Raw genomic sequence first — 60,948 nt, 5'->3', positions numbered from 1 at the left:
ATTGGTCTATCTATACAACAAATACAAGGTTGAAAAATGTATTGCGTATCAGAATTTAGAAATACAAAAATTTGAAAATACCTGCTATGTATGGAAAACACTTTTTAACAACATAAAAAAAATCATAATTTTGCTATTCTGAGCAATATTTTTTTTCTAATTTTGAAGCCACATGCACTTTTATTTATTTACTCTGTATTGTTATCATTTTCTCTTCTACAATTATATTAAAAATGCAAGCACTTACCAACAAAAGTATGAGTGTGAGTATGAAAGTGTGTGAAAGTGGTTAGAAAAATGACAAATGTTCTTTTGTCTTATGTCAATATTTGTGAAATAAAAAATTAATAAATTATGAGATAAGAAAAGAAAAGAAAAAAACCCCAGAAGAGTAAATCGCTTTTTCATCCTCCACTATCTGCTTCGCTCCTGATACAATGAACGGAAGACAAACTTCATTTAAAACTGAATTCAGCATCTTATACACAAGAATTCATTTACTATTTACAATTTTGTAATTAAAAATTATCTTGTATACAATATTAAAAAGATTCAATATAATCACTGCAATGAGTTTTAAATAGAGGAACGTAAACCCATAATCCACCCCCCTCTCTCTGGTCTCCCATGGTTTTTGTTTGGATATGAATATTATCCAACGAGTTGTGTATTTTCTATCCCCGAGCCTTTAGGGTATGTATTGCGACGCTTAACGAGAGAGAGAGAGAGAGAGAGAGAGAGAGAGAGAGAGGGAGAATATGCAAATATTTCACCATCTGTTTATAATTTTCGCAAATGACCAAAACTTCATAACCATTAAAAGAAAATTGAAATTAAATGTTTCTTGAACTCTACAGTTGGAGAGTATTTTCGAATGATAAAATCAATTGCAATATTTACACTTACCATAATAAACGCTTGCTATCAAATTTACTTTGAGGCGGTACCCATTTAAACCTTATTAGTTAGAGATTAAAAAGTTACAGATGTCAAGCCCTCTCATGATAATGACAGAATTTAATACATCTAACCTATGATCTAAATAATGATATATGGGCGATATCATTTGACTTTGCTATATGAAGCGCAATATTGCGATCGTTTTCGGATGACCTAAAATGAAGGAATCTTTTCTTTGGATAGTGTTCCTTGCTTCTCAAAATGTACAGGTATTCTTTTTGTACAGGTATTCTTTTTGCACATTTACACTTGCTGTAAATTGATTGTATTAATTCAAAATGAACTAACTTCTGCACTTATTAGTATAACTTTGATTGAAATAAAGCGGTTTTTTTATCAACTGATAAAGATTTTTCTTGATTTCATGCTTTTGCTGAACATCAACAAATATTGCTGCTCATGTAATATTGATGACACTAAATTTTTAAACTACATTTCCCTCCAAACTCGCCTGAATCAAAGTGGGCTTTGAAATATGAAAATAAGCTATTAAAAACCTTAGATTGTAACCACTTTCTGAATTTAAGACAATTCTTAATTTAGTATCTAAAACGCTATTTTAGATAATTACAGATCGTCTTCATCGTCATTTGATGTTTTTGTACACGTCTAATATTTCATAAAATGACCAGAATCTTCACGGCTATGCTTCATCATGTTTTTCATGAAACATGGTATGGGTATACTTGGTGAAAAGAGTGTATGATGATTACAAGGTCGTTAACATGAAGGAAAGCGTTAAAACAATTCTATTCGCTTAAGATTTTGAAGCGATTTAGGTAGTACTTTTTATATTACGAGATACAAGCCAGATGATCCAGAAAACTATAGATATTTCTCAAAAAGTTAAATTTTGTAAACACATAAAGAAGATGAAGAAGGCGGGAAAAGTGTCTATGAATGGGTGGACGAGAACACGGCTAGGCACCAAGCTTTTTTGAAAAAGTTTGGCACCTAGTATATATGATAAAGAAAGGTTATGGACTCCGAAATCTATTTTGACATCTCATCACTTCAAAAGCTATCTATTTTTACAATTCAAAATAAAATCCATAATATAATGTTTGTCCGAAACACGAGAACTCCTCTTCTTGTCATCGCCATACTCCTCTTCTTGTTCCATACCAAATGTCATCGCCATACTCGGCACGGTTTTTGAGATGTACCCACAAGATTGTTGACAGACTGTAAACAGCTTTATTTGAATTTCGAATTTTCTATTCCTTATATTGGAGTTATGAGACTGATCATAGTTTATCTTCACCTTTAATTGCACTGACGGCTTTAGAATGGATTATGGTTAGATATGCATGCAGTAAGTGATCTCCGCGTTTCCGGAAGTTAGGTGGTCAAAAATAGATGTCGGATTTCATAACCTTTTTTATTCTAAGGGCCAATTTTTTAAAGCTATTTTGGTGCTTGTGCATAGGAAAGACAAAAATAAACAAAAATAAACCCACGTTAAATGAAACACACGAACAATTAGATTATTTGAAATATTGGAATGTGAAAATGAGAACACAGTTTGGCCATTTTTAGTTACATTTGGTAAAATTTCAACGTGTGTGGGTCGACTCTTCGCACATTCAGTCTTCAAAAAGATGGATCAATGATTAACTATAGATGAGAGGTGTACAAATCTTATACAAAATGATAGCGTTTTGTAAAAAAATTTTTTAATTCCAACCGAGTCCCTTAAATTTCATCGAAGATGGTATGTTGTGCATAATTGAAATCCCAATGAGTATTGTAAGCAAGGTAGTCGAGTACGTGGTCTAAACCGCTGGACAGAAAGGTGCATACAGTTTGGTAATGGAATCTCTATCGTATATGTATTTCGATGAATAAGCATCTCCTCGCCTTGTTCACCTGGAAAACTCGTAAACAAACATGACTACAATGTCATCGTGATCGAGGAGTCTTCTGTAAAAGATAATTATGTTTCTCTGACTCCGATCTGTATGTCTGTCAGTCTGTCTGGCATATATACTAGTAGACCACAGATTGAAAATGTCATCATTTCATCTCTTCTGTGTGAACCATGGACACTATACGTCCAAAACAGAGCACACAGTAGTGACAGACAGGGCCATTTCTACAAAACTTGTGTGAAACGTTCTATCTACAAGTGAGGTTCGAAATCTCTTGAGTGAAGCTACACGCACAGTGAATATTAATTCACACAGAGACTGACTGAAAAGTTGTAATGAGCTTTGAGGCCTCTACCAAACTTGTAAACAAAGAATTCGGACCTTTAATCAAGAATTCAGGATCCAATCATATCAATAAAAAAATACGGACCTTTAGTCAAGAGGTTAGGATACAAAACTTGTAAATAAAAAATCTGGACCTTTAGTCCAGAGTCCAGGATGGGCTACATTGAGAAACATTAAATCTTTAAGAATACCCTTTATATCTAACAGAAAATTACCACACAGTAAAAGTCCCTACATACACTATTTAGATTGCCCGTCTTACATATACCTGAAATGTCATTCCATCCTGTCGTCACTCTAGATTTAGAGTCAATCGGAACTCCTCGAATGTCTCGCGCACTCGACATAGATCTCGGATGTAATACGATGGCATCCATGAGCGAATTTGATGCATTGCTGTGACGTCACAATTGACAATTCGAGACATTCGAGGAGTTCCGATTGGATTTAGAGTAAATTATAAGGGGATCGATTCGGAGCACTTGATGTTACAATGCTACAACATGAATCAACTCTTTTATTGTAGAGGATATACATCTTACAGCACATACATAGTGTACAGTATTTAATGTAGTCAAAATGGACGATCGCTTCAAGAAAACAAAAATTCAAATTTTATTCAGTATAGATATGCATAATAAATTTCTTCATATTCATAAAGGGAGAATTATGATATAAGTAAAGTGTTTTTATACATATATTACACGCTAAGGCTTTGAATAAAACCTCTCCTAGATTACAGAGTTCTTTGACATTATTGACACGCACTTGATAACTATGTTAAGTTGTGCATAGAAGGGTTACACCAATAATACATTTTCAGTAATAATTTCATGAAACTGTTTAATTCTTTACAAAAATATAGAAAATGTCTGTGAAAAATACATGAAATCTATCGCATAATGGACTTGATAAAGAAATCAATGAAAACAGAGTTATTGATCTTGGATTCAATATTTTGAAGTGTAGCATTGATTATTCATTTATAACTTAGACTTTTGAAATATTTTATTTTTAACAAGATTTTTAACTAACGGAAAATACTCCAACAAAATTTCATGTTCCTATCATGCATAAATCTGAATGAATCATTGATTTTGTAAAATCTTATGACGTCACATGAGGGTTGAATTACTTTAAATCACCATTAACGGCCGCGCAAATGGGAAGATAATCAGTCCTTAATCAGAAGCCAGACTTGTATATGACCAAATGATAATTAATGGAATAACTATAGTGTTTTCTGGCTGTAAGCTACATACGGATCGTTTTCCCGCGTGTTGATAATTTTTATTTGACTAAGGTTCACGGTATCCGAAACACGATTAGCCACAAAACATTTTCAGCAATCAAAAGCTCAGGTTTTACACTAAAGAGCATTAGAGCCTAAGCATGGCATTCCTGAATTGTATTATTATCATTCTAGCTCACAACTGCGCTCGGCGTTTTATCGTTGCGGTTGGTTTCCTACTCTAACCCGGAAGGAAAGACGACAGACGGAAGCTGTTGTGAACACATATTTGCCATATTTGGTTGTGCATCTGGTGACTGCGATCCTAGCTTCACAATCTGCATCCACGACAGCACACAGGCGGGGTAATTTATTGAATAATCATTTATTCCGTAAGACATGTGTACAATGTTATAAGAAGTTAATATTCTGATTAGATCCCACGTCTTTTTTTAAGGTCTTGTTCCAATCTTCAGTATCGAGTCGGTCCCTATGACAACACCGGGTCAGTTTCGTTTGGGCCTAAGGTTGGGGCGTTGGACAATCCGATACAAGTGCAGTTTCAAATCTGGAAGGTTTGTGCCAAACAGTGAAAGCGTAGAATTTTAAACTGATTTAATTCGACATTTGAAAACAGCGTTTTCGCGGTGTCACAGAACATGTCATCCGCATAACACAACTTTACACAAAGCGGTGTCGCGTTGTCACAGAGTACTTCATTGATAACACAACTTTACACAAAGCGGTGTCGCGTTGTCACAGAACATGTCATCGATAACACAACTTTACACAAAGCGGTGTCGCGTTGTCACAGAGCATGCGTCGCACTAACGTAACTCTACACAACGCACTGTCGTTTTGTGACAAAACACGCAATCGCGCTATTAGAACTTTCCTCAGACGTTTTTTTTAAAATTGAATGTAGATGTTCTTTTTTTCCTCATCCTTTGTAGTTTAGTGCTTTTTATTTTATTTATTTAGTTGTCATTTCTACGTGAATATTCTGTCGTCCTGAAGAAGGACAGGTTGTCCCAAAAATTGACTATTTCATATTGTTCATGTTATTGGTTAATTTTAGTGCTTTATACACTTTATTTCTCATTCAATCTGACATTTTGTGTGTTGAGTGTTGTCGGTTTAAAGTGCTCTCTCTCTCTCTCTCTCTCTCTCTCTCTCTCTCTCTCTCTATATATGATATTTTACAGTCAGTTTTCTATCAATCTGATACTTGGTATTTTACAGAGTTAGTTTTCTATTTATCTGATACTTGATATTTTACAGAGTCAGTTTTCGGTCAGCATTGATGTCTATGATGATGATTCTGACGGAGGTCATGATCAGGTAGGAACGATAATTCTTACACCGAGTGACGTCCCTGGTTATAACGGCAGTAACACCGCTTACACAGAGACTCTCCAAGGAGGATACGCGAGGCAAGTGATGGCTGCTTCGATTTTCTTCACTTTATGACCCATAAAATATTGATTTTCTTTTTCTTTCTATACTCACAGTAATTGTTTTAAAACTAAATTAAGAACATGTCTTAAATATTACATGCATTTGTAAAGATACTGAATTTTTTTTAATCTTTAGAGGTTAATTCCGGAGATTAAATGTTTAGCAACTACTAACATCAGAACACGAACATGATTAATTCCTTTTCTATGAATGATGGGGAAGTGTTGGTGTATTTGTAAGGGTGCAGTTCGGAATTTGCATTGAATGCATCAGAAATGCTTTTATGCACAATGTCTGCAATCCTTGATGACCTTATACAACATGCCACAATAGAAAGCCATGTTCATGTTTAAATATTATTTAAATCGTCCATCTTTTTCACTTGATCAGAATAACCTTTTTATGCTAATTTTAAACCAGGCTTCAGGTACAATACGATATCCATTGCTTAGTGAACTACTACGGGAAGGATTGCGCAAAGTTATGTGAGCCTGACAGGACGCACTATGTCTGTGATGGTCAGGGAAACAAAGTATGCCTATCAGGTACTCAGAATTAATGGAATACTTACATTCGAATATGTGTATTGCAAAAAAAAAAATGTATTTACATTCTAATGTTTTACCTTCGATATTTTTATAATCTCATGAATCGCCCCGGCGTTAACATGATCTTTACCGATTGATGAGATTTTATTTACATGTTCAATGTTATACTTGCAATATCTTTACCATTTGAAATGATAGCCATTTCCACATAAATGTGATCGATGTGCGTATGAATCTTGATAGATGTAGTACGACTAAATTACTAAATATATGCGAGGAATTTATTATCGCGTAATTTCGCGAGAAGCATCACTCGCGAAATGAAATTATTGGCTTTTATTTTCATATTGCTAAAATACATATAAAAACTCTACTTGATCAACAGAAAACTCGCGAATTCATGATCAACAGAAAACTCGCGAATTCATGTTCTCGCGATTTGACGTGTATGACTCCTTTCGCGATATTTTAAAAGTACTCGCGTAAAATAAGGAATCTACAGTATTTCAATATTCTGATAGAAATGAACTGCAGCGTTTCACGCCAGTATACTTTTCGTGAAGCGCGCTTCATGAAGTATGCTGCATGGCGTAAAGCGTCACAGCTCATGTGTTCATCTATTTTCAAAATATGAAAATTTCTTAAGTATAGACGTGCGCGGGAATGTTATGGTAACACTCAGCCCATTTATTCGTTGAATTATATACGGAGCCTTTTCATATGTAATTTCAATAAATAAGCATTTGAACTATGATAATTGTATTTTAAAGAAAGGTGAAGATAACGAACAGTGATCAATCTCATAACTCCTATAAGGAATACAAAATAGAGTGTTGGGCAAACAAGGATCCCTGGGTATACCAGAGATGGGATGAGGTGCCTGGGAGGAGTAAGCATCCCCTGTCGACGGGTCGCACCCGAAGTGAGTCCTATATCGTGATCAGGTAAACGGAGTAATCGATCGTCAAAATCAGTGTGCCAAGAACGGCCTAACAATCGGTATGAAACACGTCAGACAGCATTTGACCTAATGATAGGTTGTATTGGCAAACAAGATCATTATAGCGACTGTAGAATTTGCGAAAAGCTGACTTTATATGAGACTGTTGAAACCCCTGTAACATCAACTTTTTTGTCAGTCGCCTGCCTCGATTTGAGCATATGGCTCTACCCTTTACATTACAGCATCATCGCGAAATTGAATTTTGAATACAAAATCAAAATGCCCCATATTATACGGGGGTGAAATGTATATTCCCGAATGAATTTACAAGGAGGAAAATATGTTCAGTGCATTAAAACTACTGCTAGAATTTTCTGCTTGGAATAATCATTAGAACCGACATATTTTTTTTTTACACAAATCCTTGTCTACTCTTTGTACTTTACACCGACATTATCGAGATGTTATTCTAACAGCACTTGTTGTAAACACCATTTCAAAGCATGCAGATTTTACATTGTTACGGAAGCCGACTTAGCTAACCTGCAACTCGTCTCCTTTACATGACACTCGTGATACCACCACATCTCAGGATCCACGCAGAAAAAGTATTGAGTAAGGTTAAGCCGGATGTTATAAGAAAAATCGTATAGAAAACTCAAACATTACTAGAGTATTATCTAGACCAGATTGTGTTCCCTGTTGAATTTGAACTTTAAGGTCTTGATCGACTACATATATGTATAAGGATGATTCCTAACTCAGATTTTAAAGGTCGAAGCTACAAATAATTATTTCATATCCATCATATATCTCTTCAACTTTAGCAATGAGACTTATATATTTGCATGTTTCAAGATTATAAAACGTGTTTTCAAACTCATTTTTATAAATCTAGAATATCAAGTTTCTGTTAGAAACACATGCCTATGGTACACATATTGCAGTCCTTTTTCAAATGATAGTAATTCGTTTTGATGAATTACACATGTTTAATACACAAATATCATCCAATTCACAAATCATCTAACTAGACACGCTTCCGTAAATATGTACACTGTTCTCCATCTTGCTCTCCTAATATTGACAATCATTATTCGTTACACAGAATCAATCGCTCTAACTAAACAGGTAGTGTAACGCGGATGATTTCATGAGTACAATCTATACTTATAGAAAACTGAGTTATGTATACGTATGTATTCTCAAAGTAGTGATAGCTGATCCTCCATGATGACGTCATATCAATACGCTGTACCTTTATTTGGCTTGTATTGGAACCATTCTTAACTTAGTAACCCACGTTAAATGGATAAAAGCACCGTTACCTAGCAACGTTATTTTTATTATTTCATTTGTTTACTTTATTGATGACACTTTGTTTATTGAATGACACCATTACAAAATCGGAATAAAATCTCTCTTCTTGCCAGGTTGGACCGGAAACAATTGTTTAACCAGCATCGATGACTGCCAGGATTCGTTCTGTTTAAACTCTGCAACTTGTGAGGACCTCCATAATGCCTACCGCTGCCATTGTTCTGAATATTATACAGGTAAAGCTCAAGTCTGTGTACAGACGTCGGTATTTTGTAAATGTCGTCGGTTACGTTATTGAAATAGAAAATATTCCAAACTTAATCAAGTGCTATCCCCTTGTACATGTGTGAAATCGATAGAGAAGGCACTAACAATCAGAACATATTCATGTGTCACATATTCACATGCTTATTCTAAAAACGACATGTGTCATGGTGCGGTACAGACAGAAAACCCTTGGCAGAAATCCAACATGCAACAACTTGTATGGGCGGAGCTTACCTGTACCATAACCTCCATGGAACCATACTACAACTTCCAAACTATGAACATAGAAAAGCAACAATTTTGTAACATTTATTCAATGATGAAAACATAAGAAATGCAACATATAAATAAATTAAGCAAAGTTGATGTCCTCACACATCAATATAAATGTATTTAATGATTTTCAACAGCAAACAGCACGTATTGTATGTAACTGAAGTCTGTAAAATACTTATTGCGCCCAATCCCTCATCCGCGCTTTTTTCATTAACCATTACCATGCATATTTGAGGTAACTTTATGTCATCCAAATCATTTTGAAACACTAAAGATCTCCATGTCAACAGTAGCGCTTCTAACTTTTGACAACAGCAGACTTATGACGTCACATCGCGTGCAATTTTACAATGATATTATGAATATTTATGACACAAGATATTTACATATAGAGCTGCGTGACTCTCTGTACAATAAATTCCATACACACGTAAGAAAGTACTGTAAATATAGCTTTTTGTGCTTCCTGTTAGTTTCTTCCTATTTACTGCAGCTTGTAGTATTAAATACCATACTGCTTTCCCACATTGCATTATTTATCTCCAAAAGAATTCTCACTAGGAAGAAAAAAGGAAGTTTCAAGGACGGTCAGACATCTTGATCAGAAACCTATATGAACTTCATACATAACAGAACAAGTTTTTTATTTGGGTAAATGTCATGGCTTTAATGAATCAATTAAACATACAACAGATGCGCCGAGCTTTCCATAAGCTGTATATCAAAAGTGAATAGAAAACCACACCACCGAAGGACCTGGAAATGACAGTATCCAACAGTGAATGGCTCTCTAGAAAGCAAAATTCCGCCAGACCCGCACGATATGCAGCTTCAACATAATGTCTCTTCCCGCACAATGATGTACCATCAACATGTCCCTTTATGAAGCCATGACGCTGAATCTGAAATTTAAAGCAAAATCCGCAGCAGAAAAAGTCCTCTTAACCATGCAGGAAATTTACCTATACAAAATTTGGGGAGGGTGGGTGGGGATTTCCATGCGACCAACCCGCTGGGAAGTTTCCAAACTTCCACCAGAGTTCGTTTGCTCACAAACCAAACTCTTCCACTTAGGCATTATGGGATAGCGATTTCTTAGGCCGCGTATACTGTGACGTCACTGTAGAATGACGAAAAAACATAACGTCAAACGTAAACAACTTTCAAAACAAGAACGTAAACATCAATTTCATTACTGTACACAATAATTTGAACAAAGTCTCTCTACTTTTTAATGATCTTTTGATCATTTTATGTTTAAAATAAATTCCATACTTTTATATTAATGCTCTTAAAATCAATATTTTCAAATTTTTAACTGCGAACTACTTCTTTAGTGTTATTTGCCTGCGTGATAATCGCGGACTCACAATATACAAATCTGTATATTGTGCTGCGTCACATAGGAGAGGTCTATTCGTAGGTGACGTAATGAGGCCTCGACGGGGAGTTTGGGAAGTTTCAAGCAAAAAGGGGGGAGCATGCGCAAAGGAATGCTTACGTCATTTTGAAAGATTAAATGTAGAATTAAAACCCAGTCCTACAAGCGATAACCTTTCCGAAATACAAGCAATATTGACATGATGAATTAGTTCGAATCTTAGTCGATAACTTTGTTTATCTTGAATGGATAAACTTTATTATAAATGTTAGGCCTACTTACCACTATATACATTGCATGGTCGCTAACCACGGGTTGTTGTTTCCGTTCCATACAATAACCTGTGGTTTGCGACGTTGTATACATAATCACTATTTCTTTAGTGTGTCTTTAATTTTTTGCCTTATTCAAGTATTATAAGTATAGAACAATCTGAATCAACTGCGTTATTTAGGAAAAAAGTTGCCGAAATGCAGGTTCGAACCTGGGGTCACGCGCTTCCTATGGGAACGAACGCGCTAAACATTAGACCACAGGGAGTTAACTATAAAGCTTACCACTAACTGATATAACCATATTATAAAGGAAACTCTACCAAATGTTTGATTAACACAGTAATTATGAGTTGTAATTTATTTCTGATAATTATGCTACCAATAAATAACAAACAATTCGATATCCCTTTTAGATATCCGCATCACTCAACAATGGAAGCGTATTCAGAGTGATCACCCTTTGCTCCAATGAAACGTATCTATAATTTTGGGGAAATATTGACATTCAGAATAATGATTAAAATAATGTTACGTTTTTTATGTACCATGCCAAAATAGACGTCGGTGTTTTAACAAAAAGTACAACCCTTTCGGATCACCACTACATGAATTTGTCAAAACCCTGACAACTATTTTAGCAATATACTCAACATTTAACATTATATGAAATTGATATGATATAGCTCCATCACTTTTACATTATTATCATATATCTAAAGATAATGGTATATGAATGAATTATTTTGATATACAAAACATTCACTGTAGAACATTATGTTACAAAACTTTATCATGATTATACATGTCCCAAATATCCACTTCTGTTTTTCTACCACTATGCAGAAAAAATATAGCCAAAACCGGAGAGCATTTTGTAAAATTTTCTGATTTCTCGCTTAATATTACACATATTTTTTTTCAATGAAATGGCGGAGAGCTTTAAACCTTCTCTATCAAATACTGTCCCCTAGTAAAATTCAGGGAGTGGGGCATGGGGATTATGCAAATTCCACATCAACATTAAATCTTCCCTAGAAGTATTTGTTATAACTAGTCCATTACTTTGCTATCTATGTGGACTGTGGCGAAACACACTTCTATACAGGTAAAATGCGGCTCTAAGCAAAGAAGAAGAGCAATCATTTTGTTTATTTATATCACATCCCTTCGAGAATTTTTCACTCATCAACTGAAGGGGAAGTCCCACAGATGCATATCTATGCATGACACTCAGCACCGCAGCAATGGTGGTTCTTTATTGTGCCAGTACCTGCTGCAAAACCTAACCTTCATTTTCAAGCACTCATCCAAAAGACAAAACATCCATAGCCGGTCGAGGTAGCTCTGTAGTAGAGCTCTGTAGTAGAGCGTTCGCTTCATAACAGGGAGGTCGTGAGTTCCATCTCCGTTTGTGCCATGACCGCGTCAAACCTAATTGACCTTGAAAACGGAGGTCTCGTGTAGCGACAGTCGTTGGAACGTTAAAGAAACCTCACTACTACGATAATCAGCGCTAAGCATAAGACTTCATCGACAGCTGGTGACGTTTCAATATGAGTGAAAATTTCTCGACGGGACGTAAAACACCCAACCAAAAAAACCCCACAACTCTCACATCTAATGCCGAGCGTTTGGTGATGGAGCAGTCACTACGCGTATTTTTACGACTTAGGTTTGACTCGGCGAAAGCGGGGTTCGATCCTATGACCTTCCAGTCACGAAGCAAACGCTTTCACCACTGACATTGCCATCGATCTGCATTTACACTGCAAACCTCTCCGTTACTATCTTTAAAGCAAATCACCTGGTCAATAATCATGTTGCAGTTTAATCCTACCCAAACAATGAATTTTATGCTCCCCTGCAACACATAGGGGTATCTCTGGATGTCCGCATGAGACAGTTGCCATCAATTATCTCCTCTTAAACGTTTGGGTTGATCTCAATGAATATTTTCATAACAAAGATCAGTATATGTCCTATAAGAGAGATGCATAATTCAGGAGATCCCTCCCAATATCAGTTGCATTCAATAAGATAGATTTGGGTTGCATTTCAATGTCTGTTTTTGCATTTTGTTTTCGCTTATGTAAATACATCACCGGCCTGGAGGTTTTAAAACATTTTTGAGCACGTTTTCATACTTGAACGCAAACTCTGTGCTCTAAATCGTACTCATAAGGTTATAAAATTTCGATGAAATTTATTCTCATACTCAAATGAAGTACATGCTCAAGATTTTTTGATTATCCTGGGAGGTTGTTCAAGAGTTGTACTCAAAACAAACATGGCTGAGTTTGAGTATAAGTACGGTAAAAGTTTTATAACCTTCAGGCCAGTTTAAGTGAAGTGCCACACATTTTAACCTATGGATGTCACTCAAGGCCATTATGATAGCAGGGTGGGTTCTTTGGCTTAGGGTGAAAGAGGATCTCCGGGTTTCTAAGGTCACATTGGAAGGTCTGTGACTTTCACTTCCGGGTTTTTAAGGTCACATCGGAAGGTCTTTGACTTTCACTTCCGGGTTTTAAGGTCACATCGGAAGGTCTTTGACTTTCACTTTAATGCCGGGTGCTTATTAAAAAAAAAGTCATATGTTGAACGTCTTTAGGTTTGACAAAGCGGATCCGGTTGGAAACTGAGCGCTTAACTACTAGGCTACAGCGACTGATTGCCTGCATTTCAGTCATTGCTTTGTCATCAAATCTCTTTTTACAGATGAGTCTAGGTAAATTATACCACGATAAAGATTTGCAAGACTTAGATAAAAATCAATCAGATTTATTTGGGTAACTTATAGTTAGTTAAGATGTTAATGTATATTACAATCGGGTCCGACATTACCAATATCAAAGCACTCTCCATACATCCGATATGTTGTAATATGTATCTGTATATCGTTGAGATATAATGGAATGATTGAATTTTTTTTTTATCGCACATGCATACGTCTTTTAGTAATTTTATTGAATTATTAAAAATTTGATCGCCCATACATCTTTTCGGAATTTTATGCTAAAGCTTTGAAACTTAGGAGGTACTGTTGTACTAGTTAAAGCTTATTCAAAATTGCTACACCAGAAGTGATGCATCATTTCCATAAATGTAGCTTCAGACGATTTATAAATATATTCTGGTACTTAATGGCGTTTCATCACAGAATGCAGGGTTTCACTCCCACATAAACACGGTCTGGGAAAAATCTGCAAAGTCCCAATTGGCAAAGCAGTATTTAGCATTCTTTTAGTTTTCTAAATATTCATTTGCGCTCAGTGTTTTAAATCATCTTTTTCAAAGGTTACTCGTCTCAGAGGTGAGAATAACACCTTTGAAAAACATGTTAGGCCCAAAAAAAATTCCTATGGGATTTTAAGAAAATTATATAGGAATTTCCACAATCCTGTAGAAAATTTTATTTTCCCCGAGGAACTGAAATTCAAGGTAATATGATGTCACATGATAAACAAGAGGCCCAAGGGCCTAGAATCGCTCTTCTGATAAATTGTACAACCCCACCATTTCTATTCTTAGCCTCTTAGTATTCTAAATCTTTAGTTAAATCCTAAGAATTCAAAAAAAGTAGGTCAATGTGACCTACTTTTTGGTTTACACATTTTGAGAACCCAAGAAATATCAACTGACAAAGTTTGATAATTTTAAGCCAATTAGTATCTGAATATTGAAATATAGCTGTCAAATTCCAATCGTAGGTCATGGTGACCTACTTTTTGGTCAGCGAACTCCGAACATGCAAGACCCAACAACTGACAAAGTTTGATGACTGTAGGTCAAATAGTATCTGAAATATATAAATATAGCCGTCCAATTCCAAAAGTAGGTCAAGGTGACTTACTTTTTCGTCAACACCCTTCAAACATGCAAGACCCAACAACTGACAAAGTTTGATGACTGTAGGTCAAATAGTATCTGAATTATATAAATATAGCCGTCCAATTCCAAAAGTAGGTCAAGGTGACCTACTTTTTGGTCAACACCCTTTGAACATGCAAGACGCATCAACTGACAAAGTTTGATGACTGTAGGTCAAATAGTATCTGAAATATATAAATATAGGTGTCCAATTCCTAAAGCAGGTCAAGTTGACCTACTTTTTGGTCGAAACCTTTCGAACATGCAAGACCCATCAACTGACAAAGTTTGATGACTGTAGGTCAAATAGTATCTGAAATATATAAATATAGCCGTCAAATTCCAAAAGTAGGTCAAGGTGACCTACTTTTTGGTCGACACACTCCGTAGACTCAAGATGCATCAACTGTCAAAGTTTGATGATTGTAGGTCAATTAGTGACTGAAATATATAAATATAACTGTCAAATGCCAAAAGTAGGTCACAGTGACCTACTTTTTGGTCGATACACTCCGAAGACTCAAGATGCATCAACTGACAAAGTTTGATGATTGTAGGTCAAATAGTGTCTGAAATATAGTAATTTAGCTGTCAAATACCAAAAGTAGGTCACGGTGACCTACTTTTTGGTCGACACAAACCGAAGACTGAAGACGCATCAACTGACAAAGTTTGATGATCCTAGGTTTTACAATGCCCAAAATATGCATCTAAAATTGAAAATGTGAAATTTGAATATCTGCAAAATTCAAAAAGTAGGTCACTGTGACCTACTTTTTTTATAAATATGTTTCAAGGCCTCAAGATGCATCAACTTACAAGATTTGATGATTCTAAACCTCTCGGTATTTGAAATAACAACTCAAAATATATCTATAAATGATAAGCCATAAAATTCAGAAAGTAGGTCACGGTGACCTATTTTTCAGTTGACGCATTTCAAGGTCCCATGATCCACCAACTGACAAGTTTTGATGATCATAGGCTTCAAAGTGTCCAAGATATGCATCAAAATTAATTTTAAAATAAATACCTGCAAAATTCAAAAAGTAGGTCACCGTGACCTACTTTTGAGACAACTTGACACAAGGTCCTAAGATGCATCAACTGTCAAAATTTGATGATCCTAGTCCTTATAATGACTAAAATATCTAAGATTTAAGGAATTTAAATTTTTTTTTAATTTAGGTCAACTTTGAAGTGACCTTGAGACCACGTCGTTTGCCCCAGGGTAATGCCTTGAACAATTTTTAATCTACAACATATCCTCATCCTTATGTGTAAGTTTGGTGATAATCTGCCCAGTGGTTCTTGAGAAGAAGATTTTTTAGCAACCACTACTTTTGTTTGTATTTTCCTGATTATCTCCTCTTGTTAAAGGATCACATCCCTCTATTTAGTATGTATGAAAGCCCTTGGGCCAATGATACCCTGTAACAAATTTGAAAAAAAATTGGCCAAGGGGTTCTTGAGTTATAGCCCTTTTTCTAAAAAGTTTACGCACACCGCACAAATGGCCATAGCATTAGCTCTTTGAGCCTTTGGCTCAGAAGAGCTAAAAAGATTGTGTCAAGTATGCAATTGAGTAATTAATCTGTGATGCTTTTTTTCTTTATTCTGCTACAGTGATTATACTTTGCTGGTTGTGAAACGATTTAATGAATGATTCAATATGATACTTATGATACAAATAGAACGAGGTTTTTGTGTATCTAAATAACGTTAAACCAATATACTATCTATTACAACTCTTATTTCCTTTGCAATCTAATTAATTGTTACCTGGTACGGTTTAATTGGAAATTTATATAAGTCTAAATATGAAAAAGAAGAACTTGATATCTTGTCAGAATGGATAAAAAGTATAAAAAGGAAAATTCTGTTTACCTGATCAAGATATATGGTTCACGGCGGGTGTGACCTGTCGACAGGGGATGCTTACTCCTTCTAGGCTTCCAGGGGTCCGTGTTTGCTCAACTTTTTATTTTGTATTCCTTGTGGGAGTTATGAGATTGATCACTGTTCGTTACCTTCGCCTTTCATAAGAGGAATATTAAAATTATGCATTAGATACATCAAAACAAAAGTGCGTACCAGTTATCCTTCTGTGTTTACCACTCGGCCACGGTGACCTGTTCCTTTCAAACGATGAAATTTTTCAAATATCATGCTTCAGTTTTAAACATATTGAATATCCTAGTCAACAAGGATGGATGAATATGAGTTATTGTATCTCTACTGGATTCCTAAACTTCACAAAAACCCTTATTAACAAAGATACATTGTTCAATTCAGTAAATGTTCTACCAAGCCCACATCTTCGCTCCTCACGAAAATATTAACAGCTGTGAAGGAGAAACTTCAAACGTATTGTGCCACTACATATGCCAGAAATGGCGTAAATCAAATATGGATTTCAAAATTCTAAAGAACTTTTAGTAAAACTTTTCTTAAATCAACAACATCAAAACGTGTGACTTTTCAACGCTTTACTCGACCATTCCTTACGATAGAGTTTTCGACATCATAGAAAGTTGCTTCTTTAACAAAAATGGAAACTGAAATGTTCATATGTAGTGCTCAGTCATCCAAAAATTACTTTGTTAAACACCACTCTGATTCTACTCACAAAAATGGAACAAATGGAACAAGTGCTCAGCGCCATTGATTGCATTTCTGTTTGTGAATTGTGCGCTTTTCAAATGTTAATAATAATAATTAATAATAATATTAAAAAATGCTGGAGTTCCTCATTGACAATATCTTCGTAATCTTTGGTGATCAGGTCTTCCAACAGTCTGTTGGGATTCCCATGGGCACGAATTGTGCTCCTTTATTAGCTGACCCGTTTTTATATTCTTACGAGGCAAAATTTCTTCAAAAGCTTATATATGAGAAAAAATGTCATGCTGTTACTTTCAATTCGACTTTTAGATATATCGACGACGTTTTATGACATTTCTGCGTATATTCGGTTTTTAAATCGAGGCAGGCTACTGACAAACAAGTGAATGTTCAAGTGGTTTCAACAGTCTCGTTTAAAGTCAGTATCTCGCAAAATGTATGGTCGTTGTAATGATCTAGTATGCCAATACAACCTATCTTTGGGTCAAATAGTGTCCGGCGTGTTTTATACCGATTGTTAGGGAGTTCTTGACAGATAGATTTTGACTACGGATTACTCTTTTAAGCCTGATCAAGGTATATGGCTCACGGCGGGTGTGACCGGTCGATATGGGATGCTTACTCCTCCTGGGCACCTCATCATACCTCTGGTAAAACCAGGGGTCCGCGTTTACCCAGCTCTTATTTTGCATTCCTTACAGGAATTATGAGATTGATCGCAATTTGTTATCTTTACATTTCATGTATTAACAATAATCATTTTCATTTATATGTTGATTAAATATATCCCAGTAAACTCGAAATAAAAGACACCACAAAGTTTTCCACATTTGCTACATACTTAAATATTTCATTGAGCATACTAACAACTCACCTTTATGACAAACAGGATGATTTCAGTGTCTCCATCATCAGCTACCCATGTTTATGAAGCAATATTCCATTATCACCTATATATGGTGTTTATGGCAGACTACTGACAAATAAGTTGATATTGCAGGGGTTTCAGCAGTCTCGTTTAAAGTCAGCATTTCGCAAATTTCACAGTCGTTATGACGAACTAATTTACTATTACAACCTGTCATTGGGTATTTAATGCTGTCTGACGTGTTTCATACCAATTGAGGTCGTTATTTACGCACCGATTTTGACTACGGATAACTCCGTTTACCTGGTCGAGATATAGGGCTTCCGTCGTATGTGACCGGTCGACAGGGATGCATACTCCTCCTGGGTACCTGATCCCACCTCTGGTATGTCCAGGGATCAGTGTTATCTTCACCTTTTGTTTTATCATGGACCATTTTTGACACTTTTTAAACCAGGGTCTTCCCCAAGCCCAGTAGATATATAATCTTAATAAGGTCATTCCCCTTATTAATACATCTGTCTGTATGTTTTGAACTTTGTCTATAATGATTGTTGGTTGGTTTTATATTGTTTAACGCCCCGCTCGAAAATCATTTAGTCATCTTGGGACGTCACCATTGCCGGTGAAGGTCTGCAAAAGTTAGGCCTATGTTCGGCGGCTACGGCTTTTGAACATGGAGGGATCTTTATCGTGCCACACCTGCTGTGACGCGGGGCCTCGCTTTTTTGCGGTCTAAACCGAAGGACCGCAGCAATTAGTCGCCTCTGACGACAAGCAAGGAGTACTGAGGACCTTTTCTAACGATCCCCACGAGAACTATGATTGTAATTGCAACATAAAATGCAAACAACACCTGAAAAGTGTTATCAAGTCAAGTAGTATTTCTGAATTTGTTGGTACATGTTGAAATTTTTTGTGAAAGATAAAGCATAATAAATGTTGATTTACGTATGAAAATCAATTGATCACAACATTAAAAGCAGAGGCGGAGGGGTTATCCAGCAAATTTTGTTCTCTTCGAAAAACGTAGTTAAGGAAGTAGCACATAAAGGCCCGAATAAATTTAGGTGTTGTTGATGCACGCGCATATACCTGTACCACTTTTATATATCATCTCTCATTGTCCTCTTGCACCTATGAATCAGACATTTCATTTATTTATAAAAATGTTCCCAGCAGGTAGACACAAGTATACGACATACATTTTGATTACACACAAATGTAGATCCAAATCACCCGATTAAAGATCAAAAATCCCCACTGTGATGAAAGATTTAAAAAGATATGTATGCTTCAATTAAGCAAATGACGTTTGGATTTTTTCTTTTATACTGTAATTTAGTTTTATGGTAAAAGGGGCTTACGATTAATGACATTTATTCAACGGAATGCATTACTGGATAAACTGGAGATTATATTGGCAGAATCTGACATGTAGTGCCTTTCCAGTGGATACTCAGTGAAATTTTAGATAGTATTTTGTGTATATCTTTTATTAGTCAAGTACAGTTACTTCGATTACCTGATCAGGATACATGTATAAGGCATGAGAGTGGATTTACATAAGTCATTGTATGGCTTGCTTTCCAATCTCTGTTGTTACTTGTATTTTATAATTACATATTATCATAAATGCATGGAATAAATTTTGTTTAAACTAAGATATAAGACTCACGGCGGGTGTGACCGGTCAACAGGGGGTGTTTACACTTCCTATACACCTGATCCCATAGCGAAAACATAAAAATAAAGGAGCTGATTTTAATTAGATTGCCTGATCCCATTCTGGTGTGTCCAGGGTCCGTGTCTGTCCTTTTAATTTTGCATTCTTTATACACATGTAGGATACATGAGATTGATCATTGTTCGTGATCTTCACGTGTATCCATGATACAAATATTACAAACATTGCATTGATTTGGAGATGATTTTTTAAGGTAGTCGATGTGAAATAAAGACCTCAAAAGAAAACGCTGTGAATGAATCTGCACATATTTACACTTCTGAAAGTACAGGTAACGGTTATATCACCGTGACTATATTCTAAATATCAGGAAAATATCATTGAATTCTTTTCAATATTAAACTTCAATGATGATAATACTTTTTAATTAATTTTGAAGATGAAACGACGGAAGAGCCAGACGAGACGGGAGTAACAATAACAATAGACAATTATTCCTCGACACAGCAATCTTTGGATCATATTAACATGTTTTCAACGAGTGTGACAAATCCAATAGAAGAAATATCGAGTATGCAAACGGGCACTGAATTAAACCCGGTGAATTCTTCAGAGTTTACTTTCTCGCCAGTAAATGAAATTACAGTGACGCATTATGAAGAAGTGACGGGAATTTCGACTCTTTATGGCATGGAAGTTATATCCAGTTCAAACGAGGCTACCGGCGAAAACCATTCTTCTAATTTGATGGAAGTTACAGATGTACCAAATGGAACCTCACCAAATGAAAATTTTGAAACATCTACATTTGACAAAACAGATGATTTAACAGAACCACACAGTACGACTGACAATATCCAGTTGATAGAAAACAATTACACTGCTGTCGATATTGACATCACAACTAAGACAGTCCCCATAGAAATAAATGAAACTTTATTCTCACATGAATTAACTTTTGCCTCCCATCCGCTTCCAACGGAGACAATGTCGACAGAGGTGTTGGGGAACATTGATTTAAGCTTTCCTTCTAATGCTGGATTTGTCACAGAATCAACGAAAACAAATACCTATAGTGCTAGTTTCAATTTCGCCTTGTCTACAGAGCTGCTGGAAATGGGTGAATCATCGACAATGTCGATCCAAACAGAATTATCAGGAACGGAAGAAGTGCGGCAAAATGAAAGTACAAATGAGTTTTCTTCTCAAGATCTATTCGAAGCAAGTACCAACAGATTAGATGTTTCCTCAACCGATACTGATTTTCAGTTTTCATATATAGTTCCAGATAACATAACTTTTACACCTGATGAAATGTCGACCACATTGAACCCACTGTTTTCTGATAGAGTGACTGAAGAAACAAGGAAAACGGAATCTGGACTGGAAATAGTTTACCCAACTTCTGTCACAAATTTGTCAACAGTTTTGGGAGTTACTATAGAGCAAACAACTAACGATGTTGCGACTTTAACGACGGATCTTTCTGGTTCTGAAGTGACGTCAGTATCTCGTGCAGAATCGTCATCTAAACCTAGATCGACAGACAGCCAAGCTTCATCACCTCTCATTATGACGTCTACAGAGGGAAGTAGCCTCGAAATATTTACGAGTACAATGGATATGTTAAATTTATCTCCGGTAACTAATACAAAAGAGACATCGTCTAATTCGAAAGGATCTACAAATACATTTCCGTTCCACACAACTGATAATGATAGAAGTTTTACAAGTCCATCTTTGCCGAATCTAATTCGGGAAACAGTGGACACGGGTTCAACCTTTACATCTAGCGACAACGCACACATCCCGTCTCTAAGCACAACAAATTTACATGAAATCGAAATGGCCTCAACTCAGTCAGTTGTTCTTTCATCATCGTCATCTCAAGAATTGAAAGAGATACAAAATGCTACAAATGCAAGAACGGAAACAACAAATACAAATCCGCCACCAGAATCGACTTCGAATACGATACAGACTTCTTCAGGGACCACTCGAAACGAAAGAACGTCAGAAACTAAATACATAAGTTTACCACAACAGACAAATGCACACACAGAGTCGAGTTCATTAACAGCTACAAACAAAACCATGAACACACCACCAACACCTACAAAAGATGTCGATCCATTAGAAACACAAGACAGATGTATGTCTTCTGCAAAAAGTATCGTGGAACATACAACTTTGCCTAACATTTCAGAATCGCAAACGGTATTCACGGGTGATATATCCTCTAGTGATTTGAGTGGCCAATCAACAGCAAGATATCCATCACAAACGTTGTTCGTAAAGACATCAGAGCAAGTTCAGACAAATTTTGAATCATCTACATTGTCAAGTAAATCAACGGATGAATCTTCCACGATTAGACAAAAACCAGCGACACCATTATCAGCAACTCCTAATATATCTTCATTGACTTGCCTGTCAAAATATTTTGTGGATGCCATAGGTTTGTTTTAATAGGATGCATGCAATGTTAAATCCTGATATTTTTATGTTAACGTGAAAGCACTATCATACATTGCGTCTTTCTGTACAGGTGCCTATACGTTTTTTCCATTTCACGATTGTAGGAGAACTCGTCATAGAAGTCAGTAGTGAATATGACTTTCCTGTGGTGGAAAAGGAAATGTTGAAAACTCTTGCAGAATATGGCGTATCTGACAAAGAAGTGAATTTCAATTATACGTCACTGGACAGGTTTATTAGTTATCATTGTAATCGCACTACATAGGTGATTAGTCATAAAAGAGATTACTTCCCAGTTGCCTCCATGCATTTCGGTATAGGTCAAAATGTTATAAGGATTATCGGCAGGTTATAACGACTTAGGGCATATAAGTCTTTGTTTTTTTTTTATAAGTAATACATGTACAGCAAGGAAAAGCTTGCATACTGAGTAGTATGCCGTTAGAGTAAGTGTTTATGATGTCATGACAACGTCATTCTTTTTATCACATTTATTGTGGGTTTATAACTGGGTGTGGTGTGATTTGGTAATTCAGTGTTCAGAGCGTTCACTTCCTGACCGGGGGGGGGGGGGGGGGGGGGGGTCGTGGGCTCCATCCCTGCTTGAACCTTCACCGCATCAAGCTTAGAACGTAAAAAATGTAGTTATTGCTCCTTCGCCAAACCCTCGGAAGAAAGTAGGCGCCACTTATAGGTCGGTCTTTCGCCTAAAGCAAATGACGCCTCGATATGAGTGAATTTCCAAATGAAACGTAAGACAAACAACAGCATTAAAAACACATCAGTCTAATATTTTGGTAAAAATATATGTTTACATAAGGTCTTTCCAAGGAGAACCTTAAAAACTGAGCTCCTGTATGACGACGGACGTGTCAGGACACATAATCCTTACTGCTACAGTCATGAGGTCGAAATTTCACCCACGTGGCGTTTCATCAGGAGTAAAAAATGTATAGAGGGACGTACAACAATGAACAAACAAACCCGTGGCGTTATCACAATATTATCAAATGGCCTCAGTCCATCGAAATCGATATCACAATATTATCAACTGGCCTCAGTCCATCGGAATCGATTTTACAATTCAATCTTATAACACGAACAACCGTTTTATCATTGTCTACTATTACGAATTGATTTAGATTTAAAATCAAAGTAGATACTAATTAACAAAATTGATATAAAATATCAATGTTTAAATTTTAACGAAATTAAAAAAAAAATGGTATTAATAAAATGCATGCCCACATATTTTCTTTTATCATTATAGCATTCATATAGTGTGGCTGAGATTTAATTCAAGAACACTACCTCTAAAAATTCGTGAAATACAAGAAATAGCTCTGAAAACATGCAGATCTCTACAGTATCGACTAAATGACGTAACGCAGGTATGTTTGTTAAATTAAAAATAAATATAAATGATAAATTTTTTCTCAGATTTACTCTATATATTGAACAAAAAAATTTCAGCATGAATCAAATAAAGAGCTTTCCTCGGGAGCCGTCGCCGCTATAACGGTGTCCTTGTTGTATTTAACAATGCTGCTCGTCATTGCTACCATTCTAATATATAGGTAAGTCAGTCATTGTTACCATTCTAATATATAGGTAAGTCCCAGTCATTGGTACCATTCTAATATATAAGTAAGTCAGTCATTGGTACCATTCTAATATATAGGTAAGTTGCACCCATTGTTATCCTAATATATAAGTAATGCACAGTCTTTGCTACCATCCTATTGAAAGGTGAAGATAACGAACAGTAATCAATCTCATAACTCCTTTAAGCAATACAAAATAGAGAGTTGGGCAAACACGGAACCCTGGATATACCAGAGATGAGATCAGGTGTCTAGGAGGAGTAAGCATCCCCTGTTGACCGGTCACACCCGTCGTGAGCCCTATATTTTGATAAGGTAAACGGAGTAATTCGTAGTAAAATCAGTGTACCAAGAACGGCCTAACAATCGGTATGAAAGACGTCAGACAGCATAGGTTGCATTGGCAAAATAGATCATTATAACAACCGTAGAATTTGAGAAATGCTGACTTTAAACGAGACTGTTGGAACCTATAACATGAACTTGTTTGTCAGTAGTCTGCCTCGATTTAAAAACTGATCATACGCAGAACAAGCTCTTGCGTATCGAATCAGTTGAGAGCTATAAACACTATATGCAGGTGTCCGCGAAGTAAATACAATTAGTATATGTCGGTGTTGAGAGTATCGAGTTATATCATCTATATATTCCTCCTAGGCACCTGGTCCTACCTCTGGTATGTCCAGGGGTTCGTGTTTGCCAAACTCTCTATTTGTACATGTATTCCTTATAGGAGTTATGAGATTATCTTCACATTTCATACTTTAAAAACCGAAAGGTGTTTTTTATATCTATATTTCAATCATTTTAATTTATCTTAGTAATAAACCTTTGATGTACATTTTATGTGAAATGTATTCATACGCAGTGATTAGTCTATTTCAAAAGTTGAAAGTTAATGAGATATTGATTTTACTTTAAGGTTAATGTTAAGTTTATATGTATGTATGTATGTATGTATGTGTGTGTATGTAAGTATGTGTGTGTATGTGTGTATGTACGTATGTATGTACAGATGTATGTATGCATGTATGTATGTATGTATGTATGTATGAAATGATGTTGATAATTATTTGAATATTTTCCAGAAAATACAAACGAAGAAATAAAATTGGATCCACTTCCCTCCTTTCTGAAAAGACTTGTACAACAAGAGCCACGATGGAAACGACCCTTGAAACAGAAAGTGAATGTTAGGAACAGAGACGAAATCGATGATTTAATTACTTATGACGTGTGGAAGCTGCATAATAGAGTATTCTCCACAAACTGTCTCTGAACAAGTAAACATCATTATGACGACACTCTCACGACCAAAGTCATTAAAACTTTATTTGTGTTTTCACTGATGTTAAAATCTGATTATTTACCAACACGATTTGTTTGATTGTACACGGATTGTTCGTCATTTAAAAAACAAACAAACGAAAGTCTAATCGACTTGATCATTTTCCGTTTATTAAACGTCTTTGAATTTGTCTTGTTTTAATGCTATTTATCAAAATGTTCGTGTAAGACTTTTACGAGCGAACTAATTTAAAATGTTTTGGGTGTTATATATTATAGACAGTGTGTATTAATTTCATGCAGTGAATACGACAGGAAATTATACCGAAATATGATAGCAAACCGTACGAGAGGCATTAATAATGATACCATGTTATAGGTTGGTGAAGAGGCCATGAATTATTAGTAATCAATACACATCCAGACAATACTACGATAAATATTTAGTTTATATGAACATTTAATTCAATAGCTAAAATTCGATATATGACTATATTAATCTTTTCTGTGAAATCGCATGTTCGTCTGTAAGAGAACCGATTTATTGGCATAAAACATTAATAATGCATATCCTACAAAGTTTGGTAATAAAACAAGCAGAATTAAATGTGTAGCAAATTAGTTTAGACAGGAAACCAGACATGTGCAACAGATTGCATGGGCACCCACTGCACGCTGTGTCGTCTAGCATCTTCTAGAATAACAGAATATCGACACAAAACGAAACATACAATTTCGCGTTGCTATCTACCCTTGGGGACAGGATGACGAAACTACTAGGTTAGCATTACAGAAGCATAGGCAGGGCAAATAGACCAATAGAACATTCAATTACACGGGCTGAAATTGACAGGAAACTCGGAATTTTAGCGTCAGAGACAATTGTTTCCATTGGTGGCTTCTGGTCGACCCCTGCTAATATTGCTATTATTTAATTGATTTTTACTGGTGCCAAATAATTTGGTAATCGTATATCTTATAGTTTTGCTTTCTTGGACTCTGCTGTGGCGAAAAAAAGAAGATAATGTTAATGCACTTCAAAGGTTGCGACCAACTATTTACGGATCACGCGACAAATGAAATGACAATCTGTTGTTCACTATTTATTTGATGGAAAGTGGTTTTCTTCTCGCAAAATAATCTCGAGACTTGGAGACAATGTGCAAGGTATGTGATTTAAGATTTATAATTTAAATAGAAAAACGTGAACGGAATATATTTCAACTTGGATGTGATATATATTTAAACTGGTGAAGTTTTAAGTGTATATATATAGTAATATTATTAAAGGTAGATATATTCTTTATTTAAAGATAAGATTTTTTTTATCATAATTCTTTTGTTTTCTGAAGTCAATCTTCTATTACAGTTATACATGTAAATGGGACTTTGCATTTACTTCTACTAGTTGCAATCGACAAACACGATAAAGCTTTTAGTTCCATAATTTTGTTCGATTTTACAATTCATGCATGGTTTCAAAATTTTTGTTAGCACGAAACAATTGAGATGTTGAATAATGAATGGTGATACACAACATTTGCAGCCAGAAGTTTAAATTGATGGTTTGCGTTCACAAGAAAAAATCGATTGGAGGGATATTAACTGATTATCTAGTAATGAAACTGTGAAACAACATCATTTTATAACCTACCACTCGTAACATTGTTTTTACGAGTGACGAGTCCGTATCGGATGTCTTTAAGCTAGTTATATCTCTAAACGTTTCTCCCTCATCGCTTCATCAGCTGATTTGTCGCTTATCATCAGTCAACTGTAACCCTGCATTAATTAATGCAATTCTATGCACATAGAATTAATTGATTTTAGGTACGCTATACAGAGAGGCTTCAAAGTTCGATTGAATTGTTTAAATCAAATTAGTTTTTACTTTGATGACAAATGTTAATCCAATCGTTCTGCTGGAAAAGTTTGGACTATAGAAAAATAATCAATAGTATCTTTTGTGAGGTCGATATGGTTTTGGATTGACCTCTTCAATAGGGCTCACGGTTGCATATTATTGACCTCATCAAAAGGGTCCATGGTTGCATCGTTTTTCTATTCATTGTGATATCCCCAACATGTTGGAGACATGCTGCCTGTCGTAATAAATCGTATAACTTTGCTACATTCTCATTGAATGCGTTCTGTTTGTGACACGAGGCTGGTCTGTTTAGCTAAGAATGTAAATTGGTTGTGAATCAAGGTCATGTCACTAAGATCACGCTCAGGTCAAGAAATTCACTGCCGCAGGGTAGCGGTAGTTTGAATTTATCCTAAAGAGAAATACTACGTTAAAGTATAATCAATCAAGGTAGAAACTTTGATACTTTTATCAACTACCTTAAAGCAATAGTAGCTGTCATTTTGGTGTCGAAAATTTGTTGCGAAATTGTGATTTACTATTTCATTGAAAGAAAAGAATAAGGTTTATAAACTTTTGTCATTAATATTTGTGTTAGAAAACATATCCAGAGGCTCCGAATGAGACAAAATTACATTATTATCTTCCCGTACAAAAATTAATTTCTATATAATGCGATATATTCAATAGAACCAAAATCTTTATTTTGATAAAATCTTAAACTTAGTTTTAATTTTATCAATGACATGGTTAAAGTTACATACAAAATCCAGTTAATTCTGCTATCTCAATTTTTTTCTTTCTTCGTTGTTCAAACGTACTCTCTGGTCATTTAGAACTGGTGTCATTTCTCGCCGGTTTGAAGCCATTTTTATTTAAGTCTGTTCGGCGTCTATAGGATAGATAGCACCATGTGCATAAGGGGAATCCCAACATGATGTATGTAACTCGGACACAACTGTCTAAATCTAGGTCTGATAGAGCCCAAAACAACAATTACTAAGAGGTATTTGATATTCTTATTTTTCTTAAACTTATGGTAGGGTAATGTAGTAACAAATTGTATTTTGTTACAGCTACCGATGATCTTACCTCTGGAACTGGGCACGTGACTGTCACGTGATTTTATCTTCTGAATTTGCATTAGAAATGGACGAGTGACAGAAACAGAAACACCGATTCAAAACCAAATAATTGTGGTTAAAACAGTTGAAATAATGTATGACATGTCGTACAGATGCGAGATAATTTTGATAAAAGTGTTATTACAAGGTGGGCAAACTTTGTCCAAATTTGGACCATGCCACTTTAACCATGTTTGTTTGGGGGGGGGGGGATCTTAGTGTGTGTGTGCACCTTTAGCTATCGCTTTGAAGTATTACTTTTTACAGTTTTGGGGTTCATTTGTTCTTAATACACGGATTGATCAACTTTTAGTTTCATGAATCATTGACAAAATACCTCAATTTAAAAAATTGAAAGGTATGCCCGCGTGAAGTGTCGCAGTTCATACCCGTATGTAAAACTTATACGGTTGCTTCCAATTTTGATGCACCAGATACGCATTTCGACAAATGATGTCTCTTCAGTGATGCTCAAGCCGAAATTTTGGAAATCCGAAATAACAATAAACTTGTATATATTTTCAAAAATAAAACATATTTTATATATTTACATTCTACTTTCATTTCTGTTGAAATTCCCGCCTGTTAAATTAGATGAACTATGTTTATCAAAATCACAGGCCATTATGTCGCTTGAGTTCGAATTTACTAATAAAGAGTACTCATTACTAGTAAATTCGAACCAAGGCGACATAATTGCCTGTGATCAAAATTCATACGCGCATTGTTCACAACTACAGCGCATTCATGAAGAAATGGCAATCACTACAATTTGTAAATGTCTCAAAATCAAAAACATTGGGAACGTAAATATATATCACTGTTGAAAAATAGACTCATGATCAAAAGAATACATTTTTGTAGCTTGCGAGATGAATTTTGTTACACCCCAGCAGATCCAGGTCTTAATTAACTCTTTTATCTTAAAATCATAGAAAACGAAATTTAAATATTGACTAATTGTAAATCATAGAAAACAAAAGTAAATATTGACTAATTGTAAATCATAGAAAACAAAAGTAAATATTGACTAACTGCTGGTTGAGGTATTTTGTCATTACAGTGGTGAGCATCTCGCTGATGATTTACTATACTTATAAATTTTTAATTTTACTATGTTTTCGAGACATAACATAAAATTTGGTATTTGAATATATCCACTCCACAAAACAAGGAATTGGCGTTGTATCTTATTATTCTGATATTCTTAATGTTTGCGTTCCAGTCGAGATTGTTTTCCCATTCACATCAAGATGCGGCGCCGCGATCGAGGATCAAATTCGTAACCTCCCAACGCCCTAACCACAAGGCTGTCGCGACCAGTATATCTGATATCTGTTTTCAACAATCTCGTTAAAGTCAGCATTTTGCAAATTCCAATTTGGTTATAATGATCTTATTTGTAAATACAACCTATCATTAGGTCGAAAGCTGTCTGGCGTGTTTCATACCAATTGCTAGGCTGTTCTTCACATACTGATTTTGACTACGGGCTACTTTGTTTGCCTGATCAAGGTAGAGGGCTCGTGGCGGGTGTAACCTGTCAACAGGGAATCCTTACTCTTCCAAGGCACCTGCTTCCAATCCTGGTGTTTCCAGGAGTCCGTGTTTGTCCCTTTCTCGATTTTGTGTTTTGATAGGATTTATGAGATTGATCACCATTCGGTACATATATTTTCACCTTCTCAGTAGACCCTACATGTACATGAAAGGTGAAGATAACGAACACTGATCAATCTCATAACTCCTATAAGCAATACAAAATAGATAGTTGGGCAAACACGGACCCCTGAGTATACCAGAGGTGGGATAAGGTGCCTAAGAGGAGTAAGCATCCACTGTTGACCCGTCACATCCGCCGTGAGTCCTGTATCCTGATCAGGTAAAGGGGGATATCCGTAGTACATGTAAGTATCAAATTATATTTCTGATAATTAGACATTGTTCATTTCATAATTAAAGTTTTGACAGCACGGCATTCGTATGTTTATTTTTTAATTATCTATGTTGATATATTTAGATACCTTCATTTCCAATGTTTTAGCCTGTGATATCTTTACAAATTGTAATGAAAGTCATTTCCTCAAGAATGCGCGTATGAATACAGAACTTCTTGATAAATATAGTATACACGTATCTATTTTACGGCTGGGATTTCCGACAAAAATGGAATCAGAATGTATATATAGAAAAATAAATTTCACTTTTGATACATGGGGATTTGAACTTCGACGCTTCACGCTGGCATACTTCATGAAGCGTAATTCATGAAGCCCGTTAGCGCTTCATAAAATATTCTGGCGTGAAGAGTCGCAATTCATTTCAAAAATGAAATTATTTTCTAAATTAATCCTCATGTGAAGAAAAGATTTATTTGCATTCAGGATCTTTAATAATGAGAAAATCTCAAATCACAAGGTACCGATATAAAGAGTATCCTTTTGATCTATACCATACAAATGGTAATGCCGGGTTGGAACGGAACTGTTTTTTCTCAGATATTACTTTACCACCTTTATCTATCCAACCTATGAGACAAATTGATGGTAATCTTCGCTTCGCTGGGACTTCCAGCCAATAATAACACGTGACACAAATGAGCGCGACAGATTCTCTCATCTATCAATTATTTATAAAATTGCTCTGTTAGCATGTGTTTGTGCATTTCAAATCATACAAGCAAGTAAAGACATGAATGAAATCAAACTCTGTCCATCCTGTAATGTTCTTCTGCGATACACACATGCAAGTTGAGTGCTTGTTTTAATGGAGAGGGATTGACGTCTGCTTCTTGTAATTAGTAATGATATCATGCAGTGTAAGCCTTTTTCAGTAAGGATTATCTACAAGGAGAAATATTTGTTCTGTTGCCATGTCTAAGGTAGGACACATTCTTTATTTATGAAATATTGTATGTTTAATTTCCGATTGATTTGGAAGAACTCTATCCTTGTAAGATGTGGACGGGCTATATAAATGACAAAAATAGTCAATGGCAGCAAATGAATTCTGCACTGCGTTACATGTGATTAATGTTACTGAAAATATTTCATTTTCCCTTTCATCTGTATATTACCTGTAGTAATATAATAGTCAGGGATCATATTAATGTATCTAAGATAAGGTTCTAACTGGAATATTCGACATCCATTGATCGCATCCTTTTATGACAAAATCAACCCTTTGAACTATTTCACGTTTTACCTTTCACAAAACTAAGTGTGTTTATAAATCGTGCTCTACATAGCTTGTTCCTCCGAAGTCAAACCAATTCTTCTGGACCAATCGTAATTTTTAAAAAAAATCAGTAACTATGGTAAGTTTTATTTCAAATGAATTCTCCTGCCCTAAAGAATTTTGATAAACCCACAGAATGGGTAATATCTGATGTTGGAGCAATTACGTAATAGAAGGAGCGCAATGCAATGCTTGTCAAGAAATAGAACCTTTTTCTACTTGCTTCTAAAGGAAAATAATGCTCGAAACCTTTTTTTATTGAACATTAACAGAGGACATCCCAGATAGAATGTCTAGAATGAAGAAATAATTGAGTTTATCAAAGTAAAATCATAAATTGAAAGCAGCTTTTATGATCAATTATCAGCAAAGTCTTGCTTCAATAAACATTTACGTCTCCTCGTGCAGACAACTTTGCTAACTCCGTTATGTCCTTCATTGGTGTTTAAGGAAAAAAAATCAAGCATTTCCTCTGTCTTTTAAAAGCATCTAGAAAACATAGTGAGCTCTCATGGAAATGTGACCATTGTGTAAATGCAATTTTCTTCAAGTAAAAGATATAGAATTAAAGTGTTTAAAGCCTAAGATTCCATGTTCCCGAAATGGAGACGAGCATTTTTATGCATACAATACGATATTGAAATGTTGCAGAGGGACTGAAATTGGGCTAGAGCATGTTCATGAAGAAAACAATCCAGTTTAAATTAGGCGGAACTTTATAAGCAGTGTAATGGCTTGTAGATAAGTTTATTTTTTGTGCAATTGATATGACCCCCCTTCCTTCGCAAACAACTTCCGGACGTCTGTTAAGAAGTCCTAAATGCTATTATACAATTACTTGCCGGGGCTGAATTGATTCAACTTATACCAATTGTGAGCTAATGGGAAAAGGGTGTCATCTCTGGATATTTCTTTGTATGTACGTACCTTCGAGAATTTTCCACTCATTGTGAAACGTTAACAGACAATGGTGAAGTGCAATGTTCCACAAATTTAGACCTATGCGTGGCGCTGAGGGCCAAAGCAGAGAGGGTTCTAAAACGTACCTGCCGCAACACGGGACCCTTTGGTAAGGTCATATCCGAAAGACCTGCGTTTGGCTAAGGGGCAATGACTACCCATTTTTACGTTAAAGGTTTGACGAGGCCATGACTCTAGCATGATTCGAAAAATCAAAGGTGAAGTAGTGCTCTCTCTCTCTCTCTCTCTCTCTCTCTCTCTCTCTCTCTCTCTCTCTCTCTCCTTCCCTCCCCCTCTCTCTATATAAAGCACAAAGAATGCAATGATCTCTTAAATAAACATGACTGCCCTATGTGAAAAAATATTTTAAATAAAGCACCGAAAATTTCATTTTATATATTGGATTCATCGGCATCGAAAACAAGTTTTATTGATTTGACCGTTATCTCTCTGCATAAGAAATAAATATTTCAAAATAATATGTTGTTTCAAACAACCAGCCTGAGAATTGTTTGCACAACAAACTAGAAATTAAGTCAAAATTATGTTTCTTAGTTTATAGTATATATCTGCATGTCTGTACTATAATTAGCTTCAATACCTCGTTGTGGATGCAGGTACTTGACATTACGAATGCTTTATATGTTATATAAATGGCCGGTTCTATGGATTGTATAGGTCGTGAGTTCTAGTCCCGGTCGTGCCATGATCGCGTCAAATCTACATTTGTAAGATGTAACATAGGTATAGTGATTGCCCCTTCGCCAAACGCTCGGCATATAGAAGTGACAATCCCGGGTCTGTCGGATATGACCTCACTTCGCCTACAGCTGGTGACGTCTCAATATGAGTGAACAATTCTCGACGGGACGTAAAACAAACCAAGAAAGAAACGTAGATTGTCAAGTTGGCTCTGGTTTTTGTTTTTTGTTTTGGTTGTTGTTTTCTTTCAATGTTTTCAACTCCATCTTATTTTGTATTTTCAGGAAAAGTTTTTTTCTTTGTCCAGCAATTTTCTCTGTCACGCCATATCGTCTCATGATTTACTTATTCATTGTCCCAAGCAGATCTCTTGAGATCTTCAATGGTATTCCACTGTCTAGAGACCGCGTAGTGATGCACGAACTCACGCAACATGCTTTGGAATACATAGAATATGTATTTAAGTTTTCATAAGCAACGTTCAATCTTTCGTTGATATGTAATTACAAAGACACCAATTGTCTAACTCATAATTGTTTGTACTGTTAGATACGTATGAAGTGCTCCGAGCCATATTCTGTGGTAGTTTTACTCTTTAAAAGACGCGAGACATGAAATTCTCGAAGGGGCAATAAAACAAACGGATAACACTAAGAAACACGCATCACTCTTTGCATATTTATTTTGACTACGGATTACTCCGTTTACCTGATCAATATTATTATAGAGCTCAAGGCGGGTGCAACCGATCAGCAGGGGATGCTTTCATGTACTCCTCCTAAGTACCTGATTCCACTTCTAGTGTTTACAAGGGTCCGTGTCCTCCCGAATTTCAAGTGTTTATATCTTCACAGGATTTATGAGATCCTTAACTTTTCTGTTATATTTTGATTAAAAATAGGTGTCTACATAATTGAACTACAGTGATTGTGTGCTTTTGCTAAAATCACGGAAGTTAAAAGCGCTAAACTTTAGTGCAGATTGATTGTTTTAGCCTTGACAAAAGGTATCATGCATGTAGAGGAGTAGGCTACAAACGGTTATTGCTGTCTGATGAAACAGTTTAATCATTCTAGATGGACGGTTTACAACAACAAATTTAGTTTCTGATCGACAAACATGTAGTCCGAAGGTACCAAAGGCGATGACGCCTTCCCAAGATCGCCGCGTTTTTCTGACTCGCATAAAGGTGCCTCACTACAACCAGAAATAGTTTCTCAAATCAGTACGAATTGATTTAATCATAAAAGATATGATGATATATAATAAGTATATATGCCAAAATTAAACCCGCAGAAAATATGCAAATTTGGATAAAAACATGATTTTCAATTAATTTTTTTATTTCAACACACATGAACAAAAGACTAGCGGATTTAAACACGAGATCTGCGGTTCAACAACCCAATGCTTTAACCACGATGATAGACAAACAAATCAATCCATACAAATAATTTCACAAAACATTTAAATCGCCATCTTGTGACGTAGTGTCATAAAGAGTATAAGCTTTAGTGTAGCGAGCTACCTTAAAGACCGGATCAAGATTGTCTCATTGACTAATGACAAACTCCTGGACGGAATCCGCCAAAGGTATGAAATAGAGATAGGACACAGTGTATACATGCCAGCAGTATAAGTGTGTGAATCGCTGGCCATCAACCGTAGGATCAGGACACGCGTTTTACATAGACGATTTCGGAAGCTGGACTCCACGCCAACCTTCCATTTACACAATCCATTTCACGCAGCGTCATCGTCCGCAAAAGTTGTGGCGGGCAAGACTACCCCAGGCATGAACTAGACAACGCTAGCAAGTTATGCTCGTGTTGAGGAATCTTGTTTCCGTAGTTTTAGAACATGGAACGACATTGTAAAAAGTTTCTTGCCATGTACATGGAGTAAACCGTGGAGGTGAAGAGAATATGATGATTTTGGTCATGGTGTCATATATATATATACAAGGCTCTCTTATATGTATGTAATGCCTCGCTGATTGCAATCTAATTTATGTGTGGCCTGAAAAGAATTCATTTTGCACAAAATTTTGAACATATAGTGACATGTGATGTGTCCTTAAACACTATGTAGATGACACATACCACTCATGTTTGCAAACCATCCAGATCTAAGAATTCTTCATCATGACAGTGATTGTCTATGGAGCGCATTAACATTAATTCAAATAATTGAAGATATCTTTAATTATTTGAAGATATCATCAATTCAATTATTGTGCGCAATAATTGAATTGATACGCGCATCTAATCAGTTATTGCTTTCATTAATTCAATTGATGTATTCATCAATTCAATTATTTCTCTCATCAATTCAATTGATGTGCGTATCAATATGGTGGAATTATATTGCTCGCAAACTTTAATTTGGAGCTCGACATAAATGATTTGATAATCTCTTTAATTCAATTGAAATCATCTTGAATTATTTACAACACTTTTGTATAAGGAATTAATGTACGCCTCAATTCTTTTAAAGAAAGCAGCAATTCAATTAAAAAGATCATTAATTCAACTGTGGATATGTTGAATACGCCAGTTTTCAGATGAGAGCTCTTCTGTGTAGGAGGTGCATTTAGTGGAACAGAGTGGACCTGCAGTCAGCGAGGAAGACGATAAAATGTATGAAAAACGGCTTCTCTTTAAATATGTAAATGTATGGAAATACAAAAAATACTATCGAAAGAAACTTTTTACTAAAGTGTAATAATAAGAAGAATGTCATATTTACAAGTAATATCCTAGACATGAAACAAACGAGCAACGATATAACATGATATGATAAGAATTCCATGTATTTAATTACTCACAGCTTGCACATTTATAGAATAAATTTTTCCTATTAACATTTATAGAACGTAAATTTTTCCTATTAACAAACAAATGTTCATCTGTAGATGGGTTTTTTTAAATTCTGATCTGGGTTTCATCTATATAACACCTGCTGTATTTGGAAATCTTGCTATCATAAAATCCACCCTTTATATCATTGGGTTCCTCTTCACTTGTAGGCATATAAATGTATATATGTATCTGCAACCCTAATAATGCACTCCATTACATCGTTCAACACCCAAGACACACACTGGCGAGAAATGTTATGAACATCACCAAGGACAGCCTGAAAACTTTCAGTAGCAAAGAATCGTAATGTTACCAGGATTTGAAGTGAAACAGGCAGTTCACATGACCGCAATGTAGGTCGCTTGAGTTCGTGTTCGAACTGCTGACACAGCTGAGCAATCAAAGGTCTTGACTACCGTCTGTCTCATAGTCAAAAGAATTGTCCCTAAATAACCTGTCTCTCTTGCTAAGTCTTGTTTGTGGAATTAACCACAAAGCAGCAGCCATGTTTGTTTGTATCCAAACTAAAGACGCAGTCCCGTGAGGTTTTAAAGTTAAGATATGTCCTGAGAAAAACCTTGAGATAGGATAGCTTCGAAAGAGTGGATTAAGTTTAGGATATGTTTTGTAACGTGTAGCGGTCACCTAGCCAAGTGCTGATCACGCTCGCCGTCGCTTAACTTGCGTGATCAAGAGAGAGACTCTACCACATCACTAGAAAAGCTAGCTCTCCAGCGAAGCAGTATAAGTACCCTCTTTAACTGTTCGCTACACTTCCCCCTACTCAGGGAAGCTTCGTCCCAAAGCTTAGCGTGAGTTCTCTCTGAGTGTTTGGCACCTGTTCAGTAACGGCATCCGCCGTTCCCGACGACAACCACCACCGTCCCCGAAAGAATCCACGTCCGTACATGGACACGAAGTCCCAGAGCTCCGAAGAGAATCTACTTGAAGAAGGCCCACCAAACACCAGAGTCCTACCGCTGCCACCAATTTGTGACGTGTAACGGTCACCCAGCCAAGTGCTGATCACGCTCGCCGTTGCTTAACTTGCGTGATCAAGAGAGATAATCTACCACATCACTAGAAAAGCTAGCTCACTAGCGAAGCAGTATAAGTTCCCTCTTTTACTGTCCGCTACACTCCTAAGACCCTGCTAAGATATATCTTAGTCTTCGTTATGATATCTTCATAAGCATGCCTGCATTTATTTTCCATACTTTTTTCTAAACGCCTTGATATATTGAATTGATTTTTTGTATGCAGATGTATGTTGATGAGTTACAAATCGAAATTGAGGTTTTTTTCTGTTCGTTGATTTTGATGGAGTTGTGCCCCTTTAACGTAGAAAAATTGATGTATTTATTTTATTGCTGTTAAAACATATAAAGGATTGTTGTTCAGTTCTTCATTGTACTAAATGTATGTAAAATACAATCTGAATACCACATCCAGTGCTAGACTTCAATGGATTTCCTACATTTGACTTTACTGCAGGCGGGGGCATTCGTGTCGTGCCGACACATTTAGTTATGTATAGATATATCCATAACAGTCACGTGGACTCAGAAAATTCCGAAGTTATCCAGACTTGTACGTACAGCTGTCAAAGCATCTTAACATACTGCAACAAGACTTTAGACATTTGATCCGCCTATGCATCTTACGTGGGAACTATAACGCAGTTGATGTAAACAGTACATTGTGACGTCATATTTAGCTTCTCTGTTATCCATAAACAACAAAACGCGCAATGTCAATATCAAACTCAGTGTGTTCAGTATAGCTGATTATGAACAGTCTCTCACCAGAGGACGCGTTACGCAAGCTTCACTTACACCTCTGTTAACACTTGGAATCACCTGACAATATAATCACATGATATAAACGGTCATTCTCGTTTCCTTTCCCTTTAAAAGTTCTGGCAACAGGTGATACATCAGACTAATTTCATAGCCCACTGGCACTTTGTTGAGTACATTTTTACCATTTAGCTGTTTGTCTCTGATTTTACAAGTTTTATCGTATCTTTCACATGTATAGCCTTTCTTACCTTTGATTCCATGCTTACATTAACTCTCCACCACTTGAATATGTCCTGCATTCATACGCATATTCCGAAGTAGTTCCAAATTTAGGATCAGAAAACAGCGATTCTAAACAATTTACAGTAAGCATCAATTTAATTGCGCCAAAAGCATTTCATTATATGACTAAATATTTAGTCCAAAACATAAATGTTGAATATAAGAAATGTTTACAAAATTTCTGTAAAATGCCGTTGATAGAAGTATAGTGCGAGTAGCGCACGGAACTATGGGTAGAGAATGGATTATGAACTGAATAAAATTCAGGAATATAGTTCTTACTGTTATGTCTCTTGTACCACGAATAATTGAAACGCACTGGTTGAAAACAATCCACTATATCCGAGTGGAATTTTTATGCATAAAAGAAAAGTACTGACATCACTATTACATATATACTTAATGTTTATTTTTATTATATTATGAAACATACTGATGAAAGGTGAACATAACGAACAGTGATCAATCTCATAACTCCAATAAGAAATACAAAATAGAGTTGGGCAAACACGGACCCTGGATATATCAGAGGTAGGATCAGGTGCCTAGGAGGAGTAAGCTTTTGTTGACCGATCACACCCGCCGTGAGCCCTACATCTTGATCAGGTAAATGGAGTAATTCGTAGTCAAAATCAGTGTGCCAAGAACGGCCTAACAATCGGTATGAAACACGTCAGACAGCATTTGACCCAATTATAGATTGTATTGGCAAACTAGATCATTATAACGACCATATAATTTGTGAAATGCTGACTTTAAACGAGGCTGTTGAAACCTCTGTAACATCAACTTGTTTGTAAGTAGCCTGCCTCATTTTAAAGACTGATCATACGCAGAATAAAGATCTTGCGTATCGAATCAGTTGAGAGATATAAACAGCATATACAGGTGATAAAAGAATATTGCTACATAATTTGGGAAGTTGACGATGGAGAGGCTGAAATCATTCCGTTTGTCATAAAGTTGAGTTGTTAGTTAATTCTGGAAATAGAAAGTTAAAGAGACACTACAGCTCATTTTGCGCAAAAATTATGAAATGACAATTTTCCCAGCGCTTTCTCAATTTTTGTTGCATTGTTGAAAGTATGAACTTTGCGAAAATAACACTTATCTAAAGTTAAAAATTATCGTTTTGACGTATAAATTAATACTTTTTGATGGCCTATACAAAAAATATCGAGTTTCCTCCTTTCGGTCTTCATACGCATGCGCATAGACAGTAAACAGTGCAGCATGTCGTCCAGTGAGAGAAAGTGTAATGGATAGATCCAGAATTTTGACAGATTCTGTGAGAAAAGAGGTAAAAATAGAATGAGATAAAACTCATACGGGAAATAAAATTTACCTTGGGATCAGTATGACCGTTCGAAAACAAAGAGCTCGGAAAAACGCATGTAACTCAGTGGCGGATCTAGGATTTCCGAAGGGGGATGTGAAAGTCAAAGATTAGCCAAAGTAATCGGCCATTCTGGGTGAAAAATTTGGATTTTCACTCACAATGTGTGGCGAAAAAAGGGAGGGGGATCCTGCCCCCCCCCCCCTCAATCTGCCATTGGGACTAGCTGCGAAGACACTACTTTTAAAAGCAAGTGCTATTTTTATCAGAACATCGATCAATGGGAACATGGGAGGGTTTCTGTTGAAATAATGACTTATATAATTATTCATATAAGGAGCAGGGAATAATCTTATACTTGAAAGGTGAGTGTGGACCCCCTTGAAGAGGAATTTAAATAATCTCCTACACAACACCTTTGCTGTCATTCAAAACCACGTGATGTAAATAAGCATTCAAAAGTCCGAGTCAGCATGAAGAAACCTTTGAATTCCGGACGATCTTCAAAGCGCAGTTGAGAGTAAATTCATGCATCCCAATTGTTCAAAATTTTCAGTATCGATATGGATTTTATCATTTTATCATTACGTGTTTTAAATAACACTTTATTAAAATGTGGAAAATGAGCTGTAGTGTCTCTTTAAGTTACTGAAATATTTCGCGTTTTAATATCACAGTCTGTAGCAATTTGAAATCCCTTGGATATTTTAAAATGTAACAGTGTCTAATTTTGTAATGTTATCTGTGTGTTGGAAAAGCCTAGATGTCCCGTTCTTAAGCGCTAAGTCGATGGAAAAATCTTGGTACGAGTTGTGCAGATGTTTTACGGCGAGGTCATGTATAAGTCACGTGACTCGAAGGAAGGAAAGTAAGGGTAAACAATGTAGCTTTGAATTATTTCTCTCTTATAGACGTGTTACCATTAGAGCTCTTTTGGCCGCTCGCTGCGCTCGCTATAACAAACAGAATGTCTGAAACACCAAACATGATTGAATGGTTTTAGTGGAAGTCATGAAATAATCTTTTGCGATATCGTCTCTTAATTGATTGTTTTCAGCTGCGTGGCTCTTGAATTTGACGGGTGAGCAGTTGTTGACTACATTAGTATTTCTAAGTCCATGAATAGCATTGTTTTTTAATATCCGTCTTGTATTCCATCCTTTCATTCCGAAGCCTTTTATACTGCGTCCTCCGTCGCTTTTTCAGCCTTTAGTGTGCTCCATGTAATTCACAGGTGAAGGTGTTTCATAAATTGTCTTTGATGAAAGAAAGTTCATCAAATACTTCATTATTTTGAACAGTTGAGATTCCAAGATGTCGATTTGGTCGACAATATGATTGGTTTCATCAAAGAAATCATATATCAATCACCCCAATTTTTGCGTATGTTTGTTAAAGTTCTGTTTTTATCGCTTTATTGGTTTTCACACATTCATGATGATGAAAAACGGTACGTATTTACGAATATTGTTGAAAGACATTTTTCAGGAGATGAAAATTAAAAAAACGAAAATTAAGGTCTCTAAATATTTCCAATGCAGAATTCGTTTCTGGACTATTGCATGTGCGCGTTGCTCCTGGGATAGTGCTTCTGTATCAGCATGGATCAGTGTCGGAAGGATGTAATTTATAAAGTTTAGAAACATTCGTACTTAATATCCACCTTGCTATAATCTTGTGGCACTGGAGCTTGTGAAATTCTGCGTCGTCCACAATTGTTCATTGACCTTGCCTCCACTGAGATCTAAAGTTTTGTTTGTTTGTTGTACGTCCTGTCGAGAATGTGTCACTCACATTGGGACGTTTAAAGTTATGCTTAGCATCCAGGGCCGGATCAGGGAGGGTTATTTAACGTGCCAACGCCTGCCACGACACAGGACCTACGTTTTTAAAGGTCATATCTGAAAATCCGTGATTCTTATGACTTCTAAATGCCAAGCGTTTGGAGAAAGACCAATTACTACGTATATGTTTACGTCTTAGATTTGACGCGGCCATGGTACGAGCGGGGCTCGAACTCATAACCTCTCGGTTACGAAGCAAATGTTCTACCACTGAGATACCGCAACCGGTCTCTTCTAGGCGACATGAAAAAAAAGTGAATATTGGGGAATTTGTTCCATGATATTCAATGATAAAATACTTGGTTTTCTGACAAAATTGGTTTGGATTCATGAAAGGTTAATTTTTACCCGGATATCTGGACTTCTTGCCACCCTCGGCGTGAATCCTCGTCACATCAGACGCCGTGTCGTGAGCCCGGTAAGCAGTGGGAATGAACTTATAGCAGTGTAGGCAAGAACATCTTAAGGAGGTTCTCTACATCGTCATAATGGCTGACTTCCTTTTAAAACATGAATTTCAAGGATCTGATTTCAGCAGAATCCCTTCTCTAACTTTTAAAAATAAATCATTTGATTATGTCACAGTTGTGTCGTTTATAACGGTGTAAAATGAAGCACGTGATTGAAGTTCTTACTGTTCTTGATGTATTTTAGCAGCGATTAAATACTGGTAGTTTGTACCATTAGATAAACAACAGATTCACTCAAGATGTGACCGATATAAAAGTACGAAATATCATTCTGGATATAATTAGTGGTCTCACCGGTGTTAACGGGGACTGACTAACACATGGCCGTAGGGACAGAGCGGGAAATTGTCGGATTTCTTCGGACTTACTTTTAATTATCATGAATTTGCTTTATCAGTTTGCTTTTTTCATTGTCGTTCGTTTCTGATGGACATTTCCCAGTCTTCCCTGTGCTAGGGGATTTGGCGCGGAATGACAGGTATTACAAGTGACTTAACGAAGCCACGTCGGAACCACAAAGATATGAAAACTCGGACCGTCAAATTGTGTTTTTAAGTACCGACCTCAACGCGTTCTACATGTATCTGGAACCAAAATTATACGACATCGGATACTTGTACGCTTCACCACTAATTTTTGCTTGAATTCTCCATAATCAAGATCGTTGTGTCTAGTGTTACATTTACATGGCATCGTTTCGGTTTAGATCAATGAGCAAGATGCTGATATACATGTATACGAGGGAAGAAAAGAGGAGAAAATCTTTCGCTGGTCAGTCATGTTTTCGACGTTTATGTCAGATTTTTAAAAACTCAAATGAATGAAATGGCCGCATTTATGATTTAAAGCATCATATTTTTTCAGTAGAACTTTTTAAATTATTACAGTTATTCTAAATTCATCATTCTTTTTAACCCACACAATATTAAATTTAAAAAGAATCAATGTAATATCAAAGTTGAATTTTACAAAAATATCATAACCTCACAGAATAGAGTCAGGAGAAAGCGATGTGAATGTAATTTTTATTTATTTATTATTATTTTTTTTTACATTTTCAGGTTTTCTATTTTGTTTGGGATAAAAACGGCATATTTCGAGTAACGAAGATCTTGAGTAGTCTCTATTTGAAAAAAAAAACCCGAAGCATTTTGCGTGTAAGTGTATATTTTACGATTTAATATTCTCACGTGCGATAGGCACTGTCATACTAATTGCCTCAGATGATATATATGATGTGAAAGATACTCTAGAGAGAGCTCTCTAGTAATGGAGATAGAAAATATAAATCTAGTCCGTTATGTGTCTCCTTTTTATCTCATTATTTGGTAACCGGAGTAAGCGAACTGCTAGGGAGTGAATTTTTTTTTTTATAAAGTTTCATTCTCCATTTCTAATTCCCACAGTATATGTTTTAACCACAATATCAGCTTTGAATTCATCGGAGAGTGATTATTCTTTATTTCATTCTTTACTGAAGGCAAACGTTTCTGTGGAATTATTTTATTCATGGAAATTATCCTTACTAATATTCGTCGGATGCGTCCTTTTTTCCCCACAGAAAAATAGATTACTTTTAAGTTCTATAACGTTGACAAGGAAGAGAATGGCTTGACCAAGATATCGAATTCCTTTCAATTTTCAAGACGGGATGTCAGAATCAATGACACGAGAGTCTCTGCACGGAGACAGCGTATACGGCCTCTCTCATACATGGAGACAATTCTTACTGTTCTGTAGTTTCTAACAAAGCTCATTTAGCAAAAAATAATCTACTAGAAACACTCAGAAATAATTGCAAACTGTTTCCCATCTTCACTTCATTTACTCCATTTTCTTTATTCTTTTATGAAGGACATCGTTTCTTTCTCGGTGTTCTATAGAAATATTCATATTAGGCCCGCGGTAGTTTTTTTTTTTTCTATCTCAAGAAAGGTTCATCAGTGAGTCTAACCAGCCTCGCCATTGTGGCAAGGTAAAATTGATTTTGACATTTCGTTGAAATGTATATGATAACAAAAGGAATCCCATTTGATATATTTAGAAATAGATAGCTAGGTATTACCATATGTGTTTTATACCTTGGTTGTCTTTGATATACATGTACATGTATATCACACACAATGGAACACACCTGGGATGTTAGATACATTATTTTTTTTCTACTGTCACCACATTTTGATTGTCGGGTTTTATTCGTTCATGCATTTGGAAGATCAATAAGGCAATTGGTTTCAAGTGAAAATATGCTACGTACTAAATACAAGGTGTGTTGGATCTAGCCGATCGTCTGTCATTAGTTTAGGGACCCCACTGGGAGTGAAAACTTTAATTCCAAGTATTGCCATTTTCCAGTAGAGCTGTGATAATTTAAACCAGTACACCTGATTCCGAGATACAGAGCAATGATGACCTGATAGTATACTTGCTGTTATATAATCCTTAAAACACACAATATTTGTTTTTTCATACAAATGTGTGTGTGTGTGTGTGTGTGTGTGTGTGTGTGAGAGAGAGAGAGAGAGAGAGAGAGAGAGAGAGCATCATAATTATGAAACCATGAGCACACTGTAATACATTGCTATTGAAAATATCTGATGTTCGGATATTTCGGAAATCTGTAAGCGACAAGAACATCATTGCAATTATTACAGGTGCATAGTTTTGCCACTAAATTTCAATGCCGCAATATTCAAAGTATTTTTTATTTATCAGAATTTCATGGGGTGGGGGTTTCTTTTGAGGCCACGTGCATATTCAATTTTTGGGATAGAATTGTATTGTAAAATAAGTATCAGTATATCGTGAGTGGTTTGTACTGATATTTACTAAACAGTAGTAATTTCCAAACAAAAATATTCATAAAGCTATTGATTTCAAAGTATATTCTTTTACAAATTCGATAAAGAAATGATTACATACAAACCTTTGTGTCAGACTTACAAAATATGTATGCTTTAAGAAACAAATTTCAGCTTTCAAAATACATGATGGTATAACTGCGACGCTTCATGCCGGTATACGTACTAACGTGCTTCATGAAAAGTATGTACAGTTTTGCATTACAATTCATACCATCAAGTATTTTTACTTGGGGGGGGGGCATATTGTTTTTGTCCTGTCTGTCATTCCGTAATTCTGTCTGAAACTTTAACCTTGATAGTAACTTTTGAACAGTAAGTGCTAGAGCTTTGATATTTCACATGAGTATTCCTTGTGTCAAGACCTTTCCGTGGGTACCAACATTTTTTACCCTGTGACCTTGACCTTGGAGTTTGACTTACTTTTTGAAAACTTTAACCTTGCTGATAACTTTTGAATAGTAAGTGCTAGAGCTTTGATAATTCTTTTTTTTCATATTTACATTCTGCTTTCATTTCTGTGAGAATTCCCAGCCGATAAAATAGACGTACTATATTTTTCAAGTTTGCTATCTGCTGTGGATAATTTGTTACCACAGATTTTACAAATCCTTGGGAACGATGTTTGAAATTCGTTATTGCATGCATGAATTCAATTTGTCATAATGAAATTTAGATCTCGAGGAAAATGTGTTGCACGGTGACTTTGATCACGTTGGTGAAGCGAATCGTTAGATTTCCAGAGACATTTTCCTTAAACAAATTATCTAATACACATTGAAATACGACAGTTGAATGATCTGAATGGTTAAGTACTGCTTTCATATTCAACGACCGTTTCCATAGTTTGTATTGAGTCTGATATTTGAGAGAGCTGGGTATAGCCTTCATTGCAATTGTCTAAATAGGTATTTTCCTCTCTGGATGCTTTTAAAAGGACATGGACACGATTTTAGTACAATAGCTTTCAAAAACTAACACAGAGATTTTCAAAGCAAGGCGCGATCCCTGTTTGTGTTTACCTGTCACGTGACTCGACTATCAAATTGACAGAATCTATTTTCTGTTCTTCCTCATTTGTGCTTACTCCCTAAATTGGTTTATCATAAACGTATGTTGAGATGTGCTTTTGACATAATGTCTAGAAATTTTGGTGTTCTTACCTCCGTGCGTGGTTTTTTGGCTATGACACGAGTGGACAAACACGATTTTATGTAGAAACAAAGTATGTCCTGTGTAAAAATATTTATAATCCACTTTTTCATAAAAGATCTTTATTTCTATAACCAAAAAGAAAAACATTACAAAGAGAAAAAAAAAAAATCACCCAGTCAATTTCAATCTATCAAAATCGTGTACTTGCGCCTTTAAATCGGGATGATTTCCATCCGTCAGTATTTTCTATGGCACACAATGACTTCAGTTTCCTTTGGAATATTTTCATAAATCTTGTATAGAATACACTGTACTTGTTGGTTTAGTTTGAGGAAGACACCTTTCGATTTTCAGATTTATCAGCTTTGTTGTTACGGAATTATGAGATTTAGAATTCTTTGTAAATATTAATATAATAAAATCACGTGATAACTAAACTTCCCTCGAGAAGATCCATCCGTCTACAATACTTGGATTAGGGAGAGGAAAACGCCTTTCTAGTCTCAGGATTATCGGCTTTGTCCTTAGGAAGTTACTGGACTTAATTTTTTAAAATATTGATAATTTAGTGGCATATTATATGGTACGCAATGTAATAACTTGAGATTATTTGAAAATATTTTTATAGAATTAATAAGTAATGCTTGGATTAGGAAGAAGACCTCTTTTGATTTTCAGATTCATCGGCTAATTCGCTATACAGAGTTATGAGACTTGTATCTTTTTATGACAACACTTTCGATGGTACGCGATATCTTCGAGTAAAAAATTTTTTTTAAAAAAAATGATAAAAAATTAAAGACGGATGTAACAACTATGTCGAACCCAACCAGATACACTTAGTTCAGCACCTGATGGATATATTCATTGCGGGAACCTTTCTGTCTTATCACTTTTTTTATTTTGATTATTAATACATGTACAACTTTTTGATTTTTGAAAGGGTGAAGATAACAGTGATCAATCTCACAATTCCTATAAGGATTACAAAATTAAGAGTTAGGCAAACATGGACCCTGCATATACCAAAGGTAGGATCAGGTGTTTAGGAGAGTAAGCATACCTCGACCGGTCACACCCGCCATGAGCCCTATGTCTTGATCAGGTAAACGGGATAATCCATAGTCAAAATCAGTGTGCCAAGAACGGCCTCACACTCGGTATGAAACACGTCAGACAGCATTTGACCCAATGATAGGTTGTATTGACGAACTAGATCGTTATAACGACCATAGAATTTGCGAAATGCTGACTTTAAGCGAGACTGTTGAAACCCCTGTGAAATCAATTTGTTTGTCAGTAGCCTGCCTCGATTTAAAAACTGATCATATACAGAACAAGCTCTTATGTATCGAATCAGTTGAGCGACACAAACACCATATACAGGTCATAATGGAATATATATATATTCTTAAAAAATAATATATTTTGCAAATAAACTCCGAAACGCTTGTTCCAGAGTTACTGCTTGCACCTTTCATATTGTTTTCTATGTGAGGTGAAGTCCGTAAGCTATAATAGAATCTTACTTGGATCAGTAAAAGTAATTAAAAACCTAGTTTCATTTTCAATAAACTGCCGTGAAATAGCTAAAATGAGAGTACAGTGGTGAACACGGTTTGGTGGATCTAAGCCAGTTTTCTTTTTTCTTTTTAATGACAACTTAAGATGATACGATATAAAGTAAATCCGTTGTTTATCTATTCTTAAATTTAATCTTACAGAAAAAACAAGTTTCAATAATTTTTGAATAAATAAAAATGCTTTTCATTTCTTCAATCCGTCTTGAATCAGCCCTATGAAAATTTTCAAAACGAAGCGTCAAGAACGAGGCATTACATTACTATATAGCCGCTTAGGTCTACAACCAATCGCACATTCTCGGGCCTTTCTGGCAAGGAGAAGTTGTGATTAGTTTACAACACAATCAGCATAAAATTGTAGGTGTTCAGTGTTAGTTAAACTTATCATAGTTTTGACTAGGTCCATATTTATCATTTTATGAAGATTTATAATTATGTTAATTCAACGAAGGACACCGAGACCAACGATCTGACACATCGATAATTTTTGAAATACGATATTCATCTAAAATTTTAGATTTTCCGGGATTATAGAAATCACTGTTACGACATTTTGTAATAATTTATTAACAGTTACTGATATGTACAAACACATGGATAAACACAAAAAGTTCCTATTTTGGTTGAAGATGTTTTGTGATGATAGATCTTGAGAGAAAGTAATAAGTCGAAAACTGTCCAATATGTCAGATATCGAATGGTCCCGGACTGTTCGGGGAAATTTGCGCCTTATAACTTATAAACATCTTATCGAAATTAGGTTGTACACTTCCTGACAATATCAAAGAAATCAGACCACTGTTTACAATATAGCAGTGTTTCTGTTTGTCATTCATATAGTGAATTAATTAATTGTTTTTGTTTATTGCGTTTGATGACAAGAAACCACGTTATTTATAATTTTGCCCTTAAATTGTTGCACTGGACAAAAACTACCATTAAAAACACATTCGCAACGACCGTTCATTTTGTCTTTGGTCAACAAATCGGCACAGAGGTTACAATTGCATTCTTTAAATCCTACGGAGAGAGATTATTTATGTTACAGAAGGAGCATTTACTTTAGAGCTCCAAATGACTTCCTAATAATCAAATTTTATTTACTGTATATGATATCAATAAAAATAACATAATTAATGCAAGCAATTATTAAAAAAATGTTCTTAAATTCACTTGAATTAAAGATATTGTTCATTCAATTCATGTGCGCAACAATTCAAACATGCTTTTAAAAAGTCCTTCCTCTGTGCACTATTATTTAATTGGGATTTCCCGCGAAAGGTTTCATTTACATGTAGTTACTATGTAAATATGTGAAACTAACGATGGAGAAGCTGATATCATCCCGAGTTTGTTTTCAATAAAATATCCAAATATGAAGCAGATATGGAAGACTCTGTGGTATCATTTATTTGGAGTTCACTGAGATATATGGAATCGACATGTGCATATGAAAATGAGCATTGTTAATAGATAAAACGTCGTCGATATATCTAAACGTCGATATGAAAGGCACAGCAAGAGATTTTTTCTTCTCATGTAGAAGCTCTTTCATAAATTCTGCTTCATAAGAATATAAAAACAGGTCAGCTAATAAAGTATGATATTTGTTGTATTGAAAATGTAATATAAATGTCATTTATCGTACACCAATGTATGTTTAATCAAAATTGGCTCATCTGAACACTTTTATTTACTTTCACTCTATGAAACGATAAGAAATTCAATACTGTCTATCACAGGCCAGTATTGTCATCACCTTCCTTGTATTCAGAAAGGGTTGCGGTATATCTGACAGATTTCATTCTATCGACCCTCCTACTTGATGGATTGGTGTGTAGATCGATTTTTGTATTCCACTAGCTGTAGAAGACCTCCTGATAATGTTATTTTGTCTTTGTCATATTCCAAGCTTGTTTGCACTGTAATTTGTGTGTGTTACTGTGTTTGGAACACCACTCTGTCACAGCTTAATCTCAGTCAACATATCAAGCCATTTTTACCCTGTACGCTTTTCTTTAAGAATATCTGCTAGGTTTTGTCCACAAAATCGATCATTTTGAGGAAATGAGTCCGTTAAAAAACGGGCAGTTGAGTTGTTAATCAAGCAAGAAACAAAAAAACAAAAAAAAAAAAAATAATAATGCATTAGCATTTGTGAATCTCAGGAAAGATGTGATTTATTGTTATGAAATTAGATACTCAATAACAATTTGTCCGTATTCAACATTTTGTAAGAATGGCAAATCCCGAGAATCGATCTTTAGAGAAGTGACGTCACTCATGAAGAAATGTTCATGATAGGTCCGACGTAGAACTATTCCTAATATCGCACTCCGATGCATACTCGGTCGTGACAGTTGCTATATGAAGATATATAGAGACTGATAAAGCGAGAGACATATAAGACGTAACATTGTCTCGTGGCATGTTTCAGCAATATATTGGATAGTTTTTCCCGAGAGAATTATGTGCTATACATGAATATCTTTAACTAGTTAGTAATGGCTTCGGACGCAAGTAAGCCAGCATTGAGAGTGCTTCAGAATGCTCCTATAGAGCAAAGCAATGAGAATTATAAAGGCAGTATACAGGAACCTCTGGAATATGATGAATCGTCTATTCACAAGGTAAGACGCACCGGCAAAACGCAGAGGCGATGCTTCTAGAGAACGGTTGTTTTGAGGTGGAATGGGATTTGATCAATTATGTAGGCCATCGTATAGAATCTTTGGTTATTTTCTATCAAACTGATTGTGATCAATGGGTCAATATTTCAAAGTAGAAAAACTAACAAGAATTATCATTACATGGCCAACTGTTCTTACCTCGTGATTTTTGGCAACATGAACGACAATGCCACTAAGTTCCTTAAAAATTTATAGAATTTTTTTCCCGGTGATTTCGTTCGACAACGGATACACGAGTTCAAAAGATAAAGTATAGGTTTTGAATCGGTCTTGGAAGAAAACTCAACTAAAGACATTATTGCAAATGACAGAGTTCTGATCATACAATGTAATCAGCTTGCAAATAGAAAGAAATGTTGAACTACTGAAGCTCTGTAGGAGGATACATACTCCAAGACCCCTAGTTACAAAGGACACGATTGTAGACAACAACAGTAAAGAGCATTAAGTGAACCCCACCGGCTGTCTTTCCTGAAAAAAGGAAATTATAAGATCAGGGCTACCGTGCGTGACCACATGACATACGTCCTACTGATGTTCTCGATGTAGGAAAACGAATCTTCTTTCTGCCGCCCTCAACACAGCAACAACGTAAACATCCTGAAGCTTTCAAAGAATTAAATAATTGTACTGAACGATTTGGAAAATAAGTTACACAGGTTTATTTATCATTCAAATTTCAAAAGAAATTGATAATCATCATTTAAAATACACGTTGGACAAAGCTTGATAAAGTTATTATTGTAAGGCAATAAAGGCTCAACAAGCACTTGCTCATTCATTGCTAAAACCTCACGATCAGTAGCACTTGTCTTACCGTAAGAGTAGGGAGACTGACCGCGGGGAGTCACCACACTGTGATAATCTAATGTGCGATACCCCCCATCTTCTTATTCACATATACCGAATGGGATTGGTTTATAAGGATTGAATTCAACAAATTTCCTATTCAGATCAGTTGACCCCGGTGTACTTATCAGGACTTACACTGGTTACCATTCGCCCACCTGCTTTGTGCTTTTATACTCTGGGCATTGCTATCGTCATACCAGGAAATCCTAAATGTTCGGTGTCTGATGCCATCAGTCGGTCTCCATTAGGAACAATTGCATGATATTTCTTATCGATACTGCAATGTTCTTGGGAAATTTGTACCCACATTCCCATACAACCTACTGAACGTAAGATTCTGTAATGATATGTGCACGAAATGGGCTTTGAGGGTAATTTAAAAAAACTGATCGGCATCTCAGTTTCCCGTTACATCTCCTTTCCCTGATTTCATCGGAAAAAAGTATTTTTTGTGACTTTTTAATAATTGAATCAGCAACTATAGGAACAGTTTGAGTGTTCGTGGAGAGTAGATTAAATGCACAGAGAATACCAAGGAAAAACTAATTAGTTAATCTGCCTGATTAGTTTACGTCAGACAGTTATTGCAGATATCAAGTGTATGCAAAAATAAACACTAAAACAGAATTATTCAGATATATCTCAATCTGTTGACATTTTAAGTTCATTAGGGGTTGTATGTGGAAACAAGGCCGTACATGAGACGACAAACCGGAGACTTGATACGTGTAACAAATGGTCGAGAGTGCATTTACAGGTAATTAAAATAAGCACGTGAAAAAGAAATGGCAATGCTTCAACAAATTAATTAGATACTCTTGACATTGTATGATTACGTGATGGGGCTCACTTTCGATTCAGAAATAATTTTAAATGAAGATATAATCCCTTTTGGGAGTGGTTTAAATGTAGATTTTGTTAAAAATTATAAGGAACCCATTTTAATTTTAAAGATGTTTAAACAAATTATATTCTCAACTGTTATTCCATACTCGCCTTCGAAGAGTTGGGAAGAAAATGACTCATGGTGAAACTATACATATGTACCATTCAGTAAACTGAAAGGTCTGCAAATATGACTGAATGGCAGAGGTATGCCGCTAAATCACCGTTAATAACCATTCAGTAACCGGTCAGTCACCTAGCAGTTTACCGAATGGCTTGGTTTCATCCCGTGTAAGGCGCATGTCTTTTTAATGCAACAAGGATCCCATAGCATAGTAATCCCAAGTGGCCGAAGTTCAGCCAAGATTTCCCGAATCACTTTGTGTGACACTGGTCTGAGATTCGGAAGAGGCGTCAGTCCAAATATCCAGCCTCGACGAATCTCGCTGAGAGTAACAGTGGACCAATGATAATCCAACGCCTGTTCTTTTTTTATGAGAATGTACGCTACATAATACATGAAAAGTATTTTGTGGAGATTTTAAGAGAATCCCATAATTACGGATTTCTGTGGTGGACTCTAAGGGGTCAGCTCTATTATACATACGTATGTATGAATATTATTTACCAAACTGGCTTGTTGTTGATGAGATAATTTTAAAGTTTTCAGAACTTTCTCTTAGTGACGGAGGACTGTTTGACAGTTGTCACTAACGCAAGAATTTGCGTCCTAGACGCAGAAAATTCATTTGGGACGCAAGTTTTAATTTAAATCGAACATCCTCTCCTAATGACGGAGGACTGTTTGAACAGAATTGAGTCTAAACAATTTGAACATGCATGTAAATTATTTAGCCAAGTAGTAATTTTATTCTTGATTTGTTCTTGAGTATTCCAATGTTATGCAAAACTGAAATCTTTGTGATTTGACTACATCCCCCGACTTGCTACCTTCCAGGAGTCATGGTGTGAAACTTGAATCAATTTATAGTACATTGTTACATTTCAATTGATTTTTCACTATTCAAAAGTAAATTGCGATGAACACTTATTGTATGAAATCATCACAAGATGGCGTATTCCGGATAAAGCCATTCGTTAATCTAAAGAACTGATTTCCAGTCACGTGATGACTAATTCATTGCTTGATGTTATTCAATTGTTCATAAAGGGTACCCGGTAAGTCTTTCTAAAGATCGTCTGATCGTTCACATTTGCATAGTACAAAATCGGTTGTATAAAAATGTCAATATTAAAAGGACAGTTTATTAATGAATGTATCAAAAACTTAATATGAAAATGTGAAGATAACAAAAAGTGATCAATCTCATAATACCCATAAAAAGTACAAAATTAAGAGTAGGGCAAACACGGACCCCTGAACACACCAGAGGTGGGATCAAATGTCTAGGAGGAGTAAGCGTCCCCTGTCACCTCTATCTTGGTCAGGTAAACGGAGTGATTTGTAGTCAAAATTAGTATGGAAAGAACGATATAATAATTGGTATGAAACACATCAGACAGCATTTGACCCAATGACAGGGTGTATTTGTAAATTAGATCGTTGTAGCGACCATAGAATTTGCGAAATGCTGACTTTAAACGAGACTGTGGAAACCCTGTAACATCAACTTGTTTGTCAGTAGTATATATTATACATGCATAATACTGGATTGCTTTGTACAAAAAAAAAAAAAATGAAAAATCAAAATTTTAGAAAGTAGCTATAGTTAGGTCTTCAATTTGTGTCGGTATAATAATACAGAAAAAATGAGAATAGGGAGTATATAGTACCAAGATATTTTACTCTTTTTCTATATCTTATACAAAACTTTAAACCAATAATTGTAAATCTATTTGAAATGAATTTAAAAAAAAAAAAACCCATCTATTCTATTTTCACGATTACTTTATGATATCCTGTCGGAAGAGGACTTTCATTTGAGCAACCTTGACCCCCGATGCTTTGTGCTATGTTTGGTTGAAATTGGCCCACTAATTCTTGAAAAGTCATTAATGTGAAATGTTAAAGACTCCAACACAAGTTAGTTGCCGAACACAAATAATAATAAAACTCCCACTTGAGACGTCGATCGGCTAAAAACGATATCTTACACCCCAAAAAAATCATTATATTTATTTTTAATACATCTTCATATTTATATTTGATCTATCTTTTGCAGACGATACTTGTTGGAGATAGTGGGGTAGGAAAGACGTCCCTCCTTGTACAGTTTGACCAAGGGAAGTTCCAGGCTGGCTCGTTCTCGGCAACTGTTGGAATTGGTTTCACTGTAAGTTCAAACATTACACACACATGCGTACGTAGCTCCTGTCAAAAAACACAATCGAAACTCCTCGGATGTCTCGCGCACTCGACTTATGTCAAGTGCGCGAGACATCTGATAAGGTCCGATTGGTCAAAAACACTATGATCTTCGTCACCCACGCTCTTTCGGTAGATGTTTTTAACAGAAGGATGTGGTTGATGAAAATCCACTCTTCAAACGGGTGACATTGGCAAATTTTCAAATCAACATTGAATTAATTGAAGTTAACTTCTATTTCTAATACGAATAATTACGGATATTTAGTTCTAAAAAATGTGTGCAAATCATGTAATATATTTCTTTTTCACTGACTTCTACATTCTATATAATGAATACGTTGCGTGTATTTTGGATATTGTTCTTTAGAAACCTTGAAACGGCATACCTTAGCGACACGCAAGCGTGTTGAGCTATACATAAAACAAAGAAAGTGTTTCCGCATAATATTTCTAATTGTGCACATCGATCCTGAAAAAGATAGCAAGGTGTGGTCGTTGTGTGTTCGTTAGTTCATTTCTTTAAAAAAAAATTGAATTAAATCTAATAACTCGGTTTGTATTCTCAGAGCATGAGATGCCTCGGAGTACTATTAATTTTCAATTTAAAAGTGTCTGTTTCTTTGTTTTGCTTGATAAAAACCCCAACAAGTCCCTGAACAAGAATCCGTATAATAAACCGTCGTTAATTTTTCATGCCTGTTTGATGGTAAGGCTTGAAGCGAGCTGATACTTTCAGAATCTCTTGATCGATGTATGGATTTGTAGTATGTTAATACGATCTCATACAATGTAGAAAGATCATTGCTGAAACAGATGCAATTAACATTGTTGTTTGTATGGCTATTCTAATCTCTCATAATTCGATGCTAAAATTGATTAGCATTTCAGAGATTATTTCGGATAATAATTTCCTGCAAGTGACAGACTGACATATCCGGTGTATGGACCTGCATTTCAGTACACACTTGTTCATATTTTTAAGGGTAATCATATGTTTAAAATAGACGTAAAAGCAAGTGCAGACTTAGAATTATGGACATTGATGCTTACAATACTATGTATTTATACTAGGCATTGCTTCGATAAATGTACTGTCCCAAGCTTGAAACTAGAGTCAGTTTTGACTTTGATATCTATTCAGTACTTGAGGATACGTGTATAACTCCCTCAGATGTGTTCATTGAAAAGGAATGAGAACATATCTCGTAAAAATTTGCTTGTCTATCTAAAATTAATACTTGATAGTTACAAAGACGCAAAATATAATCCTTACGTAGACAACAAGAGGTCCACAGGCTTCATCGGCTACCTGAGTATTACCCAATACCGTATAAGCGGTGTTTTAGTGAGACATAAATTTAGCGATTTTTCAATAAATTATGGGTATATATTTAGCGAGGCGCTAATGCTAGCGACTTTATAATTCCTATAAAGTTAAAGCTATTACCTACGATATGGAATAAATATTAGCGATATTCAAGTTTAGCGATCTCAACACTGTCTCGCTAGTGATCAAAATCAAGCATCGATAAACAACGGATTACTTCATATCGTATTATCTAAATTTGTTATTAATAATAATAATATTAAAAAAAACTGGTTTAGATCAGCGACTTTACTTTCATTTTTGTTATTTCAGGTTAGTTTATCGAAAACAAAAGTAGGTTTTTAATTGATTTTACGATATTTACCAATCTGATTAAAATCAGCACCTGGATCTGCTCCTTTATTTCTATGCTGTCGCTATACTAGGTTTAACAGCGATTAGGGGTAGAGATGCTGGACCACTTAGGTTGGATAAGCTAGTTAAATCAGAAGTTGGACTCATAGTCACACAATAAGAAATCTTATAAGGAGGACCCAGTGGTTACATAACTGGCTGTGAGACAATTGGGCTGCGAAGCATTCGTTTTGGAAATAATGGACCGTTTCGGTGAGGGAAGTGATAATAGAAGAGTTTGTTATACTGTAGATGTTGTCTTCTTTAAGTTGTCACGTAACTCTGTAAATTCCTTTTCCATTCTAATGACCTTTTCAGCAGAACGATATCATTTCTGACAAAATCCACTCCCTGTGTCAACTTTTACCCCAAACCCTACCACCTTTTCGATTCCTTTGACATTTTGAACTTTCTATCTAGAAATTTCCTAACTGTTACCATTTCATCAGCATTCTTCAAATGTTGAACAAACGCAAACCCGCAAATAGCACAAACATTTCCAAGTACATATGTTTGGGGGGAGGGGGTATCGCGATCGATGACTGTAAGCTGGCCGCGGCCATCTTGATTTGTTTACTTTCGATATTCTCGGACTTTTTCAATAGCACCTAAATTTCTCAGCGTTCCGAAATTCGCTGTAACTGGTATATATCTTCGATTTGATTGGATGAAACAAAGGTCATCTGAACGTGACATCTAAGAGAGTTGGTTCAGACAACATAAAAATAAAGGAGCGGATCGAGGAGCTGATTTTAATCAGATTGCTATATTTACTAATCAAGTAAGATTCTATTACAGGGTACGGACTTCACCTCACATATGAAACAATATTAAAAGTGCAAGCAGTAAATATGGAGCAAGGGTTTCGGAGTTTATTGGCAAAAATTGTTAATTCATAATTATAGATTTTGACATACATGTACTAGTTGGTAGGCTTCACATAAATTTTCATCCAGAAACGGTGCTTACAGCTGACTATCTCGATATATATTTTTTTGGATCATGGATCCATGTAATTTCCTTTTAGATTTTAGAATATAACAATGCTGATTTCATAATATCGTCGGATAGCCACCGTCGATTACGCTTCGTTCCTCTTTCTTTCACAGGAACGAAGCCTAAACAACCATGGTATTCGACGATGATTGTGACGTAGATGTACATATAGGGTTGTAGATATTCTTTCGTATGAAACTAGGGTGGCGCATTTTGGTTACCTATAGCAACTGGTAGTAAATAACCATACCGCTGGATGAACTGGTTTTTAGAACGCATGATTTGTTTTACGTCCCTTCAGTTATTTTTTCACACATACGAGGAAATCACCTGCTGTAGGCGAAGTGCCGCAGACCTATTCAAAGCTGTAACAGGGATGGTACTTTATTGTGCCAACGTCTACCACGACACATGATCTCGGCCAAGGCACGAGCGGGACTCGACCCCACGACCTTTCGGATACGAAGCGAAAATGGTCATGGGTTCAAGCCCTGCTCAGGCCTTCGTTATGTCAAACCTAAGACGTAAAAATAGGTAGTGACTGCTCCTTAGCGAATGTGTCGGATGAGACCTCTTAAAAATAGTGAAGACCGGTCCCGAGTCGCAGTAGACGTTACGTCACAATTCCTTTTCCCATACACATTCGTCACAAGTAAAGGCCCATTTCTCTACGTAGGTGACATCTGTTATGTGTAGGAAGTTATTTAGGTTACATAGGAAGTAATTTCGCTATCGACATCTAATCAGCGTTTATTGATTAAGATCATACGCGACATTTCTGCCATTTTTTGTAAAAAAAATTTTTTTTAACTCCTCCATATGAAGAGTTCAAAGTCTTGTATGATTTTCGAATTAGTTTTACATTTTAACTTGTAATGTTACTGTACTTCGTATACAACCTTCAGTAATACATAAGAGTTGATTTTACATTTTTACCTGTCACAACCAGGAAGTATAAAAATATGCTAACTTTACAACAGACCTGGTAATATCCCCAAATGTTTGTAGAAACAAAATAAGGATGCAAATGAAATGTACGCGAAATGTCACGAAAGATTTATATTGTTGAGAAACGTTGTGTGAGATCTAAAGGTAACCCTCTGTACTACGCTGATTAGACCAACATGTACACAGTACGCTTGGTCGTTTTATGTGATTTGCTCTTGTGTATACAATCAAAATTTTATTCCATTTAATGACTTGGGTTCCTCTCAATGTAAAGGGTCAAGGTCACTGAAGGGATCAAGGTTGACGGAAAAGTAGAGATGAGCACTGATTGGGATATGACCGCGGTACAAGCTGATTCCCGCTTTCTGAAGCCCCCGTTTTGTCAGCGAGGAGGAGCACTAGTTAGTACATGTAGCTTTGCTGATGTGATTAACTGCTGATTTCTAAGCATCGTAATTAACCTTGTCTTCCTCATTAATAAATCAGCTTAATTATAGTACACACTGCACCAGAAGAGTTTTGTTCTTTGATTGACATATCGATTCAGTTATAAAGACCTGAGTACACGTGGTGAATGAGCAGCCCATTCTATATTCGTTACATTAACAGGCATGCTTTAAATGACCACAAATCAATAGCTCTCCGTTCTGTAACCTGTACTTTATTCCAACACACCAAAAACCCGGAAAGTATATGTATAAAAAGAAAACGATCACAGGATGAAACGATGACATTTAGTCAACTGAAAGGTGACAGAGAGACAGAGTTCAGCCATTCAGTCATCTTTTTAGACCTTTCAGTGAACTTTCAGTCGACGGATTGGCAGAATGTCACCCGTGTCTTTACTCTTCACATTCCAAACTCTACCAAAATGATAAGATAATAAATTACAATAGATATAGGGATGTAAACTTGGTGAATTTATAGCCGTAGTTAAAAGCTACAATTCATTGGACTGGTGCACTAAAACAGAAATGCAATTTAGATTAACTACAAACTGATCAGAAGTTTGCGAGCTGGTCACATGGACATCTAACCAAAGAAAAATCAAAAGGGATTCTCCGATAATGTCATAGGCACTTTTCTCGAGATCATCCATTGTTAAAGCTTTAATGATATAATGGATGCCTTTCGATCTAGGAGAAGCAAAAACCATCATTTAGCCACATAGACTCTTCATGTAAAGTTTCATACCTACATTCAAATAGTATTTCACTATATCGTGACCCGGTGATTTTGAATTTTGACTTGTACAAAACTCTAATGGGTAATCGAATATTCACAGAGACTTATCGTGTTACATGTATGTGTCATTGCTGAAGCTCATATGGTGATTGACTTGTACATATACATGTATCGTCTGTTCATATGTCATTCCGGATAACAAAGCGGTCATACTTTAGTCAGGGAGACGCTTCACATGATTGATTGATTGATTTTATATTGTTTAACGTTCCACTCGAGAATATTTCACTCATATGGAGACGTTACCATTGCAGGTGAAGGGCTGCAAAATTTCGGCCTATGCTCGGCGCTTACGTCCTTTGAGTAGGGAGGGATTTTTATCGTGCCACACCTGCTGTGACACGGGACCTCGGTTTTTGCGGTCTCATCCGAAGGACCGCCCCATTTAGTCGCCTCTTACGACAAGCAAGGGGGTACTGAGGACCTATTCTAACCCGATCCCGACCGCCGTAAAAAGGCTGATATACTGCCAAAACGGCGTAAAACCACAATCAATCAATCAATCAATCTAACCCGACCCCCACAGGAGCGCTTCACATGAAGTCACATTGCTGAGACTTAAATGTTATTTGACAGATATATCATTTGGTGACTAGTTCTTACAGTATGTGAGCTGGTGACCCTTGTCGTGGGTTTTTTTCATCTAAGGACACAGTCATTCTTTCGATATAGACACTTTTCATATATAACCTTCATCGACAGACAGACGGACAGGCCAAAATTTATATTGGTCGCGTACGCTAATTAGTTCGATCCCCGCTTGTGCTATGGTAGCGTCAAACCTAAGATGTAAAGATAGGTAGTGTTTGCTCCTTCGCCAAACGCTCCGCATTTAGAAGTGAGAATCACGAGTCCTTAAAAACGGAGACCGTGTCGCGACAAGCGTTGGTATGTTAAAGAACCCTCACTGCTACGACCCTGAGCTCTGTACATCGTTGCAAGGCAAAGGTTTTTTGGTCAACTCCGCTCGTTTGTCGGGGAGCGGAGTGGACCAAACACAGTTGGCTTGCGAATATGTGAGCGATAAGGATAGGTAAGTTGTGGTATTTTACTTGCAGCTGTCGACGTCTCAATATGAGTGTAATATTCTCGACAGGACGTGAAACAGTTATACAATGTAATTATATTAGATTCATTTTTTCACCATTAAAAGTTTGCTTTTATATTGCTGATCATGAGCATATTCTAAATGCACGCATTCTTAACAACTCCATGTAGGATTATTTAAAGGAATAACAGAGCGAGGACATCCACACAGTCTTCTGCTCTTGACACAAGTTACCTATAATAGTACAATGTGACAGTCAAGGTGTCAATACACCAGAAATACGTAATGGTTGCCAAAAACACACACGCGCACAGAGAGACACAACAGAGATGGGCAGAGAAAAAAAGAGAAATCATCCATTCTATTCTTGGCAATGACGTGTATAATATTCAAAGGAAAACAAGGAGACTTTTATGTGCGCTTACATTTTTTCATCCAAGGAGTTTTCATGAAGAATAATTTTCCACCTATAAATAGAATTGTATTGGTTCGTGGTTTCTGCGGTAGAATGTTACATGATTGATCGTCTGGACTGCTCCATGTTGATGTAGCATATTTCATTTTTCTTTCAAAATGTTTGTCAGATTGTTATAGTTTTGGTTGGTTGTTTTACGTCCCGTCGAGAATCTTTCACTCATACAGAGACGGCACCAGCTGTAGGTGAAGTAACACAAACTTTGATCTAAGCATGGTGTTTACGTCCACACTGTAGGGTTTACATATCGCTCCAACGCCTACCATCATACAGGGTCTCCATTTTCAAGGTCATGTCTGTTTTTATGTGCTTGACCAAGGAACAGTTACTACCTATGGTCTTCTGTTTGACTCGGCGCTAGGAACATATGATGGCCGAGGAG

At 36.0% G+C, this 60,948-nt stretch overlaps 2 protein-coding genes and 1 long non-coding RNA gene across 3 annotated transcripts in view; all 3 read left to right on the top strand.

Annotated features, from left to right (window-relative positions):
* Window positions 1–233: 233 nt before the first annotated feature.
* On the top strand, window positions 234–25,349 carry LOC125671980 (mucin-2-like). The gene is made up of 12 exons (XM_048908023.2): window positions 234–263; window positions 4,603–4,772; window positions 4,865–4,982; window positions 5,689–5,840; window positions 6,286–6,410; window positions 8,790–8,912; window positions 20,179–20,256; window positions 20,365–22,383; window positions 22,508–22,634; window positions 23,674–23,794; window positions 23,877–23,980; window positions 25,096–25,349. Exons 1-12 carry the CDS (start codon window positions 234–236, stop codon window positions 25,202–25,204), a joined length of 3,276 nt encoding a protein of 1,091 aa, XP_048763980.2. The 3' UTR covers window positions 25,205–25,349.
* A 600-nt stretch (window positions 25,350–25,949) lies between these two features.
* Window positions 25,950–28,831, top strand: LOC130054027 (uncharacterized). Its single transcript, XR_008802281.1, has 2 exons — window positions 25,950–26,461; window positions 28,238–28,831. It is a non-coding gene; the product is annotated as an uncharacterized LOC130054027 (long non-coding RNA).
* Window positions 28,832–49,666: 20,835 nt separating this feature from the next.
* Window positions 49,667–60,948, top strand: part of LOC125668690 (ras-related protein Rab-26-like) — a 12,490-nt gene continuing 1,208 nt past the window's right edge. The window contains exons 1-2 of the mRNA XM_048903036.2: window positions 49,667–50,008; window positions 53,989–54,099. Of these exons, the coding sequence (XP_048758993.1) occupies window positions 49,883–50,008; window positions 53,989–54,099 (237 nt within the window). The 5' untranslated portion in view covers window positions 49,667–49,882. The remainder of the gene's footprint in view (window positions 50,009–53,988; window positions 54,100–60,948) is intronic.

The sequence above is a fragment of the Ostrea edulis genome, chromosome 4 (genome assembly GCF_947568905.1).
Source record: "Ostrea edulis chromosome 4, xbOstEdul1.1, whole genome shotgun sequence".
In the NCBI taxonomy this organism is placed as follows: domain Eukaryota; kingdom Metazoa; phylum Mollusca; class Bivalvia; order Ostreida; family Ostreidae; genus Ostrea; species Ostrea edulis.
This window is presented reverse-complemented; position numbering and strand designations above follow the sequence as displayed.

Bases quoted from the DNA above. Each gene is read 5' to 3' on its own strand.
- LOC125671980 (XM_048908023.2), top strand. From the start codon at position 234: ATGCAAGCACTTACCAACAAAAGTATGAGT. The intron at 8,913-20,178 runs GTAAAGCTCAAG...TGATTTTTTAAG, and splicing joins TTGTTCTGAATATTATACAG to GTAGTCGATGTGAAATAAAG. The intron at 22,384-22,507 runs GTTTGTTTTAAT...TCACGATTGTAG, and splicing joins ATATTTTGTGGATGCCATAG to GAGAACTCGTCATAGAAGTC.